Consider the following 72,089-nt stretch of genomic DNA (forward strand, 5'->3'; position numbering starts at 1 on the left):
AGAGTTATAAGGTCCTTGACCTGGGTCTTAACAAGGAAACCTCAGGAGACAAACACACCAGAAATCACGCAGGTGCCACCACTGTGGCCTCCATGTCCCTAGTAGGGCTCTTCCCGCTATAGAGTCAGATCCCCGGGTGCCTGGACTTACAGAAAACAGCACCCTGAGCACCTGGACACCCTCTGGACATGTTAGCCTCACTAGGACCCTAATCCACTCGTGAGCACTTGTATATACAGCTGTGAGCATGTGCCCTATGGAGAGGCGAAGCCTCACACCTTAGCAGAGCAGTAATGGGGGAGAGTGAGGGAGAGCACAGGACGGCAACACAACCACAGCCCTGGAAGGACAGAGACGAGGACACAGAGAACCAGGAAGAAATGGCGGAAAGAGGGGAGAGAGATGAGTTGACTGTGACATCGTCACAAAAGCGAGGGCTCCTCTTCCTCTTCTCTCCCTGATTCTCGCAGGTGGCATTTCCCCGTCTGCCCAGAAACTCACTCTCCACCAGACGCCTCCCTCCAGCTCGATGTCTCTCTCATCTGACCGGTCTCTCAAAGTTCGTTCTCTCTCCAGCTTCCTGGGAGAAGTCGGTGGCCAGTTTGAACCATCCTCAGTGAAACAGCCCCAGTTCCTCCACAGGGGCTCCACCTGCCCTGAGAAGCCAAGATTATCTCATGCGTTTCATACACTTTCACCCTTTTGAGATAAAATTTTCTTCCTTACCTGCAACACGATAGGACACAGATGGCTGGTAGAGAAGAGTGCAGTGGAAATGAGCAGCATCTCCACATTGATACTGATGCTGCGTGTGTGTCATCCGTCTATCCAATTAAATTATGGACAATATAGAATAAGCCTTAGGAGGTCACCGTCAGAAATGCTTACAGCCAGCCCTGAAAACTGTTTTTGACATTCGGCGTTGCCAATGAGTCCTTCTTCTTTCTGGCCCTCATCATCTCGACATGACCCCACCACACATACACAGGTCCACACGGCCAAGCTCCAGACGGGAGCAGGAGGCAGATGAGCCAAAGGATTCTGTAAGCAAAATACAACTCGCAAATCCTTTCACAGATAGTTACTGGCTGCATATGCGGTCACAGCTCAGGGCTTGGTGCCAGGGACAGGAAGGGGGAAAATGTGTCTGTCTGGTGAAAGAGCAGGCACATAAGACGTCACCCCTACAAAAGCACTTACAAAACACACAAACCAGGACTTTCTCAAAGGCGCCTGCAGCCACCAGCCCACGAGGACCTCATCTCCTCCCTCAAGGGTCTCTCAGGACAAAAGAAGAAGGATATGTAAACATCACTGCGCAGGAGTTCACAGGGGAGAAAACTTTTCTGACTTAAGCACTATCAGGTCTCTTACTTCTGCTTATTACTTAAAGGGTGTCAGATGTGGAAGTGATGATGCCCAAGACTCCTGCCTTATAAACACACGATTCAAATCTCTCTGATCTGACCTCTAGTTAAAATTCCTTAAGTCACAGTGACCTTCTTTCTGGGATGTCATATTGTACTTACTATTTTGGGGAGAGACAGAATTAGTGAGGGAGGGAGGGAGAGAGAAAGAGGGGAAGAGAGAGAGCTGGTGTTTTTAAAGCCCCCCCCCCCCGCCGGTATTTTATTCAAAATAAATTATTTTCAGTTCTAACTACCTAGTCCTACTCAATCTCTGCTCTCAGCTGGTTTAGGAGGAACTCTGAAATGTCTCTGACCCCCTCTGTCACCTCTACCCCCTGTGCGCCTGCCCCTCTCCCATCTCCCCCAACCCGACTCATGCCCTCTCTACCTCGGGGATCAGAGGGCACACATGCAACTAAATACAAATATGATAAACATCGCAACATGAGACCACCTCACATATGAAAGAATACTAAGTAAGTCCAGAATACAAACTGTTAGAGCAAAGTCAGAGATGACAAAGGGAGAGTGAGATACAGAGAAGATGGCAGGTCTCCACCCAGCGTCAGGAGTCACACAGAGGACATGGGGTGTGCAGGTCCGTGAGGTGTAGGGTTACCACGTAGATTTACCTGAAGGAAAACTGCTTGCTTAACTTACAGGGGCTGCTTTGCACATCTTTAGGTATCCAAGGCCACCAATATGGTACCCATATCAGGCAGCCCTTCATGCTCTGATGTTTTCTGGACCAAAATCTAACTCAGGTCCTGGCAAGGTGAAGATAGGAGATGAAATTCCCCAGGCCCCACTCCCCTGTGGATGGAAGGAAGGTCATAATGTTATCGCCATATATAGGCTTCATAGACCCATCCCATGCATAAGGCCACACCCCAGACCCATTGGGAGCTGTTCCCAAAGACTGACTCAAGCATCCCGTAAACACACTTACTGCTCCAGGCTTTTGTCTGTGCTGAGTCAGTCTCCTCCACATGGTCATCCTCTGGTTCCGCCTTCACCCGATCCTCTGCCACGCATGCCTGCTTCTCATCGACAGAAGCCCTGAGGGTGCCTCTGGAAGGGCAGAAGGGGGTCGTGTGTGTGTTCTTGCCACCACATCACATTATAAGGCCCAGGTTAGGGCTGGTGGAGGGTTGACGTATTACTCAGTTCACCTAACTTCCCATCTTCACGTGCGCCTTTCTCTGTAGACCCCGTTTGCGATAAAACTTTCTCTGGCGATGTCTGGAATTTTGAAAAGCTGTCTGGGGAGATCTTACTTAAAAATTTGCACGAGTGTTAAATGTTCTCATCACAAAAAGAAAGTAATAAGAAGAAATAATAGAGCAGGGGTAGAAAGCTTTTGGGGTGATGGATATGTTTACAGCATAGACTGTGGTGATGGTTTCTCCCAGCACATCGAGTTGTAGACATTAAATATGTACAGCCTTTTATACATCAATCATATCTCCATTAAGTGATTTTAAAAAATTATACCTCAAACATCTATGCAGAAACGGAACATGCAAAAAATGTCAGAATCTATCTACTAAAGCAGTTAGCACTTTTAAAAATACTGCATTTCTCAGTAAATTTGACAGTGACTAAAAAATATGGTTCTGATGCTGGGATTTTATTCCTGGAAATGTTTTTTCATCTTTTTTCCCAGCTTTATTGAAGTATAATTGACATATAAAACATGTATATATTTAAGGTTACAATGTGATGATTTGATAGATGTATACATCGTGAAACGATTACCATAATCAAGCTAATTAACACATCCATCTCCTCACACAGTCACCTTTTTTGGGGGAATGTGTGGTGTGTGCTGAGAATACTTAAGATCTGTTCTCAGCAAATTTTGAGTATACAATACAGTACTGTTAACTATAGTCAGCATGCTGTACGTTGATCTCCAGACCTTGTTCATCGTATAACGGGAAGTTTGTACCCTTTGACCAACATCTCCCTGTTTCCCCCACCCCCAGCCCCAGGCAACCACTATTCTCCTCTCTGGTTCTATGAGTTCCACTTTTTTAGATTTCACATCTAAGTGAGATCAGACAGTATTTGCCTTTCTGTTTCTGGGGTCTGGCTCATTTCACTTAGCATATGTTCTTTCTAAAGAAAGTCTTCTGGGAAAACACCATCCATCCTGTCACTGCCCCCATGCTGTGCAGTCCCTATTGATTTGGGGTGAAATGCTGCCTGTGTTCAAGCACTGCTGCACCACGTGCTGACCCACTTCCGCAGGTGGAAGAAACAGCTGCGTGAGGGTCTGACGACCTTTATTCTAAAACAGAGACACGTGTTCAGGATTGCACCCAATTTATTTTGAATATACTAATAAACAATCAGTTAATTGTTGAGTCCAGTTATTTAATGGTAAAAGTAACATGTCAAAAGGGAACATCTCCTGAAATATTAAGTAAAGAGTGAATTTATAATTCATCTTTGACAATATCACTTGAAGTGGCAATATATTTTATCCATTTGAAACATGGTCCAAGATAGTTTTTCTGCCAATATGGAAAGTTTTGAGACCAGTAGAAAAATCAAATCTCTTCTTCATGTTCAAATGGCTGATCAATAAGCACAGAGTTTCAGGTAAGCAAGATGAGTGAGTCCTAGAGCTATGCTGTGCCACACTGTATCTAGTCAACAAAAACGTATGGTACACTTAAAATTTGTTAAGGAAACCAGCCGAAAAGAGAATCCACCATCTGGGAGAAACTGTTTGCAAATCATACATCCAACAAGGGGTTAATTTCCAAAATATATAAAGAACTCACACAACTCAACAAAAAAAAACAATAAAAAAATGGGCAGAGAATATGAACAGACATTTTTCCAAAGAAGATATACAGATGACCAGCAAGATCATGAAAAGATGTTCAACATCACTAACCATTAGGGAAATGCAAATCGAAACTACAATGAGATATCACCTTACATCTATCAGAATGGCTATAATTACCAAGACAGAAAATAACAAATGTTGGAGAGGATGTGGAGAAAAGGGAACCCTCATACACTGCTGGTAGGAATGCAAACTGGTGCAGCCACGATGGAAAACAGTATGGAGATTTCTCAAAAATTTAAAAATAGAAATGCCGTATGACCCTGCCATCCCACTGCTGGGTATTTATCCAAAGAACATGAAATCAACAATTCAAAGAGACCTATGCACCCCTATGTTCATTGCAGCACTATTCACAATAGCCAAGATGGGGAAGCAACCCAAGTGTCACTGACCGATGAATGAATAAAGATGTGGTATATATATATGTATATACAATGGAATACTACTCAGCCATAAAAAAAGACAAAATCATGACATTTTCAACAACATGAATGGACCTGGAGGGTATTATTTTAATCGAAATAAACCAGACAGAGAAAGATAAACACTGTATGATTTCACTCACGTGGAAGATAAACAAACACATGGACAAAGAGATCAAATTAGCGGCTACCAGAGGGGAAGAGGGCGGAAAGGAGGGCAGAAGGAGTAAAGGGGCACATGTGTACAGTGACAGGTGAAAACTAGACCATTGGTGGTGAGCACAATGCAGATTATACAGAAACCGATATGTAATGATGTATACCTGAAATTATACAATGTTATAAACCAACATGACCTCAATAAAAGAATTAAATTTAAAAAATAATAATAAGAAGAATTTAAAAATGAAATTTTGACAGAAGTAGAGTTATTCAGAAGACTGCTGTTTTTTTCTTAATAACTTCTTAATTCTATTTATATTTTCCAATTGTAATAAAAATAATCTGATAGAAAAACATTCAAGAGGGTAAACCTCATATTAAGTGTTCTTAGCGCAATGATATGATATTTTTAAAAAGAATGGAACCTGTTTTACCATTCAGAATTCTTTTTAAGACCTTCAAAGGCTTGATTTTTGCCTGACTATGATCTCCATTGTTAAATTACATATTAAGGAGTGTACGCTTTCTCAGATAACTCAAATTTTGTAGTGCCAATTTCTGACCAACGCCTAGTTTAGTATTGATCTAAGTTAACTGAATGATGCTGCAAAATTCAGTGAAGGTGCCCAACACCAAGGTAACAAATGGAAAGAGCTCTTTCTTCTCCCTTTGAATGACTAGAAAGCCCTGCTAAAACAGTCAAATTGAAACTGCTCATTTCACATGTAGAATAACTCAAACTATTAGTCAAGTAAGTAGTTCAGTTTTATAAATAAGACACTGATGCTCAGAAGTCTGTGCCCCACCAGAAGTCACCCAACAGTAAAAACACAGAGGAAGGCTTCCCTGAGGATTTCTCATCTGGTGACTGTCCTTCTGTGTTGTCGAGGTTCTCCAGAGAAACAGAACCAATAGGATATACAGAGAGAGAAGACGATAAAGGAGGAGATTTTTCATAGGGATTGGCTCACACAATTATGGAGGCCAAGAAGTCCCACCATCTGCCATATGCAAGCTGGAGATCCAGGAAAGTCAGTGGTCTGCATCTGAAGGCCTGAGAATTGGGGGGGCCAATGATGCAAGGTCCTGTGTGGGTCTGAGACACCAAGGACTAGCAGCTTCACTATCCAAAGACGGGAGAGATGGATGTCCCAGCTTAAGCAGAGAGAGCGAATTCACCCTTCCTCTGTCTTTTTCTTCTTTTCGGGTTCTCAATGGATTGACTGATGCCACCTGCATTGGAGAGGGCATCTTCTTTACTCAGTCTACAGACTCAAATGCTAATCTCTTCTGGAGACACACTCACAGACACACTCAGAAATAATTATCAACTGGGCGTGTGAACATCCCTTAGCGCAGTCAAAGGGACACGTGAAATTAACCATCACATCATCAAAACATGTAAAGTCGCTGATTCAGGTAGCTTCTGCCAGGAGTGTCACACTACAGAGGGGAAGCAAGATTAAGAGGGAAAGAGTCCTCCCAGGGATGAGGTGCCACATTAGGGCAGCAGGTCAGGTAAGGTACAGCTCTGGGGCTCCTGATGGGGAGAAGAAAGGGGTTGCCAGAACTTACACCTCCTTGACTGTATCACCTTATACCATGGGATGAAAGAATATACAAAAAGCATGAAGGAGCTGTCAGAGACGCATTTGACTGTTCCATTGTTCCTTGCATCTGTAGCCAACAGTTTTAGACATGGAACAGCACTTTAAAACTGCCTGTGCCCTGTTCCTAGTTTGGAGAGGAGGGCAGTCTGTGGCTCCCCAGGCCTCACAGGCACTTCTAATGGTTGAGGCTGACTTGAACTCATCTTGGGCTCCAGACTCTTAACCACAACATCCCGAAGTTGCTTTACCCTCACGTGCCAGGCGCTTTACTGCCTGTTTTGCCTGTTACCACCAATATTTGTTATATTTAATTCCATGGCAAGGATTCAACTCAATCTCACTCAAAGACTGGTTTCAAGAGGGCCTAAGGGCAAGATTTCCAGTTGCAAATTATATGATCTAAAGATGTGATCTGGATTCTGGTTGCCTTAACTGCTTATCCATTTGTCACTCTTTGGGATGCGTTGATTATAAAATGCCCACAATCGTTTGTTGCCTCCCTATGTCCTTGTCCTTTGAAGTATGACTCAAAATTCTCCCATCAAGACGTACAGTCTATTTCCTTATCCCTTACATTTGAGCTGGGTTTGTGACGTAACAGCTAATCCAATGAGGCTGAAATGATGGCCAGCCATGTTGGCCCTTGACCTCAAGAAGCCTTGCATGTATCTGCTCTCTCTCAGAACCCTGCCCAGCAGCTAACGGACAAGCCAGACCTAGTCTGCTCGAGGGAGAAAGACCTAGTGGCACAGACACGACCCATCCCAAGTGAGGTCATGCTGGACCATCAACCGCAGCCAACCTGGAAGCTGACCGCAGACACTTGAGTGAGCCCTGCTGAGACGGAAAAGCTTCCCAGCGGAGTCTAGCCCAAAATTCTAACCCACAAAAATGTGAGTTCAACAAATGGTTGTGGTTTTAAGCCACTACATTTTGTATTGATTCTTATGCAAAGGGGTAACTGACACACGGTTCTTCCCAACGCGAACTCTATTAGTAGCCAGACCTCTGACTGCCATGCCCGGGTTACTACTCAATAATGCCTATGTGATCCTTTCTTTTCCCTCCCAACTTTGTTCCAATTCTTTCCTTTCCCCAGCCAAATTTATACCTTGTTCTGCCCTGATCTTTAGCACTCGTGGGAATTTTAAGATCCACCTGCTTTTCCAACTCCTATTCAGGTTTCCAAAATTCAGCCAGCTGACAGGAGACCTGCAGACAGAAATCTGAATGAAAAGTTGCAACTCAACTTTCAATGATGCAGCAGAGTTTCCCACAGTTCACACACCTCGGCTGAAGGGCCAATGGACAGGCACAGGTGAAGCATACTCAAAAGACAGAGGGGTGAGGGAGTAGGGATCATCCTAACAGTGGTCCTGAATAATCATCGCACGGCCAGCACACTTGTCTCTCTTAAACCTGGAACATCGGCGATAAAGGGGCAGAAGCCCCTGGAGAGGCAGAGCTATTGAAAGATTGTCCAGGAATAAACAAGCAAGACTTTAATTTTGAGGTTGTTGACATAGTTTCATTTCTGTTAAAGCAAAGTATTTCATTTTTCTTTTTCTTTTTTTGTCTTAAAAGCAGTAATTTTGCAGAACATATAAGCTACAAATTTGGTTCACAATGTATAAATTGGGCTTTATATAATTCCATTACGTTCCAGAACTTATGATTTCTTTCTCATTCAGAAATTTGTAGAGAGACTAAAGCATGGATGGAATGTATACAAGCTCCCAATTCTGATGGGACTTATGGACTTATATCAATATGATGTCAAACAAATAGCACATAGTAAATAGAAACAAGCTGCCTCGGAAACGTTGCTGAGGATACACCGAAGATGGAAATTGTCACCAGTCACTTATTTAACCCCATTGAATTGCAGATTGGCTTCTATTTGTATTTAATATTATATTTATGATATTCTATAAACTATATTTCCCTCTTTTGATGGGCCACGTGGTATTTCAGAGAAGTATCCTTAACATAGGATTTTGCTGCAAGTGGGCCAGCAGAGAAGATAGTCATGCCAGAGGTGTGCTAACAGTTAAAGTCAAGTTAGAAAGTCAAAAACTGGAGCATTGGTTTGAAGGCTCCAGCAGACTGTGGGGGTCTCCATGGATGGAAAATCAACCAAGGAAGAGGCTGCTGATTTTAAAAGACGAAAGACAAGGATCTACAGAACAAATGCGGGAGATGGAAGACAGATGCCTGCACTGGCTACATTAACTGCTTCACATTCTGACTTCTGCCACAATGTGAGTTTATTTCAAGGGGCCAGAGGGGGTTTGACAGCCACTAGCACATGTACAGCCTTCCCAATAAAGGAACTATCTTAGGCTTCGCCAAGCAAAAATTCCAAAATGACTTTATCTTATTAATTTCTGGAAAGAGGGGTTGATCTCAGGTACATCCCTCAAGCTTTTATCTCTACCTGTGGACCAGGATTGCAGCTCCTATTAGATTGCCAGGAAATAGCAGTTCTGATGTCACTTTGTCCTATCTGTCATGACCTAAGGGAAGACCTCAGAGGAATGGACAAAACTTGGAACTTGCATGCAAGACTGGATGAATTGGAGAAGAAGAAATTCTAATTCAATATTCTAAGAGTTGATGCTTTCTTTCTGTTCCTAGAGCTCCAGACCCCTCCAGTTCCGAGCAAGAAAGGAGGTACAGGGATGTCAGAAAGAAAGGTGGATTAATTCAATCCTGTGGCAAAGAGCTTCTACCAGCTGGTTGTCCTTTAATTTTGTATACGGTGTATTTACCACAGAGAATCTCTATATTGTTAGTCATACTCTTATCTTTTTTCAGTTTTTCAACTTCTGCTGTTGAACATAAAATGATTTTCAATATTTTTGTGTAGCAATTCCATATGGGATTCAAATACCTATGTCAACGGATTTATTTGAAGAGGTCAGAGTACTCTTGGGTTCTAGCTTTTTATATAAGATATACAAAATGTGCATTATGATATGTAAATTGTATACTGAGGAGGTTACTTCTGATGATCACTTAGATTCTTTCACCTCTAAAATTCTGTGATTTGGATATTGGAATTAAGGGGTGAAAGAATGGAATAAAAAGGAACAGGATAGAGCAAGCAGAGACATTCAAAATGTTTTCCATTATTTTTATACGGTATAGCAATTTATCTGCTGTCAGAGTAGATTTATTCAAAGAATTGTCTGAGTCTGTGCCATAAATTACCTTTTGGAGATATTTATACCCCCATCATAAATCTCTTAAAAACTACCTTAATTGACAGCTATTAAAGATACATTATTCATGGAAGTTGTCAGACCACAGAGAAATGTTTTATTTTACTAAATTATAGTTAAATTGACTTGACCAATTTTGATTTGCAGCTACTAAAAGCCAGGAAAATTACCATTCCATTAAATTTTAAGAGGCAAAGTAAAATTGCTTAATTTTAACAAACGAAATGTATTATAACCAACATCCTCACCATTAAAATTTGATATTTAAAAAGAAGGGAAGATACAATGGTTAACCCAATGTGTTTTGCAAATAGTGATTTTATAAGAACAAAAGAAGTACTTTTCCAAGTCATACGCAAATCCACTTCAATCTTTGCCCTGCCCATTGACTGAGAGGCTCATCTTTCACTTGGGGTCATAGAGAAGGAGCATCATCTCACCTTTTCATGTAACAGTACATTTGAGAGCAGCAACTTCATTAACTCTGAAGATTGGAAAGGAACCAGAAAACAAATCACCTTAGAATGTTCTGGAAGGATTACTTTTTTTTCCCCTGCAGTTCAGAGGAACATTTCATATACCTTCACTTGCCTACTCAGTTTGAATCCTCAACAAAATTAAGCTCTTGTAAACCTTATCGTTATTGCCATGAATACAAATGCTTCTTGATCACGAGTAAGATGCAATCCCTTCCTAAAGGAAAAAACATCCAAACAACTGAGAATCTTTCTGTAAGCCCTGCCTGGAGAAATAGTGATTTCACAAACTAAGATTTTGTTCTTCAATTTTGATTTATCACCACAAAATAACTTTTTCAGTTTTGATGATCCTGAAAATAAACACAGACGCGTATTACTTGTGTAACTCTTGGACTCTCAAAATAAATCTGAGGACCCATATGCTTGTCCATACCAAAATTTGAATATGAAGACCTATCTTTAATGTCAAAATTAGATCTTTCTAAATGGGAAAAAAAATGATGTGTTTTTTTTAAAAAAAAATGGGAACGAGTAACCTCTACCAGGAAATAGGAACTAATTAAATGTTACCTATTTCTTTACTTCTGTTTTTACCCGCACATCCTGTCTTCCCATCATGAAAAGAAGAACCTTTTTGTATTTCTCTGCTATGTCTCAATGCCCAAAATAATGGCCTCCATCTGTTTCTTTTCATCACAGGACCTTTCACCGTTCTAACTCATTTGTATAATGTGTGTCTTATCACATTTAAAAGCCCATCAGTGTCTGTAGCTCCCAGTAATCACTCACACTAGCTTCTTCCTCAACTGCTTCAAATCCCGGCTGTGTGAGAACATGGCAGAAAAGTCTTCAACATTCTCCCATTAAGAGTCACAGTCTATGCCAACCTCCCCAGCACAGCCCAAATCAGGGTGAGCTTATCATTGTGCCAATAGCCTGTGAAGGAAGCAACACTGGGTGACTCTGAGGCTAGGTCATTGTTGTGGGGTGAAATGTGTCCCCACAGAATCCATATGTTGAAGTCTCAACACCCCATTGCATCAGAACGTAACTATATTTGGATAGGTCTTTAAAGAGGTGATTAAGTTAAAGTGAGGCTGTTAGGGTGAAACTCTCCCATATGACTGATGTCCTTGTAAGAAGAGAAAGAGACACCAAGGATGCCTGCACAGTGATGATGAGTTGAAGTTTGGCCCCCTGCAAGCCAAGAAGAGAGGCCTCAGAGGAACTTAACCCTGCTGGCGCCTTGATCTTGAACTTCTAGCCTCCAGAACTGTGATAAAATAAATTTCTGTTGTTTGGGCTCCCTGGTCTGTGACATTTTGTTATGGCAGTCATAAAAGGTCATGCGGCTTTGGTCTTGATCTGCTGAAGCAGTCACTCTTGGAGGCAGAGGCTGTCATGTCAAAAGTCTGAGGACCCTGAAGTATGCGGTCAGGATGCTCAAGCTCCACAGAGGGGTCTCTGCTGGGTGACACTCAGGTTGACTTAGCTCAGCCTTTGTGCTTGACCTGCGAGGAAAGAAGCCCTAAATCCAGGAGCCTAACTGAATGGCTCAGTATCATCTGAGCGACAATGAGGCAATGAAGGAGGCCTTCGTCCCACCTCCACGTCCCATCTGACTTCAGTGCACACTCATGGATGCTGCTGGGATGGCCATCCCTTTCATCAGCAATGAGATATGGGCCTAAACTTTTCATGCACTATTTTCTGTGCATTCTAAGTCCAGTCTTCAAGATATTATTCAACTGAAAATTCTCTTTGCAGTGGTTTTGCAAAGCTCCAGACCAAATTGATTGCAATTACCTGAGGAGATTGGGAAGAGTATAGATTTTCAGATCCTCTATCAAAATCTGATTCATGGGTCTGGGGTGGAGCCATCCCCATAACTAGTTTAATACCACAAGCAATAATCACATATTTGTTAACTTTTGCCAATTCACAACCTCGTAAAAATACTAAAATTGATAGAGGTTTACATCACTTGATATTTCACATGGCTGCATATGGGAGAAACCCAAGTAAGGCAGCTTAACTGTTATGGAAAGGTTTATTTTTCTCATATATCCAAAAGTCTAGTGGGAGGGCATTAGGACAGCTGCAGCTGTCACATAATATAATTTTGCTCAGATTTCCTTTTTGTCCTGCGTGCACACCTTCTTTACCTCAATGATTTCATTCTCATGGTCCCAAGATGGCTGCTGCACTTCCAGGCATTATAGCTGTGTTCCAATCTGGAAAAAGAGATGGGACTAAGGACAAGGATGAGTACAACATCTACATTTGGTCCTTTTAAAAATGTCTCCCACAATACTCACTAGATGGTTTATATTTATATCTCATTGGTCAGAACTTTGTCAGATGGTTACCTCTTGATAAGAAATAAGGTAGGAAATATGGTGTTTTAACTGGGAACATTGTAAACTTGACAAATATTGAGTTTCCATAGTTTAGGTATAAAGGGAGAACGATTGTTGGGTGGGCAAATCATATTTCTTCCTAAAAGGGATGCAAGTTCTGAAAATGTGCAGAACTATATCTACATTAGACAGAAAAGTGTTTGCCTGCCCTGCAGTGAGAGCGACTGGTTAGTCATCTATGGCTTCAGGGAACCAAAAAAGATATGGTCTGGTCTGGATAGTACCTGGAGTTCTTTCCAAAATAAATAGAAAGGGTTTTCTTTGTAGTTATTACTTGTTTTTCACTAGTAAATATTCCTGAAGTGAGGCATCTGGAGGTAAAATTGTCCCATCATAAGAGCCAGGTTGGGGGGAAGTACATAGGTGAACAAGCACTTGCTCACAGGATGGAAGTGTATTGGTTAAAAAGCGGCTGTTCAGTGAGCATTCTACTGGCCACGGGACATAAAATCCTAGGAGAAGATTATGAAAAGCGAGCAGGATTCCATGGTGCAGAGGAATAAATAGACTTGATTATAAAAATTGTTACAAAAACTTTCCCATGCATCCTTAGCCATGTCGATAGTAATTGCATTCACACTGGGGTTAATGGGAACAGGGCTTTCTTGTAAAACTCCAGCGACAACTTGCATCTTCTGACTAATGGTTCTCCTGAAAAATAGGCTAACCTATTCTTGTAACTTTAACCTCACAGCACCTTTAAATAGCTCCATAATTATGTGTTGGTGTACTCTTCCATTTCTAGGATTCTTTTTAATCGTGGGTGTTAAAATGTAAGTTATAATCATAGTCACATTAACGGCCGCTTAGCGACTTCTCTGAGCAGGTTGTACAGGAGAGAAGACCTTTTTTCCTACTTGTGAACGTTTCAGGCAATCCTTTAACATATAAGAGGTTTGAAAAGTTAATTTGAAAGTCTTTCCTTACCTCCACAAAAACAAAAAAACATGTTAAACAATAAATGCGACTTCTCACTCTGCTTCTGAGGTAACATTTCTCATTTCTCAGAGGAACAAAGCAGATGGAGATACAGCAGTGGTGACAATCAAGAGGCAGCACAAGCAATGCATAAATCCAAAAAATAGGTTCAAACAGGGAAATAGACGAGACCATTTATTTACCTATTTTCCTTCCTTTTGGCAAAGCTAAATCAAAGATTAGAGCTGCTCATTTATTGCTGTTTGCATCCGACAGAAAAGTCTGGCCACACGAAGCTCTGTGATCAGTCCAGTCATGTGTTCTGTTTTGATTCTGAACAACAGACCTGAAGCTACCGCTGGGATCCTGTGGAAACCGGAAGAGAAACCCCATCTTAGACGGTGCTCCTCGGAAGATGCTGACCGTGTCTTAATGCTGATGACCTTGCAGCAGTTTTTCTCTGAGGCTAGCAGCAGCAGCAGGGCTTGGCGTGGCATGCCAGAGGACCAAGGAGGCTGGATCTGCTGCCAGCAGATTTAACCTGGGTCCTTTAAGAGACAGGAGCTGCTGTAGACTAACGGAGAGAGCCAGAGCGTGAAAGTGTGCACGGCTTGTCATAATTATAAATATAGTGCTTTATCGTTTACAAGGAAAAATACATCTGTAGCTACAAACTTTGCAAATATTTTACCCAAGCTGAGGCTTTTATTTTCGTTCTGCTTTTCTTTTGCTACAAAAGGTGTTAAGTGTGAGCACAGAACATGTATCACTTTGTGGTTTATAATTCTTCTCTTTTGTATCTACAGGGTTCCCTGGTGATCTCCTCTAAGATAATCTCAAAAGTACCACCTTCAAAGTTACGTCTGTAGCCCTGTCTGCCTACAATTTTCCAAACTTTCAAACTAACTTTTTCAGACTTCTTGTCCCTCATATTTTGACTCCAGAATACTATGGCCAACTGCCTAGCTGACATTTTGCTTGGATATCTGATAAGTATCTAAAAAAATTAGTGCAAGCTGATCTTTTCCCAAAAACCCCTGCTCTCCCATCGCTGACTCTCAACACAACACTCAAGAGAGAGAGTTCTGTAACTCAGTGGTGGCATTCTTTTCATTTTAAAAGAACCACAGCTATCCATAACAAAACTGCTTGGAAAAGTTAGAAATCCCACTTAAAATTAAAAAATATTAACATCTCGGGGTTATTTTTCTATTTATCTTGTAAATAATACCTATTTAAAATTCAAATGTTATGTTTTTCATTGGGTCTCACGTTTGATGGAACAAACACTCTCTAACATTCCCTGAGCCTCAGAGGACATTTGTTTAAAAGTCAGCAGCAGATTAGAGCAGCAAGAACTTTGAGCACTTCACAGAAAATGATATAGAAGTCAGAAATCAGACAGTTGTTCTCTGAAAATAGGGAGTTAACCACCTGGGTAAGTTCCCAAACTTTTCTAGTAAAAGCAAAAGCAATTCCCTGGATCACTCTTCTTAAAAATGAAAAGAGGAACCAGGCAGGGCTTTGTTCTAATTCCCAGACTTCTTCCACTTGGAACTCAGAAAATGCAGAGCAGACCTCATGTTTATGTTTCATTAGGAAGCTCTCCCTTTGTTAGCTCCCAAGTGCAAGTTTTAAAAACAGTCTTGAGATAGGAGAAATGTTGAAATTCTCTATTATACAATATTAGAGAAAAATGTCAATGGGTAAGATACTTTTCCTAATTGCATTCAAAGTGGGAGTGTAATGATTTATTCATTTTAAGAGAGTGTGGTTGTGATAGCATTTGATAAGGCTCAGCTAATTAGCTTCCTCAAAAAGGTCAAAATAGGAGTACCTTTATCACGTTTCTCTGACCTTGCAGAGATCCCAGGCTTTCCAACAGTCAAATTATAACCGCGGCAATTAAAACATGTAATTAAGTCATAATTCCTTTTTAGAGGCCAGAGCGCATGTTTACTCGCTCCACTTTGTTCGTGTGGTTTCCCTTTAAGCCAAAGTCAATTCAATGAAAAAATCACTTTGTTTGGGGAATTTATTTTCTCATAGAAAGAGGTATTATCATAAAAATTGTGAAGGTGACATTACTGTTGATTTAATTTCTGAGCAGTCAACTGCTAGTCTATATACTTCAACTGAATTAAAATATTCGAGGATATACCGACGTGACCCAAAACGTATCTGACAACTTTGCATACACGTTTTGAGCATCTGCTTGACATCCTCAGCTGTGAACTTGCCGGTGTGTTGAGTCTGTTATTACTGTGAATGATAGGAGGGTGTGCTTGTTGAGATTGCTTTCTTTGATTCTTAGTTTAGGTATGACTAACATGATTCAAGTTCACAAAGCTTGAGTGTAAAGCTTGATAAATTTTTACACGTGTTTTTTCCTCTGGAACCACTACCAAGATCAAGATAAAGAATATTTCCACCACCCCCAAAAGACTCCCTTTTGTCCAATACCAGTAGATACTTGTCTGCGTTAAAGGTAACCACTCTTCTCGTCTCCATCGCCACACGCTATTTTTGTCAGTTTTTGAATTCTAAGAAATGGAATCAAACAGCACCTATGTGTTTGCGCTGGGCCTCTGTTGCTCACCTTAATGCTTTTGAGACCCATCCATGTTGTTGGGTGGAGCAGTAGCTGCCTTCTTTTCCTCACAGCGTAGTATTTCATTGTAAGAACATCCCCAAATTAATTTGTCCATTCTCTAGTTGGTGGGCATTTGGATTTCTTCTAGCTTTGTGCCAATGTGAACAAAGCTATTACAGCCATCAAGTTGTGTGTCTTTGGGTGACTATAGACACCCATCTCTGTTAAGTATTGGTAGAGCAGTGGAGAGGTTGTGTGTTAGGGTGTTGACAAGGTTAGTTTTAGTAGATGCTGCCAGCTTTTCGAAGGTGTGACTCAATTATGTGCCTTCACTTACAACACATGGGAGTTCCAGTTAAAGATGGTTCCTGCTGCTAAATATGGAAAGTAGAGCGGTGTTAGAAAATATTGAAACAGCCAGATATTTTAAGTGACACAAACTGAAAAATTGATAATTGGACTACATTAAAATTAACAATTTCTGCTTATCAGAAAATAATCAGAAAAGAGAATGAAAAAAAAAGCCAGAATGCGGAAGAGTCTAGCAATCTACCCAACAAATGACTTGTATCCTGAATATATGAATAATCCCTATAAATTGATAAAAAATGGATAAAAGACCTGATTAAAAATGGGCATAAGACATACAAGCACTTCCCAGAAGATGCTTTCCAAACAGCTAATAGGACGCCAGGGTTCTCAAAGCTATCAGTCTTGAGATAAATGCAAATTAAAATGCAAAAATGTATCCCCACCAGAATGACAAAACTTACACAGCTGACAATTTCCTGGGTTAACTTTTTACTTTTTTCCCTTTCATTAGGATAGATTTAAATATGTTCATCCACAATTAACTTTATCCCTTTTGACCCATAATATTCTTTAGTTAGAGAGCGGAGTGTAGAAATGCTACGATTTGTGCTCCTGGTGTAACTAGCCCATGTAGGAACTGGCTCTGTGGGATATGCACAGTCGAAGGACTACTGAACACTTTGGATCTGTCAATAACTGGATAATAGAAACCAACAAACCCCAAGACTCCACTGAGCAATGCACATTCAAAGGAGATGGGGTAGCAAGTTCGGACATCTATGCATTTGCCAACACTGTGATTGTCAAAGAAAGAAAGCGACGTTTACAAACTGCAAAACCTATAAATATCATGTAATCAAAATGCTTATCTGAGGGACTGGCCCAGTGGCCCAGCAGTTAACTTTGCACATCCCGCTTCGGTGGCTCCAGGTTTGCCAGTTCAGATCCCAGGTATGGAGCTATGCACGCTCATCAAGCCATGCTGTGGCAGGTGTCCCACATATAGAGTAGAGGAAGATGGGTATGAATGTTAGCTCAGGGCCAGTCTTCCTCAGCAAAAAGAGGAGGATTGGTAGCAAATGTTGGCTCAGGGCTAATCTTCCTCAAAAAAGAAAAAAATGCACATATAGACATAAAAAGAAAAAATTCTTATCTGATACTTTAAACCCTTTAAACCATTTTACTACAATCCAACCCAGTGCTAACTTAGCCTCTGCTGGAACGCATCCTGTGCAGGAGATGCTGCCTCTGAGCCTGTGTTTCTTCTTTGGCCAGCTCAGGCTTTTCCAAAGTGTTTCTAAGAAAAAAATATGCTTCCCAATAACTTCTACCAGTTGATCTATATTTCACTTACTAGGACACACAAATCAATCACGTCTGTCTTTGAGACGATATTTACTATCTTTGGGAAAATAGTTATCAAGTGCTAATTGGTCTATCCATATTTTAAAATTTAATTTAACAGTCATTTACTGTCCCACAGGAAGATAGAGTCACCTTAAGAATGTTACTATTTTGAACACAATATAAAATGCACGAGGTCCAATTCTCCTCCACAATTCTAGGAAGGCGCTAGAATTTTTCTCACAGGTGTGCGATCCTTATCTATGGCTGGGATTCCCCCTGTTGAAAGGTTGGCCCCAGCACGATTGCCCTGAGTGGCAGAAGAAGCCATAAGGCAGAGGTGACTCAGAGCACTCTGATCACTCGCAAACACAGAGCAACAAGAATGGGAGCATGTCTTTCCAGGCGTCTCCACACAGTGCTGGCACTTCCTGCCAAGGAGCGATTTCTAGGCAGTGGGATTTCATGTAAGCTTCAGGAGGAGTCCTACTCAAGCAGGTTGGAAGTACTCCAGCAGAACTCACCTGATGATGTTAGCAGAGCTGAACTCTGAACGAAGTAAAGAAGGACCCAGAATGGTGGGAATGAGTCTGAGCAGATGCAAGCCCAGGCGAGCTTTGTCTAGAAGAGAGAGGAGCCAGGAATAACACATTTTGGATTCACAATTTCCCCGCTGTCTGACTCCAGTGTTGATTACACACTCCTTACTGCTGGGAGGAACAGGGTGGTGCGTTTGCATTCTCAGCCAAACCACGATTCTGTAGCTGCAGAGGGATTTGCAGACAGTGATCCATTCCTACCTGACTGTCATGGTTGCCACAAAGGATGACTCCGTCACCTGGCTCTGTCCTTGAAGATGACCCTGTTCATGATGCTGGCCTTGCTACATGTCTGGCAGCAAAGACCAATGCATGTCCAGCGTCTCCATTCTGGACTGGCAGCATTAATGGAGAGACTGCCCATGGGTCGATGGCAATAGCAGTTGCATAGGAGCCTGCTGTTGTCTCTGGCCCTGGAACATTATCTCTGAAGCTAACAAGGCAGCTGGCTTGAGAAGACTAGGCCCGTCTCTTAGCAAGCTGGCCTACCTTCTGCTACTCACCTGCATGCCACAGCTCCTTACCACATCCAAGACTGCATTGGTGGATATTCTCAAAATGCATCCTAGTGAGAAGTTTTTCAGCAAGAGTTTCAATCTTTGCCTTCTCCCACATTTGGTCAAAATTCTCCCCATTTCAGCTTTAGTCACACAGCAATAACCTGCAAGGAAGACTGTCATTCAGCTGTGGCGGAGAAGATCCTCAGTGGATCAGCGTCAACACAAACCATGCCCTGAATCTATCCCCGTATTTATTACTGTGATCCTGTCTTGGCCTTCAGTACCAAAAATGGACTGTTGTCTCATAAAGCCAGATTTCAAAAGAGATATGTATTGTTTACAGGAATTTTAAAACTCATATCTATCAGATTTTGGTCACTTCAATCTAACATTATTTATTGTATTAAATTGGTTCAGATTAATCTGTCTAACTTCCCGTCCTGTGAGATGTGAGATGGTCCCTCTCTCTTTCTTTACATGACCTTAGGTCCAAGATGGAGTTAGTCATACTCCTCCATTAATGGGGCAATGGCACATTACCAAACCCATCGCTCTGGTTAAGACCCTCTAATGTGCACTGACTTACCCGCCCCCCAAGGCTGTATTACTGATCCCAAATATTTTCTGCCCTGCCTGAAGGGTGATGCCACTTCACTCACTTGAGATCACGGAATTGGACATGGTACATGCATGGACATCACACCTGTGTGGAGCCAGCAGGCAACAAACCATCATATTTCTTCCTCAAAGCACCAGATAAAGGCTGCTCTGCCAGCTGGTCTTTGAAGAGCAGATGACCTGGAGTGAAGCCACGGCTGACCCATAATGGAAATGCAACGTGAGTGAGAAAAAGCTGCGAATCATTGAGATTTTGAATCTGTTTGCATTGCAGAATGAACTTGCCCACCGTAAACCAAAGGTCCCATTTCCCAGTCACATTAACCCGCCCCCACCTTCATCACAATGTGTTTATTTTAGGGGCTGTTGATGCTCTTTGTAAGAGATATTGGAAAATGTATAATAGATTGTCTGCAAATCTTCTGAATTATATAAGTACTATTGTTACATATCACATTGCTTACTTTATTTTCCCTCAGCCCTGAGTTCTGCTCTTATTGCTATGCACACATACAGTCCATCTCCTCTAACAGTTGCTTAGAATTCCATGGTACAGATCTGCCACATTTTAGCAATCTGCTCTCTAGTGATAGAGGCATCCCTTACCCCTGATTCCCCATCACAACAAATAATGCTGTAATCAACACCCATACATGTGCTTTCTTATGGACCCGGGTGAGAATGCAGAAGAAATATTGGACAAATTCCAACACCAATCATGATTAAAAGCAAGTTAGGAATAGAGGAAAAATACTTCAGCTTGTTAAAGAGTATCTATAAAATAATTTATTAAAAAAAAAACTATAGCTGACATCACGCTTAAGAGTGAGAGACTGAATATTTCATCCCTAATATTGGGAACAAGGCAAGGATGTCTGCTCTCATCATTCATATTCAATGTAGTACTAGAAGTCCCAGTCATTGAAATAAGGCAAGAAAAGGAAATAAAATATCCATAGATTGAAAAGGATTGCATAAAGCTGTCTCTATTTGTAGATGACATGATTGTCATAGAAAATTCTAGGGAATCTAAAAAAAGAAAGAATAAGAACTAATAAGTGAGTTGAGCAAGGTTGCAGAATACAAGATGAACACAGAAAAGAAAATTGCATCTTTATATGTTAACAATAAATATGTGGAAACCAAAATTAGAAACACAATATCATTTATAATCACTCCAAAGTAAATAAATTTATAGGTAAAAACTTGCCAAACATGCAGAATATCTGTAAGGTGAAAATTAAAAATGCTGATGAAAAAATCAAAGAGGGCCAAAATAAATGGTGAGAATCAACAGATTAAGATGACAGTTCTCCTCAGTTGATCTATAGGTTAACCAACTTCCTGTCAAAATCCCAAAAAGGTTTTCTTATCGACATAGATAAGCTTAATCTAAACTTTATATTATAAACGTATTACACCATTATAAACTTATATCATATTAAAACTTATTATAAAGTTTTCTAGATAGAGTTTGCATAGAAAATCATAGACAGTCTTAACCTTGACAAAGAAGAACAAGGTAAGAGGAATTGCCCTAACTGCTAGGCTTACTATGTTGCCACAGTACAGGTAAGGGTGCTGGGCAGGGATAGATGCACAGAGCAACAGAGCAGAGTGGGGAACACAGAAACAGACCCACACAGATGTGCTCAACTTCTCTTTGACAAAGATGCCAAAGCAGCTCAATAGAATTTAATTCAATGGAAGGATAGATTTTTTCAATAAATGATGCTGGAGCAATTGGACATACTTAAGCAAAAAATGAACCTCAACCTAAATCTCACATCCCATTCAAAATTAATTCACAATGGATCACAGATTTAAGTATGAGATTGAAAATATAAAACTTTTGGGGAAAAAATAGGAGAAACTCTTCAGCAGCTAAGGAAAGACAAAGATCTTACACCTGAAACCAAAAGCAAAATCCATAATGGAAAAATTAATCACTTGGACTCCATCAAAATTAAAAATTGTCTTACAAAAGACCTTGGGAAAGGAAAGATATGACCAGCTACAGACTAGGAGAGAATATCCACCCATGACATATCGCACAAAGGACAAGAATACAGATGGCAAACGAGCTCATGGAAGGACGGTCCACATAAATCTCACACGGATTTAATTCTCTCCATTCTTCGGTAGTTCTCATCAAGGGGCTTCTTGTGAATACATTTTCAATATGTGTCCTTATGCAGTAAAATTTCTGAGGCTTTGTAGGTCCAAAAATACTTATTGCATTGTCACACTTCCAAAACCATTTGTTGGATAAAACTTGAACTGCAAGTTGTTTTTCTTAACACTCAGAAATATTCTCTAATGACCTCTTCCACCCAATGTTGCTGTTAAGAACAGTCCTCCATCCGATTATTGTTTCTCTATGTCTGCCCACCCCTGTTTTCAGGAAGCCTCACTCAGCAGGGCTTCTGTGCTGCCCGACGTCAACCCCAGGGCAGAGACGCCTGACCAGCTCCGGGGCCACCGCTTCCTTCCAGAAAGGAGCTGACGGTGGCTGTCTGAAAGCAGCTCAGAAGAGGGGAAGAGCGGCAGGTGCACAAGAGTTCCTCCAAACCCTCCCTCATCTCAACCGCTGCACAATGGGCTCCAGCACACCCGAGGTTTCTCACGTTCATTTTTTGTTAACTTCTCGGCTTCTTCATGCTTTCCTTCCTCGTTTATTATTACTTTCAATCTGACTTTGAGGAGGAAAAAGCCAGCACCTGGAGCTAGATTGCCATTTTTTTCAGGATCCAGTAGCCCCTGATTTTCTTTATTTTGTGTTAAAATATTACACATGGAGAGAGGGGATTTTGGTTCCGTGTAGCTGAGAGCAACGTTCGCATTTCATAGACACAGTCTGAAGGACATTAAAGTTGTGGATTTTTTTTTCAGAGCTATTATCAATCTGGGCAGCTCTTTTGATTAAAAAGTGATCAGTAACCTTTTATAAGCTTTCTGCTGCATTTGCCTCGAGAGTATGTTGATAAGAATGTAGAAGATACAGAATTAACATTTCTGGATTATTTGTTTCCTACATCTCTGGGATAAGGCAGCTTTAGCACTTAAAGTAATATGTTTTATTTATGCTAATGAATCTGATAATTTTTCTGAAAATAAAACTGTATGTGTATAATAAACTCCACCTTTACTTTTAAATTCCCATCAGTGTGATTGGCAGAAGGAAATGTATTTCTTCCCAGTGAATATTCACGTGTACAAAACATGTGGTCGATGAAAATTAAGCCAATTATTTTATATGTGTTAATGGCCAAAGGTGACACAATCTAATGACATATACAGAATCCACCCAAAATTGTGGAAATTTTAGATATTTCTCAAAATTACAGAAATCAGTAAATACTGTAACCACAAGTGTCATTTTGAATTTGAAGCCTTCAAGTGATAGTAACCATGTTGTAGAAATCAATCCAGAATATTGACCAGGCTTTTTTTTTCTTTTAGTTTGGGGTTTTTTTTCCTTTGGGATGGCTGAATGGGGTCGAGAGTTGGTCTCTTGGACCAGGTGGAGCTTGTCACTGTCTGGGAAGCCCACCTGCTGTTCTGGGCTCGGCCTCCACACAGCCTGGGATGTCGGGCAAATGGATGGACATTTCCCTGGTCCGCCTTCCTCACTTTTAAGTGGAAACGTGTGCTCCTTCTCCCAGCCTGACGCTGCAGGGACGAACAGCAGTTTCGAAACCATACAACACTTGGTGTTGCTGCAGGTGGCATCCTACACTTGCTTGGGTTGACTTGCCTTCTTGTCAAGAAACATTGTGAAGTCAGAGCCCACATGGAAGACCTGCTCCAGTCGTCATTCAATATATTCAAATATACTGTTTGAGTACGTCAAGAAAAATATTTCTTAAACAGATTGTGTTAAGCCAACAAGATATCAAATATCCAAATCTTTTTTTTGTAGAGAAATTCATCAGTTTCATCCAACATTTCACAATGATTTGGCTTAGATATCATCAAAAAATCAGTTTCATTTTAATTAAAGAGATAATGCCAGCTTTCAAGTAAGATGCATTCTTAATGAGCAAACTAATTTAAAAATTCACTCTGTTCAGGGGTTTATTTTCCTAGATAAAAGGTAATTACAAGGTCCTTTTGTACCTCTCTCTCAGAGACTGCTTTTTTTTTTTAATTTACAATTTATTTCCCATATAATTTAATACTAAACATTGCTTTAGCTGGCAGGAATATTTAAAATAAAATTTTATTGATTATCTTGCTTCTCTGGTAAGACAGGCCTTAATTCAGTTCCAGAAAAACAAGAGAAAAAAATTCCCCATCTTGAAATTGCTCTGCTTATTTTCATTTTTGGCCTTCATATGCGGCCCGGACAAAGTCTCCTGCTTCCCAAAGGCATGGTGCAGACCTATGTGGTAGCCAACACTCAGCACAAGTGGATTGATTTGAGTTTCTATTGTCTGTTCCCAGCTGTCAAGTGTCAAAGCCACCGTCACAATGTGGAGAACATAAAAACACGCCAGAGTCTCTTTCCCCTGAGGGTGTCAGAGCAGCAAGTGCCAGCTGCTCCAGGAATAAACAGGGGAGACTCGCTCCAGCCAAAGCAATCTCAGACGTCTCTGTTTGCAGGTGGAAACTGAGCCGGGCTTGGGGGCATGGGCCAACCTAGGAAGGCCCGAGAGCTCAGACAGGACTCCAGGGATGTTGTGGGCAGTCCGCAAGGTTGAGCAGGCATGAGTGTGTATCAGCAGGAGGCTGCAACGGTGGAGAGAGGGCTCGAAGGAGAAACAATGCGCAGCCTTGGTGCAAACTGACTCACCCAGTGAGTGTGATCACAGGACATTTAGAAGACTCTCACCACAGTCTGCACAGCCAGCAGGGCAGAAACGACCAGCCCTGGGACCTCTGATGGGGCCAAGGGCAGAGCTGGTCTCTCTCTAAGGCCGCCCTTCAGAGTGACCCCAGGCCCAGAGGGTCAGCTGTCTAATTCTTACCTTGCTCATGTACTAATAGAGATCACTTTGTAAGAAGGCCACTGGGGCTCATTAGAGTGGGATATCAAAAAGAATTTCTAAGAGGAGGCTTTGCTAAAAGCCTTGAATTCCAGACAGTGGAGGACTGAGGAGGGGCAGTCTGCAGTCTGCCTGAGTTCAGTTCCTAAGCTGGTAAACGGAGAAGTAAAAATGAGGAGTAGGGAGGCTGGCCCCGTGGCCCAATGGTTAAGTTTGGGCACTCCACTTTGGTGGCCCAGGGTTTCTCTGGTTCAGATCATGGGTGCCAACATAGCACGGCTCGTCAGGCCATGCTGGGGCAGCATCCCACATGACATAACCAGAAGGACCTACAACTAGAATATACAACTGTGTAGTGGGGGGCTTTGGGGAGAGAAAGAAGAAAAGCAAACAAAAACATTGGCAGCAGATGTTAGCTCCGGTGCCAATCTTTAAAAAAATTAAAAAGAGGAGTAGAATTTGCTTATAAAATACACACACATATATATAGTATATACATTATATATAATTACATATTATGCTAGAGTGTGGTATTATACACATAAAACTTAGCATTGTCTTTCTACAGATGAAAAGCTTGAAAAAAAGAAATTTCACATATTAAACGATAAAAAATCCTTCAATATCAAACCAGTCCATATTTTTCATTATCTTAATACACCCTAGAGTGATTTGGAAATTTGCACCCCTCCCCCCACACACAATAAAAAGCAAGCTGTTTTGCATTCTTGAATAAAGATTTTGCTGATTTCAGTTGGAGTGGCCATGAGAATGGATATAAATATTTTCCTTTACTTATTTAACAAATCAGTTGTTCCAACAATATTTATTAATTAAGCCGCATCAGTGATAGTCTGTATGGTCACTGTGGGAGAAACAAACAGAAATCATAATTTATGCCCTTCAGATGGATTGTCAGAGGAATGCAAATCCTTCAGCAAAAGGACTGAGCCCTGGAGAGACGGGCTAGGAGTTTTAATCAGCTGATAGGAGCAGTAAAAATCATCACCAGTTTGCAAACTTTCTTCCCCACTTCACTCCCAATTTATTCATTATCAGCTCTGCTCCATTTCCCCTTCCAACCCCTCATCTGGGCCCCCACGTCCCTGTCCCATATCTCACTCCAACCCTCAGAGTAGGAAACGGTCAGTCTGGGAGCTGGGGATGTCAAGATGGAGCCCCAAAAGCAACCAGAAGTGGGTCACGGCAACGTGAAAGGTGAGCCCAAGCCACATCCATGTCAGGGCTGATCAGGAAACACTGGAATCTGCTGAATCTGAAGGGTGAGTGTAGAGCCTGGAACAGTGACAGATGCAATGTGATGGATGTCAGCTGAACCTACTGTGGCCATCATTTCACAGTGCATGTAAAGCAGACCACCACGTTGTATGTCTTCAACCGTGATGGATGTCCACTATTTCTCAATACAACTGGGAAAAAAAAGCCAGAAACAAGAAGAAAACAGAGATGCCCTGGAGAGAGCACCAGCAGGAAGCCAGGAGATAATTGTAGCGAACCTGCCTGGAGTGGCCACAGCTTTTCAAGAACTGATTTTTAATTGGCCACCGGTCACATGCTAAATGAGTTGGGTCAGATATAGTTTAAAGTCAAAGGCTGAAGCAAAAATTATAGACTTTACCATTGCTAAAAAAAGAAGAGAAAGAAAGATAAAAGCAGAAAAAAGAAGGGAGGGAGGAGAGAAGGAAATTTTAATGTTGATCATAAGAGAAACTGATTGAGAAATTCATTTCTCTCTTTCAAATTTTATTATTGACCCTTACTTATTGATGTGGACCAAAGATGTCTACTGTAATTTCAATCATTTCCAAGCGACCATGAATTTATGCATTAGGACACTGGATTTTACATTTGTCACTGAATATTTTTGAGACAACAATTTGTATTTTGTTTACTGCCTTTCTTCTCTGATTTAATCAGGACATCTTAGTTCTTTGCCTTCAAGATTTCTGCAGTGTTTCTGGAGATTCTCTCCCTCTAGTGTAAAAACCTAACCTAACCTCATCATTCCAGTTCTGTTTTTGAGGGCAGAGTCTTTGTGGGCAGCCGGAGGAAGGAGGAAAGGCCGTGTCACCTCCCAGGGGACGTGTGGCCTACCACTGGGAAAAGCAGACCCTGGGCTGACTCCTGCACAGACCTCAGCAGAACCAGGCAGGACGTCAGTCTAAGGGCAGAGGGACTCCCTGCTCTCTGCCTGTTTCTTGCTCTGCGGCTTTGTCAGACTCTCAGACAGAGCATGCAGGAGTCCGTCATCAGTGAGGTGAAGGCTCAGAACTGGATTTAAGACAAAAATCATGCAATGCGGTATTTCTTGCACCCTTGAATTTGTAGACTAGAATCGCATCTCCCTACGTATTTTCAATAATGCATTCAGTGTTTGTCCAGATACTGATAACCTAAAAATTTTAATCCACAAATTCTCTCTTTCCTCATCAAATATAAATAATCCAGTATCAGTCTATGACTTTTCACATGAAACTGTATAAAGTGACCATGACACTAGGATGTGATTGAAAGCGGCAGAAAGAAAATAGCCCAAGTTAAAGAGGTCTAATGTCAGTCAGAACGAGCTCTCTGACATTAACTGTGCCTGAGGACAGAATAGTAAACAAACAAAAACTACACAGTATTTGATGATATTTTGCTAGTGACTTATTCCAGGCTTCACAGCTTAGTCTTCCCCATCTCTGCCTTCATTCAACAGCCTTGCCTTATTTGGCTACAAAGAGAGTAGAGAGTGGATAGAGACAGGTCGATATAAATAGATAGGTGATAGATACTTAATAGATAGACAATAGATGATAAGATAAATGATAGATAGTACAGATAGATTATAGATAGATACACAGATAGATAGAAAGACAGAGAGAGAGACATAGAAACATAAATCCTGTAATAGCCCAACAGATCGTTGAGATCAGGGATAATGTCATATTTATCTTTGTGTCCCCAACACCATGCACAATGCCTAACACACAGCAACTACTTAGTATTTCTTGAGTAGATGCAAAACCATGTAATCTTGCAGTCTTGAAAAAGTCATTTAGTCTTTCATCATCCAAATTTCCTTAGCTGTCTAATGAGGCTTTTAAATTTTCTGATCTCTCTGCTTTCTAAGACCCTTTTTATGTCTGAAACAAATTAGGATACTATAAATTGTTCTATATCAGCCTTTTTGAAGTATCTCCCATGTCAGCAATACCCCTTCTCTGCCCTCACCCAGCCGAGCAGAGATGCTCCCGTAGCCACTTTGTGTAAAGTACCTTAAGTGATCAGAACAGGGTAGTCCTCTTGACCAAGCTGGGCCACTCGGAATCCATCTGCTGCAAACCTGGAATTGAGAGGAAGAGAGACTGAGAGACAGAGAGAAGCAAGAGGCAGGCTCCTTCTTTCATCACCTGCAACGGTGGAAGTTTAACAGAAGCTTGCGGGCTGGGAGGTCTCTCGCTCGCCCACCAACAAATGCCAGAATGGAGAAGACATGCAAAGAGGATAAAGGAGAAGGTGTGAAGAGAGCCCTGGATGCCTCCAACGCTTTTTCTTCTCCACTAGCAGGAGTTTACGGAAGCCCAAAGGCATTCTCAACTTCTCTTGATTAAAAAGCTCATTCAGGTTCGGGCACTTCCAAACAAAAATGTCCAAAACTGCTGTCAATCAAAGTTATACTAGAGCAATTTATTGTCAGCACTTATTAAACCAACTTATGAGATAAGAAAGAGATATTAGATTGTGATAGAGGTAATTACATACAGTGAGTAGAATTTCCACATATTTTCAATTTAAGTCTTCGAAAGTTATTTGCAGCTCACCATAGCAATAGAATCTTTGCCGCCAGCACCTGTGTGTGCCCTCTGCTGCCTTTGCCTATTCACATAAGACAATGTGATGAATTGTGCCTCCCAGGACCATCCATTTCAGTTACCAGACACCAAAGTACTGCTAATGAAAGTCACTAAATGCATTCAGGTGCTCTTTGGCATCCATAAATAGAAGAGGATCCAAAAAAATCACAAGAAAGATAATGCCATCCAGGATAATGCAACAGAGACCTTGTTCTCTATATCACTGTGCTGGTAACATTATGGGTACGCAGGACAAGGACCTATAGCTTATGAGAAGGTAAAGATTAGATGTAAAATAAAACACATCTGGAAAAGGTAAGTAAGTATTCTTTTTCTGCATCGTACCAATGACCTACTTGCTGACAAGCTCCCCAAAGCAGGATCCTCTAATCCCAAATGAGGCACCCTATCGATTCAGCCTAAGATTTCCCCAGGATTCATTCAATAAACCTAAAGGTGTTCAGAAGACATTGTTATGCTCTTCTGCTAAACAACATATTTCCCTGTTCTTCTATCAGACGAGACGCAGGGCACAAAGAGATGATCATCAGAATATGAAAAAGCATCCCCATTTCTGTATAAAACCCTTAGTGGGTAACATCTTAAAATTAGCATGCTGGAGCTAGGGAAGATGACTACTAAAGGGCGTCACTTTCATGGCATAGCTGAAATTAGATGAAATTTGCTACACTGACTTCAGTAGATTTTCCTATTTCCTTTACTTGTGTCCATTACAGAAAATAACTGCCATCAGGTGCATCAGTATTGAAATGGAGTGTCCAAAGTAGACGTGACTGCCTCACTCACTAATTTATTTGTCAGTCAAGGATTACTCGTTCACCTCCAACTCTGTAACAGGCCCCACGAGAGGAAATAGTGATACAGTGGTGGGCAACAGCTGATGATCCATGTCTTCATGGGGCTTATTGACTGGTAAAGGAAGCAAGTATTGTTCAAATCTCCATAAATACAAAGACAATAAGATCTCTAAAACAAGGAATGGTTATAGAAGAGCATATTTAAAATCTATCAGCACTTTAGTGAAGGAGTAGCTGGAAAGTCCTCTGGAAGGAAATTATGCTTGAGTAGATCTATCAGTTATGCACAGAAATCAGCTGATTGGAAAGGGTCGGGTGGAAAAGAGCACTTTGGATAGAGATAACCATACATGCAAAGGCCCTGGGGCAGGAGACGGTGGTAGGTGGCCATTGGTTTAAGCAGAATTTTTTGATGATACTCAAAGGAAGGAGACCTGACAGCTTGGAGACCTTGTGAGAAAAGATTAGAAGTGGTACAACGGATGCCCTCTGGATTAAAATATAAAGAGCGTGGGGAATATTTTGTAAAGTGTAAAGCTTCATAGAAATGCTAAATCCTTCAAAACAATATCCTCGTTATGAATCCCAAGTCTCAAGACCTGACTCCCTACCCGCCTTGTCGACGCTGCCAGCTCTTCTGTTTGCAGTACTGCAATGGCCTCCTGGCCAGTTGCTCTGCGTTGACTTTGGCCTAATCCCTCACTCAAGGTATTCTCCCCACAGCAGCCAGAGTGATGGCTTTCAAAGGTAAGACTTACCACATCACTCCTCCGCTCAAAACCCTTCAAACATACCCCATCATCTTCAGATTTACAAAGAATGAACCAATTTTTAACCTGGCCTGCAAAGCCCAAGTGCAGTGCCATCCAGCAGAGACAGAATGGGAACCACCCGTGTCGGTTAAATTATCTAGTAGGCGCATGAGAAAAGTAAACAGAAACAGGGGAAAATAATTTTAATCATATATTTTATGTAAGCCAATATGTCCAGAAGATAATCATTTCATTGTGTATTCAATCTAAAAATATTAATGAGGTATTTTGCATTATATTTTGTACTGAATCTTTTAATTCCAGTGTGCAGTTTACACCTGCATGAAAAAAATAAAGAGCATCATCCTCAGCACTGCAGGGAAATTGTGTTTTAATTATGCAGCAGCAATGTGGAGGGAAGTCCCGGGGTCATATATGGAGAAAAAAATGCTCCAGCAGAGCCAGCGTTCTGTACAACTAGGATGCTCAAGAGGCATGTGCCGGCTTTTACTACTTAAAGTACGACTTTCTTTGATTAACTATCTCTTTGAATTATGGAGGTAAAAAAAAGAACAAAAAATGCTTAATTGTGTGTGAGAGAACATGTGTATGACTCTCATCAAATGTAAAAATATTGAAATGAAATAAAAAACAGAAATCATTACTTTTGAAAAAGGTTAGTCTACTTAAAGGGGCAACTTTAAATTGAAAAAGATGGAAAGGAAGGGGAGAGACACAAAAAACTTCAACTTTTAAATATGAGGCAAAGATAGAAAAAGATAGAGAGATATAGACAATGGATGGATAGATATATCTAGATCTAGCTAGATATTTAGATATAGTTGGCTCTAGATAGATCTAAATCTAGATAGATATCTAGGTCTAGATAGGTTTAGACATAGGTAGATATTTAGATGATGGATATATAGACGATAGATATATAGATGATAGATAGATGATAGAGATGGGTAATAATGATGATGGTGATGATAGATGATGATACATAAATAGATAATAGATATAGATAGATGATAGATGGTAGATAGATGATAGGTAGAGGAGGATGATGATAGTTGATAGATATAGATAGATAGATAGATGATATAGTAGATAGATGATAAATAGATAGGTGATAGAGTTAGAGATAGATACCAATATCACCAAACCCCCATAAAATGTCATCAAACAAATGCTTCTGCTCTGCATGTGGAATGAGAATCTGCCTCTGGAAAGTGGAGAAAAGGGCAGGTGAAGTATCCTCAGCCACAGCGCTCCCACAGGCTCAAACTCAGGTGAGGCTACTGCAGTTGTATGAGGAGCACGCTTACGGAGCAGAACTCAAAAAGAGCCACAGACAGTCTTGCACTGTGCCTTTAGACTGTGTCCCTCACAGGTGGCAGTGACTGGAAGCCCATCTCCTCTCCCTGAAGCCTCAGAACAATTACCATGGAACTGACATGCATTTCCCTTGTAACCGATCCCTGAGTTCTACAGTAAAAAAAGGGATGAAATTGTCAGATGCCTGCAGCTCTATGTGGGATTGTCACGGATGGGCCTGACAGACAGGCAGCCAGACAGGAATATGTTCTATTGACAAACAAAGTACTAGAGTGTTGTTGAAATTGGAGGTATCATTTTCCAAAAACATTAGCAACATGTGCTAAGGTTCTCAATGAAATAATGAGTAGTCTTTTCTCAAATTACATGATAGTTTTATTGTAAGTTAAAACCACGGGAAAATTATTTATCTTGGATAAAAGAAACATGGAGCTAAGTTCTGGGTTTAGGTGGTTGTAAGAAGGCTTCTCCTTGACAGAGGGTCTCAGAGTTTGGGGACATGAGCCCAAATTTTGATGTACTGGACTCTCCTTCACAATGCAGGTTGTCCAGCGTCCCAGCTTATTTCACCCTCCAATAGGGTAAAGAATAGAACTCTGCCTGTAAATTTCCAAAATGCCCCATAAAGGGCAGCAGAGATTCCATTAAGAACCACTAATTGAGGTAAAATAGTTTATTCCTTTAAATCGGTGTGCCTGTGTGTGTGTGTGTGTGCAGGTGCACAGGCAAGACCCCTCATCAGGTTCAACAGTGTGGGGCACGATCTCTCACGCTCGTGTTCCCTGCCCCTCCTGGGACACCTAACAGAAAGCCAGTTCCTTCCTTATTCCTAGTACAACTCAGTCTATTTTTGATGCTTTTCAAGCCATAGACATTCTAAGAAGTCAGTCCTGGCTCTTTTGGCCCAAAACCTCCTCCTCTCTCCTCTGCACCCTGAGGGAGTCTATACTTCACATCTACTGTCTAATCTTCAACATGTATGTCTTTTTTTTTCAATCGTGTTAGTCATGGCTCTGCAAGTAAATTGTTAGCTTCTTGAGGACAAGGACTGATTTTTTTCTGTCATCCACAAAGTCCTTAAGGGTGATGACATGAAACAAGCTTCCAAGATTGTCATCACTGAATGCTTTTCTCATGCACAGCTCTCTCAGATCCCACGTCATGTTGGTTGTCATCTGACAGAACACTGCCTCGTCAATGTCCATGTCCAGTGGATTGGAAAAGAGGAAATAAATGGCATCAACTGAGAGGGATGAAAGTCATAGAAACCCTCTTTAATTTTCGATCAACAATAACGTAGCTCAGAAGCGGCAACAGATTCAAGAAGCAATTACATTTGAATGCTTCAGGATGATTCATGGGCTTCATTAAAGGCTGATCAGAATTCATTAAGAACTTACGTAAATTGTCTTCATCCCTTACATCTGGATTATTTACACATACAAACTCATATTTATGGAAGAAAGTAGAAGCACCTTATCACATTTTCAAACTATAATCAAAATAACTGCTTGGAAGCCTGCTGATATGAAAATTAACTTTATTTCCAAGTTAACTTAGGAAATCCGTCACTTGTTTTCCATTTACTCATTACATTTTTATCAGAAATTTATTATGTTATTGTTTGGTTGTCAAAGGATGGAAGTTTTACTCACTGAAGGTGATTGTCATAGATTAACTGCTTGTGGCCCCTTGACACTCGTATGTTAAATTCCGACCCCCGAGATGACAGAACTGGGAGGAGGGCCCTTGGGAGGTGATCTGGTCATGAGGGTGGAGCCCCCATGATGGGGTTAGAGACCCCAGAGAGCTTCCTTGCACCTTCCACCACATGAGGACACAGGGAGAAGTCGGCTGTCCATGAACCAGGACAAGGGCCTCACCAGCCATTGATCTCAGACTTCCAGCCTCCAGAACTCTGAGAAATAAATGTCAGTTCTTTGTGAACCACCCAGTCAATAGTATTGCGTTATGGCAGCCGGAACAGGCTAAGACGGTGGTCAATTATCATAGTTGTTTCATTTTGTAAAAAAATAAATTTGACATTTGAATGAAAGGACAGTCATGTCCGGCACATAATAATGCAAGAGGCTCCCAGCTCCTCAAGAAGTCACCCTTTCTTTCTCATTGAACAAATTGTTGTTCAATAAGTGTAAAATTACTGCTACACAAGATGAAGAAGTTCTAGGGATCTGCCGTGCCACGTGGCACCTGTAGTTAACAATGGGGTGTGTGCGCTTAAAGCCTTGCTAAGAGGGCAGATCTCAAGAAAAGTCCCCACACACCAAACCAGGGGGCACAAGAAGTCTCTGGGAGGTGATGGATATGTCTGTTCCCTTGATTGTGGTGATGGTATCACAGGTGTACACGCGTGTCCAAACTCATCAAAATGAATACATCAGCTATGTGCTGTTTTGTATATTGATACATATCAATAAAGCTGAGAGAAAAAAGAAAAAAACTCAAATGAAACCCACAATTGGATCTCTTCTTCCTACTGTTGTTTTAAAATTATAGATCTTTTTTCATTTTGAAATTAACACACAAAAAACCCTTAATTTAAATGACACATACATTATGCGCTATATTTCTATACTTTTTGCAAATTTTAAGCCTGTCACTCATGCACACAAACACGTGCACAGAGCTCTCTTCATGATGGAGAAAGCATTCACCCACAAAATCAGTTAATTATTAGATTTATAAAATTTGTTTTTCCTCCAGAAACCAATTAATGTCCTTGTGTTAATGGGAAATCACATTAACGCAAGCTTAATTTCTGCACATTTCCAACAGTCCCACCGTGTCTACTGAATGCAGCACTAAAAAGTTCTGGAGCAAAAAGCAAATGGAGTCGAGACTGCTCTCACTCTGGGGTTTTGCATAAATGGGTTTTTGAAAGTTCCTGAGCTACACGAAATGTTTGCAATTCTAAACTTCCTACCCAAACTCGTCTTCTATTTAAGGCAGCCGAGTGTGCCAGCATCGGATGCAAGGACCTAAAGACTGAAGAAATTTAACGCTAGTTTGAAGCAGAGAAGAAGAAAGCATAGAGTTAGATTCTGAAAAACATAAACATAAAAGGGAAAGAAAGTGAGATAAGGAGAAAAAAGGAATCCAAAAGATAATATATAAATTGCATGTGTGTTTGTGTGTGTGCGTGTGTGTGTATACAAAACGACAAAAGTAAGGTTTGTGTTTTCCCATTAGTACATCTGGACGCACCTCCATATAATTTCAATCTCTACTGAAAAGTAAAACAAAATGTGAGACAATGCATAATACAGCAAGAAATTAGAATTCCATTTGCTTTTTACAAAGTAAGGAGAATTTATTTTTCCTCTCGGAGGCTAAGACATGCTAGCACAGAAGACAAGGGACAGCCAGCCCAGTCCTGCGGGGCTGGATCGCCAACACTGGACATTCAGATGAAGATTCAATGTCCCTGAAATAATTGGATGATTCAAGCTTCATAGTAAAATCAGGCTTTGATAGATAAAATTAATTTCCTTTTCATTTTAATGGACCTTATGCAATTACTAGGGTTCAGGCATGTGAGGATAAAAAACCAATAGCGTTTCAAAATGCACGTGGGCTTTCTGTTTACAGAATGGAAGCGGCAAAGGGTTGACCCCACCACATGAAGCCATATTTGAATTTTTCTGGACAATTCTGTGGCCTGGCTCTGTTGTTAGTTACTAGTTTCATTTTAAACAGAAAGATAATTTTATGAGGGTATATTGACATGTAGAATAGGGCTTTTTCTGTCAAGTGGGAAAGAAAGGAAACAGAAGCCAACCGTGGTCTCAGATTCTATTTCCAAAAAGAGGCATGTGGCGTTGATGACAGTTGACGATGGTTCTGTAAGAGCTTGAAGCTAGCCCCATTCAAGATCTACAGAATCAGAAACCTGGGAGTGAGGCCCCATATTTGGGATAGGACAACCCTCCAGGTGATTCTACCATACTCTGAAACCGGAGAACCACTGCTCTAAGAACACGACCTCAGCATCAACACACTCCAAACACCTGCGCTGGTTCTCAGGGCATCTCGTGGCACCTTCCTTCCCTCTCCCAGGTGACCTGCATCACTCAGGTAGGTTTGCCGAGAAGGGCTTTGCCAAGAAGAGAGCCCATCTACCTGGCTCCAGCAGAGGCTGAGCCTACAGTCCTGCCTACAGAAGATGCAGTTAACACAAGACGGCAGTAGCTGCTGCCGGTTGTCGAGCTTGCTGTGTGGGCCCTGGTGCCGTGAATAATCACGCTATGAGACCCTCAGAGTCTGTCCTCGCACAGAAGTGAGGATGATCGTGCATCCCTACCGGAAGAGCAGATTTATGCATGCTCTTGATGCTGACTTCAAATACACAGGGAACGCAAAATTCTATATATATGCTAATGGTTTCAAGTGTGATCCTCTTTAGCCATCAATATTTATTGAACAAATTGGCCGTGTCTTACAAAGATGATTTCTAATTCATACACTAGCATATGCATACTTTTAGATTTTAACAATGGAATGTATGACTGGTATATCACACTTCTAAATATACATCAACAGCCAAAAGCTACGTCCCGGTTTCGTGACAAGGACTTCACAAGTTTTCCGAGAATCATTCAGCCGCTGGACCACTGCCAGGAGGAAGTGAGACAACACAGGATGGATGGAGATGGAGATGCTTTTGCTCAAAGGATTTCAGCTCAGCTTGTCTGGGGTGTAATATTCCACAAAAGTTCTGACTACAATCCTGCTGACCTTTCTAAGGATTTGCGAAAGAAATGGCCAAATGCTGTATAAAGCAGATCCCTCAAAAACTCTTCTTCTTCTCAACAGATGAGCTATTTTTACTCTTCCTTATAAATCTTCCATTTTGAGGAAAAACATCCTTCATCATTTCAATGCATATCTTTTATAATTCTCCAAGAAAACTTAGAGGGATTATGTTGCATATATATTATTCCATGGAACCCCACTTTATCACTTTGTGGATAAAGAGTCCACCGACTGGACGTTCAAACAGAGGTTATCGTCAATAATAAGGGCTATTGCATTGCAGGAAATAAAAAAGAGTGCCCACCAGCCGGCGGCCAGGGGCCCCACTCAGGTCCCTTCGCACAGCAGCAGAATCGCTCACCTTTCTTCACACCTGAGCTTACTCAAGCCTCTCCCTTAGAGCTGCCTTGTTGTCCAGGGGGCAGGCAGGGCTCCAGGACACATAGTCAGGGAGAAGGAGACATCAGCGAGGGGAGGAGAGTGGACTCGCTGTCACAGTTTGGCCACAGGAAAGGGTGCGAAGGGCATAAGGAGAAAGCAGCCATGGATTTGGCCAGTCTTGTGTCAGGGACATACAAAGGCATCATTTTTACAAGGAAATAAAGCACAAAGGTTCCCTTGGTTAGCTGAAATGCTAACTTTTAGAACGTGGGGCATGAAGTTCCCCTGACAGGAGGGAGGCTGATGAACTCAATGCTTCTTATCTAGCTGGAGTTCCCAAAATGTCTTCTGAGGGACTACGGAAGTACTAAAGGAAAACTGTAAAAATCTTTTCAAGATCAAAATAGTGTAGGATCCCAGGGCCCACCCGGTGGCATAGCAGTTGGGTTCACACGCTCCACTTCAGTGGCCCGAGGTTCGCAGGTTCAGATCCCGGATGTGGACCAACGCACTAGTCATCAAGCCATGCTGTGGTAGGCATCCCACATATAAAGTAGAGGAAGATGGGCACGGATGTCGGCTCAGGGCCAATCTTCCTCAGCAAAAGGAGGAGGATTGGCAGTGGATGTTAGCTCAGGGGTAATCGTCAAAAAACAAAGAAAAATACTGTAGGATCCTATTAGCAAAGTTAGACAATTTTTTTTTGTTTTTGTTATAGGACAATTTAAAATCTGCAATATACTCACGTACGCTATGAACTTCCAAAAAGGGACACAACCTTCTCTCTGCTTTCCAAAGTAGTTTTACCGCCAAAACCCAATTTTCACAAACCTTTCTGTGGAAGTGGTTTCTAAATGAACACATGCAATATTAATCCTGAACACTTTTAGGTGCTGTCAGTGCTTTGTGCTCTGTATTTTCCTTTGTTTCGTTTAATTCTCACAACCATTGTCTAGACTCCTGTTTTCTCCGTGTTGCAGGTGGTAAACTGAGGCTTAGGTAGGAGAAGTACTTCGCCTGAGACCACAGGACTGGCAACAGCAGAGTCATCTCCCCATCAGGTCCCCTGACCTCCTTCTGGACAACGGCCCTGTGCACCTGCATGTGCTCGCACACCAGGAGGCAGGGGGATGTGCACCAGCCCCAACGCCCACCGAAACCCACTGCTTGGGAGGAGGAGCCCGGCCAGCGCACACGGAACACGCCTCAGGACTGAACTGAAAGGAAGTCTATTTTCAGATTAGAAATGAAGCTCGTGGCAAAAAGGATTTTATGTCATGGTCTATCTTTGTCCTTCGAGACAAGAGTTAAGTAAAAAATATAGAATACCCTCCAGACTGAGACAGTGCGGACTAGAAGACTCTACCCAGTGTTGATGGGGTTTTACCAGCAATACAAGGGGATGTCTGGGTCCAGCTGAGAGGCACAGCCCGTCTTTGTAGCAAGTGCGTCTGTCGCGAGTGTCTAGTCTCTGGTTTGCCAGGTGTGAAGTGAGACTGCATCCACGAATCCTTTTGTCGTCTTCAAATTACGCGGAGTTGGGAACTCATTTCTATGTGACCAGATAGAGACAGATGGCCATGGGAGCCCACAGCAGGAGAAATAGTCTTTTCCTTACAATAACAGCTCTCTCCTCCAGCGCCAGCTCTGTTTCAGGTGTTTGGTGAGTTTATCTCATTTAACCTATAGACAGCGCTTCGAGGTAAGGCATTTGGGGACAAGGTGACTGAGGATCCTGGAATCTCAGTCCCACAGCTCCACAGTGGGGGAGGTGTGCAGACCCGGGGCACACCGGAGCCTCTGCACCATTCGGCCCTGCAGCAGAGCACCCACGACCGGCCAAGGCAGCCGCCCCTCTCCTGGTGCTTCCCTCTGGCCCCTCTGCCTTTGCTCCCTCACCCTCCGTCCCTCCTGCCTCTTCATCCTGCTCCACATACCTCTTCCTGTGTCTCCATCAGGCCTTTGTGCTGACTTCTGACGACCCTCCTCCCACCTTCCTGCAGCTCATCAGATACGACCATCAGGAGAGGTGGCCTCCGTGAGGATGTCATCATCGTCTTTCACAGGAACCACAGGATATGGTGGGAAGAGATTGAGAACAACCACACTGACAAACTCACTTCTGCGAACTGCCAATGGGATGTCCTTTATAATACGGCTCATGAATAATCTGATGCTATTCTAAGCTTTCACAGTACGTCCCATCCATATGCACTGTTCAAACTCACTGGAACGTTTGCTTGTATATCCTTTGAACCAGAAACTCAGTCTTATAGTCTGGAACATAAAAAGATAAGAAGACACTTCTGGCTTCTGATGTGGCATGTGAGGACCTTAGAAGTCAGCGCTCCATTCCAACAGCAAGTGGAAAGCTGGAGAAACGAAAACCAACACCTCTCCTTGTGTGTCCTTGATTGTGTCTCCCCTGGTTTGTTTGAGTTCTCTGGAGGCTTCTTAAACAAGGTCTGAGATGTGCATTTCCTTCTGTTCCATTCCCTCTTATCATCCAGGAGCCCTAAGGAGGTGGCGGTGAGGCATGTGAGGGGAGAGGCAGGCTTGGTCCCACGAGGAGTTCATAGTCAGCCCGTGCTCCCCAACTGTGAACGTCACGTGTGCTCTCCGTTCCTCATGCGAAGGTGGGGCAGAAATGCTAGTGGGTCCATCACACGCATTCTGCTGATGTCCACATATGTACAAGGAGGGTGAGTGTTTGAGACTGAAGCTTGGAAGGAATATTGAAGCTTCCCTGTGCGTGTGCACGTTTCTATTCACTCTATGTCTCACAGAATTCACAAAATGTAAATGGAGGGTGAAAGATTTAAATTCTGCTTATGAAGAAATTCTTCATTTGGAGATCAGACTTTGCATTTTCTCACCAACTCCTTAGACATATATCACACTCGCACTGGGGAAAAAATTTCCTTTTTCTCTGAAAAGAGTCAAGACTTCTGTTTTTGGTAATTCAGCAAGCTTGATCCTGGACCATCCCTCCTGATGCAATCTGGAAGATTTGAAGCTTAGGGCGAATGTGTATCTCTCACTGTTGTATACCCTAGCTGTGCTGAGGCATTACTTTCCTTTACTGTGTAACTCTCTTTTTGCTCCCCCATAACATCTCTTTCTGGTCTCCCCATCAACCTGCACCTATTATTGACATTGATTGGTAGGTTGGTAGAAATCCTTCAACCGATCAGATCCTTGTTGATGGTAGCCTTGAGGATATCTTAAAGTACCATAAAGTTTGAAAAATGTATAAAATAATCTCTTGGAGTTGAAGACAGTCACTGCCAGGGGGAAAATCCAGCAAGTTGGAATCCTCATAAATAGGTTGACATATTTCATGCAGTGAAATGCTTCAATAATTCAATCGTTGAGTATAACCCTCTAATTAAACTATCTACTGTATTTAGCTAGATACATTATATCATGACACATGTTAGGTTATATTCAGAACTATGAACATTATAGTTTAAATGTAATTTAAAGGGATTGTGATGGAAAATTGTGACTACCTGCATTTTTTCACCCCAAGAGCTACTTTCATTTGTAATCTCCACAATGACTAAGCTTTCTTTGATGGGGAAACTTGTACTAAGGACACATTTAGCTATTTCACAATCTAAAATCTACTCTTGGAAAAGCCACCTTACACCACTGCTATAGTGATCAGAACCACAGTGGAGCCCTCACTTCCATAGTCGTTCCACTGACCAGCCAACACGTGGGAGTCAGTGGCGAGAACACTAGTGCGCTCTGCTCCTGGAATTGTAAGAGCCAGAGGAAAACATATATTTCATGTCAAGATTTGCTTTGCCAGGATCCATGGAGATGCCACAGAGAGGCCACCTGACTTTGGTCAGGTACCTTCCAGGGTCCAGTGTGTGCTGTGGCCTTATCTCTACCGAAACAGAGATGTATGGAGGAAGCCTTGAGACAACATCTTAGCAGGCTTGACTCTGACTCTGACCCATGATGTCCAGCAACACTGAATAGTAAAGACTCCACAAGCACTGCCTGCTGGCTGGTTTCCTCCAAGCATCCACGTCCGGGCTGGTAAGCAGGATGGGTATCACTCTTTTTTTTTGAAATTCATAGGATTACCAGTGTCCAGACTGATGTCCACTCATTTATTCATCTCTAGGCTCTACTCAAAAACGAAAAACACCTCCCATGCCATATGCCCCTTGATCCAGGTCTCAGTTCTCTGGGTCAACAGTTTCACATTTAAACATTGTATTTCTGTTTGTCTGTGAATTCCTGTAGCAACTAGCACTGTTCTTCCTCCCAGGTTTCCCCTGTCCACTCACTCCATCTCGTGGGCTGGGCGGCAGCCTCCCTCCGGCTGTAGTTTGTTCCCCTGCTGTCCGGCTGCTCATTCTCCAGGATCTTCAGGAGAGCACCTTCTCAAGGACACATCTTACCGTGAGATATTCCCTTCATCTCACCTCGTCCCTGTCATTTCATCTCACCTGTTCCCACCTCATGTACAGGTGAATGACAGAGAACAAAACTCAAGATCTCATGTTTAGAAATGATTCAAAGCTTTAGAAAATAGGCCATGAGATCACTTTAAAAAGTTACACGTTTGGTAGGTCAAAGGGCACAATCTTTCAGTTATGAGGTGAATAAGTTCTGGGATCTAACGTACAGCATGGTGACGATAGTTAACAAGACTGGATTGCATACTTGAAATCTGCAAGGGGAGTAGATCTTAAGTGTTCTCACTATCACAGAAAGGTAATATGGGAGGTGATGGGTGTGCTAATAGCTTGACTGTGGTGAGCATCTCACAATGTGTACATTCATCAAATCTTCGTGTTGTACACGTTAAATATACAATTCTTATATGCTAATTATATCTCTGTAAAGTTGGGGGAAAGTTACAAACAAACAAATTATGATATATGATTGAGAAAAATTTTTACTGATTTCAAGGTTAACTGCAACAAGGAGAAAAAAAGAAATTCTGTCATGATAAACCGTTCAACATTAACTTCTTAAATCATCATCAGTTTGGGACATATTTTTCTTAACTTTCTTTATCACATGCCTAAGAATTACAAATTTGGATAGCATACTCAACTCAATGATTGAAAGGGATGTTAGGAACTATCTTTAGAGAGTCAAGCTCCCTAGGAAAATCATAGCTGAGAATATCTGATACTTGGAAATTTATTTAATGGTGCTATCCAAATACTTTTAATGCAAATATGAGTTAATATTTCTTTCACAAAATCATGCTTATTTTACATTTTAAAAAGGAATGTGCTCTATTGAAGCCTCATACCAACATGGCAATGGCAAGAACAGATGCCATGGATGCTGTATGCTAGAGACAAGCAGTGAGCAGTAATGCTGAGCTACGAAGGGAGTCAGACAAGGACTTTGACACAAGGTGCACATGGAGAGCACCTTGTGCTATTGATGGTTAAGTCCCATGTGCTATTGATGTTTAAGGCCCTCAAATTGACATGTTGAAGCCTTAACCCTCAATGGTATGGTATGGTATTTGGAGGTGGGGCCTTTGGGAATTGATTAGGGTTAGATGAGACCATGAGGGTGAGTGCCCAAGATGGGATTAGTTTTCTTATAAGAAAAGGAAGAGACAAATTCCTCTCTCTCTCTCTGTTTCTCTCTCTGTCATATGAGGACACAGCAAGAAGATTGCCATCTGCAGACTAGGAAGGGAGCTCCCACCAGACATTGACTTTGCTGGCAGCTGTATCTTCTAAACACGCAGAATGCAGAGAGGAAGTAATGATACTATGTTGCTGGCTGGAGGCAAGAAGGATCGCCCCTTGACTAGAATATACCAGATCTCGAGTCTAAGGTTTCTTTCAGATACAGATGAATGAGATGAATGAGATCCCACCTTCACATGAGTGGCATGCTGTGGGAGAGTGGTATTGGCAAGTTGTGTGTTTTCTAATATTTCCACTCACCTTGTTTGAGTTCCTGCTCATCCTAGGTATCTTTTCCTAAACTAGATGCCTGAACGGATTTCCATAGTAGCCTTGGTGGTGTAATCATCTGTCTTTGTTCTATTTATTGCTCAACGAAAGTTGTTTCCCATCAAAAAACATTTTCTCTCAAGTGAGAAAAGTGCAATAATTAGATGTTAAATGAGGCCTTTTAAATATTTGCAGCTTTGGAGAAGCTGCTGATAATATGATAGGATTTTAGAAAACTAGATTCTCATTTTTCCTTCTAAAAATAGCACTGAGTGTTTATAAGTAATTTGGAAGCATATCTGATTTTCATATATGATACATGGAAGAAACTTTTTAAGGAAATCTAATTGTGCTATCCTAACATATCCATTCTAAGGCTTTATGCCATTGGACACTGGTAGCCAGTAAGTTGAGGGATATTCCTGAGATAGAAATTAGACATATATATCAGGAGTATAGTTTTTGTCACTCCAACCAGAAAAACATTTGAAACTAAATCAGGCATTAAGTGATTTATTTAGCAGGACCTGTCATGTTACTGTCAAAATTAAACACTAGATCATGCAGGAGCAATGCGCGAGCAGCAATGTAGCCAGAGGCTGAGCAGCAACATCTATGGTGTCAAAGTGAGTTATTTGAGAATGGAAGTCATGGTATGCAATGTCATTTTGAAAGATCTAATAATAAAGTAAGGGCTTATAAAAAAAGAAAAAAACACTAACTGAAGGGGAAAAAGAGAGAGACATATTTGACTTTTGAGAAACCAAATGTTTAACAGAGGTGTTGAGCACTAAGACTAATATGCAAATATTGAGGACCATCTGATTTAGCAGTTTGCTAGAAGCTGGGTAAACAGAACTGTGAGACCCAATGGCTGTGTTTAAGGGATGGAGTTTCAGAACCCGTAGGCAGTCACATGTGCCCCAGCCAATCACATCCCCTAAAGACTTCCTTTCACAGTTCGTTCCCAACACAGTTTGCTTTAAAAATCATTTTTGAATGTAGTTTCCCAAAGAAACATTTGATATAATGCTTCATAAGATTACATTTCAAGATCTTGCTCTAAGTCAGTCACCATGAATTATTGCCAAATCCTCCCTCAAAATTATTTGTTGCATCAGTTTGTTGGGAAATAATGTCCATCTGTTCAGCGCTGGTATTGTAAAGAGTGAGCCATCTTGTGTGTCCCAACCCTCTCTGACATGACCTTCCGTGACAGGGTCACACAGAGGATCAGGCGATGTCAGTGCGAGACAAGGAAGTGAGATTGATGGTGTCTTGTTCAAGATGTGCTTGGCCAGTGTCACTAACATTTCGGGTGTGCCCGGGAAACCAGGCACCGGCTGATCTCTCAAGCTGTAAACAGGAAATTAATAATATCTCTGACTTAAAGAGCCCACAAGCAACGTCTCTATCTTAGGTTTCTTTCCTAACATCTTTATTGTTATTTATTAAGTGTCAGAGCCAGAGCTAAGCTTGACAAGAAATGAAGTATAGAGAACCAGGTCACGGCCCTAACACCCAACAAAATCCAGTGCTCATAGTAAAAGGCGAGCGATGGTTGATTCAAATAGAAGCTGCTCTTGAAATAAATGAGCTTTCCTTAAAAAAATTGAATAAGTTCTTTGGCAAATGTTGACTTAGAAAATGCAGTACTACAAAAATCACTTGGATTGGATTTTTCTACTTTATATGGAAATTTGCATTCCTTTATATGAATATTTCAGTGCAGCCTTCTTAAAATATTAAATTTTACTTCACAAAATAAGAAGAAAATAGAAAAGGACCACAAAGTCATTTAGTTTAATCCTCTACTCTAGTTTAGAAATGATTTACATAAAACACTACTTTTAGAAAAAAATAAACCTAATTCATTCTGATCAACCTGCAAGCAGGCTAGATCAGGCAGCTCCTGAAGCATCATTTTTGAAGAAGCACTTTTACCCTCGGTGGTCAGAGGTGGGTCAGCAGTAACTGAGTGAGCAAAGCATCCTTGGGAAGGAGGACGTGAAGAGAGGCCCAAGGAACACAGCTTCCCCGCCCGCATCCCCATTTGTGGTGGCAGCTACAGCAGACAGCAGATGAAGAGGGAAGCCTCGGGTCCACCCACCCAGCCAGCAGGAGGGATAAGCAAAGGGCAAGATTATAAACCTGGCCCTTCAGATCAAGTCCACTTTAGCGAATGAGATGAAAAGGTGTTAACAGCACCGTCAAGTCCATCAATTAGCCAGTTGAATATGTGCCGAGGGAAGATAACAAAGTTGTCGGAATAACCGGGAACCAACTGAGATTAGTAAAGAAAAGATGTTGGAAACATGAAAATTTAGGATTTAAATCAACAAGTAGGACACATTCCTGTGTCAACAAAGACTTCTAAGTTCACTGCGACTTCTCAGCCCTTTTATTTTTAATGTTTATAGCAACCCAAATCTTGTCCATTCACAGTCTTCTAAAAGACCTTATGCCATCCTCTAAACCAACTCTGTACTGAAATGTGAAGCATTTGACATTCTTACTATTTCACATAGTTGTGTAAGATGTGGGTCAAATCATCAATTCTATTTGGAAAGGAATTACATTCTATCACTTTACCAGGCACTCAGGGGCTGCTGTCTAGAGGATCGCACGGAAGAAACACAGAGAAACCTACTTAGAATATGATATGAGGAGGCATGTGGGAAGGAGCAGGTAAGCTGGTCAGATGGTGAGCCAGGAAGTCTTAAAGAACAGTTGGGTTTTTTCCAGCTTTACTGAGTATAATTGACAAATAAAAACTGCATATATTTAAGGTGTACAACTTGATGTTTTGATATTCATACATTATAAAATAATCACCATAAACAATATGAGATGATCAAACTCATAGAAGCAGAGACGGGAATGGTGGTTGCTGGGGGTGGGGGATGGGGGGGATGGGGTGACATTGGTCAAAGGTACAAAGTTCCAGTTATGAGGTGATAGTCCTGGGGATCTGATGTACAGTATGGTGACTATAGCTGACAATATTGGGTTGCATACTGGAAATTTTCTGAGAGGGTAGATTTTTAAGAGATTTTACCACAAAAAAAAAAAACAAAAACAGCTTGTATCAAGGGCAGATCCTTGAGGGATGGGTGAGGCTAGAGTGGTGTGTGGTTTCACCAGCAGCTGGCATCACTCATGCAATATCATGGATGTTTGAGACTGAAATCATAGCTGAAGCCAAGCCCTTTGCTGCCTCTGGAAGGACACAGACTCATAGAGTCGGCTGGGACCACATTTTGTACATAGGTCTTTGTAAGCATTTTAAAGAAGTGTGGACTCCATTTTCATTTTGGTTTCCATTGGTTTCCCTTCGGTTTTTATTTAAACATGCAATGATGTCATCAGTCCTGTGCTGGAGAAAGATGGTTCTAAAAGAGGTCTAAGATGACAGGGGGGAGACGCTCCAGGTGGTCAACCAGATAAGAGGTCCCCAGAACAGTCCAAGTGGAAGACGATCGCAGCAACGACGAGAGAAATCATGGTGCAGAGGAAAAGCAGGGGAGATATATCAGCTCAGAATAAATTATCAAGCTTTTAATTCTAGCAAGAGCTAATAATTATTTCACGGGCAACAATTCTCTGCTAAAGGCTTTATCTCCATATCTTAATTTCTCCTCCTAAGTAACTTCTGGTTACTAGACCCATTTCACACCTGAGGAAACTAAGAACTCAAGTATCTTCACTAAGTTCATATAGCTAGAAAATTCTGAGCCAGGACTGCACTCAGTTCTGTCCAATTGCAAAGCCACTGCTTGTAAACCTTGTGGTGCATTCTCTGATGTATGTGACTTCCTGGTGGTCAAACAAACATTGCAGATGGGGAGAGAGGATGCTGGGAGAGAGAGTGTGTTGTTGAGAATGGCTTCTAAGTAGCTATGTCCTGACAAGATAAGGAATCATCAGGACCAGAATCAGTTATGCAGGTAAATAAGGTAAGTTTAGGGAGTGTTAAACTTGAGAAATGGAGACATCCCCAGTGTGGTTAGAAAGAACTGAATGGGCTGCAGTAAGATGTTTAGAAATCACTAGAGCATACAAGTTGTGCCATCTGGTAACATTTTGGGGAGGAAAAGTATGGTGTACAACTAAACGAGCAATGAGATACCATTGCACGTATATTACAAAAACACTGACAATGCTCAATGCTGGTGGAGTTGTGGAGCAACAGGAATGCTCATCCACTGCTGGGTGGAAATGCAAAATGGTGCAGCCAATATGGGAAGCAGTTTGATGGTATCTTATAAAACTAAACATCCCCTTACCATACATTCCAGCAATCATGCTCCTTGGTATTTACCCAAGTGAGTTGAAAACTTACGTCCACACAAAAATCTGCACATGAACGTTTATAGCAGCTTTATTCATAATTGCCAAAACTTGGAAGCAACCAAGATGTCTATCAGTCTGTGAGTGGGTAAATAAACTGGAACATCCAGACAATAGGGTATTATTCAGCACTAAAATTAAAGTAGCCCTCAAGCCATGAAAAAATCTGGAGGAAGCAGGGCATATTGTTAAGTGAAAGAAGCCACTCTAAAAAGACTACATACTGTGTGATTCCAATTATATGACCTTATGGAGAAATAAAAACTGTAGAGACAGTAAAGAGCTCAGTTGATGCCAGGGGTTCAGGGAGAGGGAAGGAGAGATGAACAGGTGGAGCACAGGGAGTTTTTAGGTCAGTAAAATGATTCTGTTGTTGCCATGATGGCAAATGCACATTATTTTACATTTGTCAAAACCCACAGAATGTACAACACAGAGTGAACCCAATGTAAGCTATGGAATGTAGTTAATAATAATGTATCAGTATTGACTCATTAATTGAAACAAATGTACAGAGTAACGCAACATGTTAATAGTAGGGGAAACTGAGGAGAGAGAGGGAGTATACGAGAGCTGTCTATAATAATATTGAATATTACTCCACTCGATATTTTCGTAAACCTAAAACTACTCTAAAATTTAAAGTCTATTTTTTAAAAAAAAATACATGTGAAGAGAGCCACTGATGATATTTGGAAAACTTCAACAATTAATGGCAGGATGGAGGGAGAGGGGGTAATTTTTTAAAAAGAAAAAATAAACACTAACCTACAGAGCTGACCATCAGACCCAATTGTGAACTGTTACATAAACAATTTTATGGATGGTGATTCCTGCAATCTTAAATCCTATAACACGAGGGTCCAAGGGAAAATTAAGTATAAATATTTCTAATATATGTGAACGTATTTAACTGAAACCTGTGAAACTGTCACTTTCCAGGTCAAAATGCACATCATTAATTTTGTGTCTTTCAACCCAATACACACACACACATGTGCGGGGCACGCAGGGCACCTTCCTGCTCATGGATCTCCTCTTCAGTGAATGTGTCCTTCATCACAGTTGAATGAGGAGGAAGAGGAACACACAGTCACGCTTGCTGGTCTCCCTTCAAATCTGTGATCATTTGCTTCAAGTGACTCTTGCATCCACCTCATTTCTCTGTTCCATCTACTCTCCCGGTCTCCCGCATGACTATTGTGTACCTGCTTTTAGCTTCTTGACTTCCAGATCCCATTTCAACATCCCTAAACTCAGTGGAAAATTGTGCTTGCTTGGTTTTCCCATTGGGGGAAATAGATAAAACATTCACACCCTGTAAATACCTCACTTCCCAACTCACCAGCGTCCCTAACAGGATTTTCTGCTCCTCTCTTGTTGCTGTAGAAGACCTGCCCACTTTCCAAGAGAAGGCAAGCCCTCCCCTTGTGCTGGACTCCATCCTTTCTCTGGTATTTGTCCCAATTTCTCAACATCATTTGTCCATTTCCAGATCATTTACATATGCATAAAATATATTAATATTTTCTGTCAAGAAAAGGAAACCTCCATGATCTCCTGTCCCGCTCTAGCTGTAGCTCAGTTTCCTTGGTCCCTTCATAAGAAAAACACTTCCAAAGATGTAAGTTCTTCGTCTCCCACTTTTGTCCTTCTGTTCTCTGTGGAATCACCTCTAATCAGGCCTTTGTCCTTGGAAACATCCCTTTAAGATGCCACAATTGCCTCCACGTTGTTAAATCAAATGAAGCCATCAGTTTTAATCCTGCTTACTCTATGGTCAGCATTTGGAAGAACTGACAGCCCTTTCCTGAAACACGTTTTTCATTTGACTTCCATAGCTTCACCCCACTGTGGATTCCCCTGACCAGGGCCACGCCTGACTGTCCCGCAAAACCCACAGTCTTTCAAATCTCCCTTAATGTCACCCTCCTTCAAGTTGCTCAAACCAAAACCACAAGTAGTTTTTGAATCTTGTCTTTCTCTCAAATTCTCCTTTCAATTACCCAGCAAATCCCTTTGTCTCCATCTGTAAGATGTAGCCAGCACCTGACCATTCTTCATACCCTCACTCTGGCCACCATGAATTTTCAATTGGCTTCTTGTGATTCTCTCCTAACTGATCTCCGGATCCTTCTCTACCATCTATCCTCAGTGTAATCGCCAAGGGATCCTTTCAGACTGTAAGTACCATCATGTCCTCTCTGCTCAGAGTCTTCCAGTGCCTTCCTATCCATCCAAACAAAATCCCTCAAATGGTCCGGAGGGTGACATGCTTGGTCATCCCAGGCCATCTCTGTGACCACATCTACTTCCACTCACCATCCTGCCCACACACTCCACCCTTCTCCTGGGCCTGGAACAGGCAAGCTCACTCCTGCCTCAGAACCTTAAAGTTGTGTTAACTCCACCTCCTAAACTCTGTCCTCAAACACCTGTGAGCCAGTATATACACTACATGGACCTCTCCATGCCCTCCAGCTCAGCCTGACCCCTCCATTCTCCCTTCTCTCCTTTTGCCACTTTATTTTTTCTCCATAATAATCACCACCCTCTGAAAGACTATATTTTAGTTTGCTTGTTTGTTTATTAGCTTTTCTTATTGCTATGCCTGGTAAAATGTAAGTTCTCATTATTTTGCTGTTGAAAGAATAAATGACAAATATTGTGTATAGCAGAAGATTCTATAGTCCCACATTAGTGTTTTCATTATTTTTCGGTTTTAGAAGAATAGAGCTTTGGAGCTAGACAGAATTACAGTGATTGTTAAGTTGATATATGCGAAAATGGAGGCCCATAGATTTACCTTTTTGAAGATCAGAGAACAGATGTGTGACTGGTACCCAAAACTCTAAATCTGCAGCCAAACACGTTATCTACCGATCCCCCTAATTTTTATAGCTATCTGCCACAACCCTTTAAGGTGGCATTGTATCATGGTAATGTTAACCTCATTTTTGACCTAATTGATAAGTTCTTGTAGAAGATGGCCCAATGATCACTTGCCAAAATGTAAATATTCATTTCAGTTCTTATGATCTGAGCCCCAACATCTGCACTAAATTCCATGAGTTTTCTAAAATGTTATTTTAGAGGATTTCTATGTCATTTTCAAAATATCAGTAATGACACGGAAGACCGTGTGTGCACCTGTGTGTGTGCATTTATAAAATTTCCCCCATTTACAGTGTAATCCCTTGGGTGTGTTAGAGCAGATGCCTGGCATATAAAAAGAGCTAAGTAGATGTTTATGGAGTGAAAATGTAAATCAGTGAATGAATGAACCCTTGACAATAGAACTTTTGATGTATGAGTCTCCTTTCAACACGAGGAGCAGCCTCAGAGTGGGAAATGCATGATTTCTTTCGCTTGATTTAGAATGATGGCTAGACGGCCTTGGGCAAGTAAATGAACCCCTTTGAACTTCAGAGCCCTTATTTGTAAAATGGGGCAAAACTATACACCTGTTTTACACATTTGAAATTAAATTAGTGATAATATGAAAGGGATTTGGCTACATATGCTGTCAATAAATGGTGTGCTTTGTGGCTGTTGTTGTTTATAAATTTCTAACATACCTTGAGTTTTATTTAAACTACTTTTATTTTAAATTTATTGTTATCACAGGAAGTAATGCAAAGTATTAAAAATCCTAATCATTAAAGCAAAAGTTTGAGAAGCAAAGATAAAAATGAAAGCAACACACACACGGCAGGTTGAGAGTTGGGCGGACGGTGCTGATGGCAATGAGAGCTAAAATGTGGAGACACACGGTGGTCCTCCAGGACCGAGATCTGGTCCATGATGAGGCCCCACAAAACAACCATGAGAAAGAAAATAGTTATTGTTCCCCATACATAAAGAGTAACTCAAAATAACTCTAAAAATTAAAAAATATATATTGGAGAGTGTTATGGGCTGAATTGTGTCCCCACAAAGTTCATATGTTGAAATCCTAACCCTCAGGATCTCAGAATGGGACTGTCTTTGGAGATGGGGCCTTTAAAGAGGTGACTAAGTGAAAACGAGTCTGTTAGAGTGGACCCTCACGTAAACTGAGTGGTGTCTTCAAAAGAAGGGAAAATCTGGGCACAGAAATGGACACACGTGGAGGGACAACTTATGAGGACACGGGGAGAAGACAGCTGTCTACATGCCAAGGAGAGAGGCCTCAGGAGAAACCAACCCTGCTGACACCTCAGTCTCTGAATTCCAGCCTCTAGAACCATGAGAAATAAATCTCTGCTTTTTAAGCCGCCAGTCTGCAGTAGGCTGTTATGGCAGCCGGAGGAGACCAAGACAGAGGGTCTAAGAACTCCTTATATTCCCCATCTCTGAATGTGCCTTTCCTGGACTAGACCTTAGCTGGCCATTTTAGAGTCTTCTCCTTCCAGCATTCATATATATTAGCAAAGTCTGCTTTCAATATTTCACTTGAACCTTGCTTAAGTCCAAAAAATATGTAGTCTCCGATCTTCCCAATTCCTTTCTCCTACTTTCATAATACGTTTGCTTATGACTAACTCACAGGAGGTCAACAGAACATCCATCAGTACGCCCTCCCCTGATGCTATCAAGTAAGATCACAATAGAGATTTCTGTCACAGATATTACATCTATACTAAGTTTATGAAAATTCATCCATCACTAAGTCTCTCGGTACTCATGCTCCATAAAATGCACAGCAAGACAAAACTTACCAAGATAATGATAATTGTGCTATTTTATATTTTGCAGAGAGATTCCTTTGAAACAGAAAGCTAAACCCCAAGACAGAAGGCAGTCATACATTCACTGCAGAAAGTTTTATTTGGCGCTTTCCTGTGGGCCAGAAAACAGTGAATGGAGAAATAAGAGGGTGTTTCAATGGAGCCAGACTCTGCATCATCACAGGCAGAGGACACAGAGGGAAAGAGGAGAAATAACCCCAGCATCCTGTCTGCACTAGGTGATGTGTTACGTCCCAAGATGTGTTTCCTTTCCAGTTATTAAGATTGTCTCTTATCCTTCACCTCAGGAGGGTCGTAAACCATTATCTCTGATGTTGTTGGATTTATCGGAAGAGGAAACAGCGAGAGTTTAAACTGACCTTCCATCGTGCACTTGGCCTGTTGAAATAGTCATATGAAACTCTCGATTTCCCCTGCTCTTCACGTCCTTTTAGATCCTCTTACATTCTTCCATCGTTTTCCTTAGCCTTCGTTACCACCCCTGCTGTCGGACATCCCTCTCAATCTGCTTCATCCTTCCACCCTTCCTCCTCTGTTGTTTTCTGTTTTCATACTTATTGTTCATTTTTCTAACCGAGAATTTTCAGAGCAGCTGCCTTCAGGACACATCTGGTTCATGGGGATATTTCATTTTATCTACCAATTGTTTATAAAACAATTTCAGTTGGCAATCAATATTTAAAAATTAGATGATATCACATGAAAATCTGTCATCACAGTTTCTCTTGAAAAGTCACAGATCTGGCAAGACTAGATGGGCATCCAGACACAAAGACCAGCCACTCGGCATCGATGGGGATGTGTTTTGGAGTTGCACAGTGCCCTTGGGCTGCTTCACCTGTGGACTTTATCAGCCTCTGCAGGTAACGGGATTTATGACTCTCTGTGTAAATTTGCTGATTGTGTATGTTTTTATTATTGTATTCATTATCCGTTTAGTTCATGACCATCCAAACTGTGTGCTGCATACAAATATTCTTTGTATACAGCTATTTGCTCTACAAACAAAGTAAGATATGGTTCTTCCCTTTTGGAAGCCCGTCTGATAGCTAGAGAGAGAAACCTACAGCCAAGTATATGGAGCAGGGTATCACCTGAGTGTTACATTCTTTCTTTTCCTCTTTCATCAAGAAAGAATGAGGCATTGAGCATGGCTCTCCCTAGAGAGTCCTTGTCCCCTGAAGCAATTAGGATGCCTTTGTTTATGAAAACCTAACCTGAAAGAGGCAAGGATCTCACTTACTCTAAAGAGGGGAGAAACCAGAGATTTAATGAAAGAAAGAGCTCAACCACGGAGACTAAAGTGCTCCCTGAGATTGCAGCTAAGCAGAGAGTGTCTGAGAGCCAGGCCACACATGGCCCCAGCTCCTGTGCGGCACTGGGCAGGTGGCTGCGAGGAACTTCAGGGGACTCACATGGCTGCCTGGAGATGTGGGAAGAGAGCCATGATGTGGGAATGTTCCGGGAGGCTCTCTATTACTAGTGATCACAGAATGAAACTGAGGGGTTTCCTCTTAGAAACCTCAGCACTGCAGAGAAGGAAAAGAGTTCTTGAAATACTGAATATTCAGCAACATGGAGGGAGGGAGACCTAACCTGATTTGCTTAAGAAAATTAAAGGAATATATTTCACAGCCCTTGCACTTCAATTGCTTGAAACAAGATCATACTCAACTCATTAGATTGAAAAAATGTCACAAATGCTATTATAAACATTGTTGCAAATGTTCTGGATGCTCAAAGGAAAAAGATCTTCAGAGGAGGTGATTACCAAGAGAAGGGCTCAATCTATGCACTGCGGGACGATGCCAATTAGTCAAGATGCAAGATGGTGGTAGAGAGAAGGCTTTACTAAATGATGAGCTAGCTGATTGGAAGACGGCGGACTAGCATCCAAAAAAACCATCTTAAGAGGATACAGAATCTTGAAGCAGTTATATGGGGCCTTTGGGCCATAGAAGAGGGGGGTCAGGGATGTTGACCATCTGGCATTGCAGACTGGGAAGCATCACACCAGGCCTTTCAGCTGTCATTGATGATGGATAATTGCCACACCAGTATAGAATTTCTGTCCATAGATCATCACAGTCCTGAGGAATTCAAAAGAACAAAGTTATCTCCTTTTTGCAACTGGGAGGTATACATGTAAGCAGGGGTCAGAAAACCTACAGGGCATGCGTATATCCCGGAGGACGGTTATCAGTTCATCTAGGCCATGTGCAGGCTCAAGCATTCCCTATCGGGGAAGACAAGAAGTGGATATAGAGAGTTATAAGGTGGCTTCCCTTAGGCCAAGTCTGGTTTGGCCTATAACAAGGTGACATGTCAATTGTATCTTCAAAAATAATTACAAGTTCTAGAAGGGAAAGTAAGTTGATAGAAAAGCTATTTCAGTTAAAGTTATTGGCAGAAGCTACGATTCATAAGTGTGAAAATGAATGAAAAATGAACTGGAGACCAGGGCATCTAACAGGGAGGCATGGGAAATGAGTCAGAAAAGAGAACGTGGGAACAGAGTATGAACAGTTGAGGCCCTAAAGATAATGACCATGAGTTTTATTCACTTAGCCAATGGCAAACTATCATTTTCTGAAGATACACAACTAACTGAGTGACTGAGCCCTTCTCCATTCTGTGGTCTTCTCAATTATCCGCCATGTTGGTTATATTTAATCCTTCATCAACACAGTTTACTATACGTTAATGAAAACTCATGGCGTAGCCCTGAACAAAGTCAGAGGTGATCCCAGGGTTCATATGACGCCAGATCCTCTGATAGAATACAGCCTCCTGGTCCTGCTCAAACAGCGTCTCCCTTGTGGAAGCAAGGTTACCACAGCAACTCTAGGCATTTGCTGATGCCACCAAGTGCAGCAACAGGACACAGATTCTTACTGGGGGCCTAAGTTGTATGGCCATGCCTGAACCAGTTAGAAATGTTCAGAATGAAATGTACTCATTGTCTTTAGATGCCAGTAACCCATCAACCCATCTAAACCACAGTGACCCAGAGTCCTTTGATGAAGCAAGAGGAATAGGAGCTAGGAAAGAAAACACACACACACACACATTTCCATGGAAGAGGTACTTATCACTATGAGAATGGATTCCGTATCTCAGAAAAACAAAATAAAAAAAGCTAAGAACCATGACTCAGAGAATGGGTATAGACAGAGGGCAAAGAGAGAGAGTTTAAATGAGGCCGAGAAATTGGGTCCAAGTTAAGGGAGTGTCTTGGCCTTCAGCATAACATTGAGTCAATTCTCCAGCGATGCCATCAGTTTATGGAATTAGAAAGCAGAATAGCTATCAAGTGCTTGGATGGCATGCCGTGGGAGACTGTAATCATGGTCTTCTGTGTCTGCATTCATATGTAGAGCCATCTGAGATCACTGGATGTGTTCCTAATAATGTTCAGGACATGGAGACTCTTTATCCCTTTAAGTCCCTTTAGTCTATTAATTCCTACAGATGCTAATAGGTAAGGATAGAATATGGAGTTCTTAAGGATATATTTCTTATTAAATGTAACACTTAATTGGGATTAGCAATTAGGGATTGAGACTTTAAACTTAAGATCTGAGAAAATGGACAAAAATTGCTCACACTTTTATAGAACGTTAAATATTCCAGGCATTCATGCAAACTTCTATTGTAGAGCCCACGACATCACACTATCGTACTAATTTCAGGGGTCAATGTCTGGGCTGGAATTAAAACTCCTTGGGGCCAGGAGAGAACTGTGTTCATCTTTGTATCCCTGGCAAAGAGCAGAATGTCTGAGACAAGGCTGTTGTTGAATGACTGAGTGAATGAGCGCACATAGGAAGGGCACAGTACGTCAAACGAAGGAAACTGAATTAACTTGAAAAATATCTGTGTCCACTGAAGGATTTTTCATTAAGAAGTAGTATGATCATATTTGCAAGAAACGTAGGAAGTTCTCCACAAATCTTGTAGACTTTAAATGTTTTAGAATGATGACTGTAGCAGACAAGCCAGAGAGAGAGCCGGGTCCTGAGGCTCTGCGCTAATTCAGCAGGAGATGAGGACTGCCCGAGGGCGGACAGCAGCTCAGAGATTCAGACACTCTTGGTGACTGAATAATGCTCAAGATGAAGGAGAAGGAAGGGCTGCAATGACTTCCAGGACTTCCGCTTCAGGGACGGAGCGGAGAAGCGGTCTGCTTCAGAAATAATTCTTGACTCTACGAGACAAAACTGTACGCTCTTCCTTCTCTTTTAAGAAACTGGTTGGGTCTAACTAGCCATTCTAAGAGGGAAGCTTATAAACGAGAGAAATCCAAGGTCAACCCATGCCCTTGACCACGTTGAAGCCTCAGGAACTTTATGTGGAACTACATTTATTTCCACTCATTTGTCCATCCATCAGAGTTTACACTTAAGAAAGGACATAGGATAATGATAACAATTACAGGTAATGTTAATTATACCATGCACAGTATGTGGTACAGAGTACCCTCTGCACAGTACCTAGTGCACAGTCCGCAGTCAACAGTCCAGAGTGCACAGTCCATTGTACACAGCACAAAGTCCACAGTCCACAAGACGTGACCCATAGTGCACAGTACTCAGTATACTGTAAACAGTGCAGAGTAGACAGAACGCAATACACAGTGCTTAGTACACAGTACATAGTCACAGTCCACGTTGCACAGTACATGTACAGAGTCACAGTACAGAGTACACAGTATAGAGTATGGTGTCCACAGCCCACATGCACACTACACAACACAGAGCTCACAGTACACAGTGCACAGTATACAGCACACACACAGACTGCACCATGCACAGTGCACAGGGCACACTGCAGAGTACTTTGTACATAGTGCACAGTCCACAGTACCCATTGCACAGTCCTCCATATGCAGGGCACTCTGCACAGTGCTGACCACTGAGAGCAGAACAGTTTTAGAGCCAAATAGACCAATTCCTTCCCCATTTTCATTCTTGTAATCATTTTTAAGGCTTATATGTGATCTTTGTAGGTCAATAGTTTTCTCTAGTAATAAAGTTGCCTAACAACATATTAATGCCAAACTTGAATATAATTTTACTTTGACTCTTTAATATAGGAATAACTTTAAATACTATATCATAGACTTTTAAATTAAAAAATCAAACATTTGCGATACCCCATTTGGGGAAACAAGTCGTATTCACCGTAGAGGTCCTCAAGTGAAGAGAGTCCTTCCCTGCTTCCTCCAGCCCTTGCCCACCGTCAGTTAGAACACCTGGAGGGATTCACAGTCTTGAAGGCACGTCAGCCAGAACTCAGATATGACTCAGCTGGCTGCTATTGTCCAGGACGCTGAAGATCTCCATGTTGCTAAGTCCAGCCACCAGTCTTAGTCCTCCTCCCCCTCCTCCTGGATCTCTTGGGGCGTTTGGCTCAGCTGCTCATCCCTCCTGCTGGCAACGCTCTTCCTCGTTCTGACCAGAAGCTCTCCTGGATTGCCTCCTGTATCCCTGCTGCTCCTCCTCAGTCTCCTTTGCTGTCCCGTCTCTCTGCCTGTACGCGGGCTCTGTATTTATACTGGTCTCCATCTCCACCTCTCCCTGTGCAACGTGGACTGTGACTATGTACTGTGTACTAAGCACTGTGTATTGTGTTCTGTCTACTCTGCACTGTTTACAGTATACTGGGTACTGTGCACTATGAGCCACGTCTTGTGGACTGTGGACTTTGTACTGTGTACAATGGACTGTGCACTCTGGACTGTTGACGGTGGACTGTGCACTAGGTACTGTGCAGAGGGTACTCTGTACCACGTACTGTGCATGGTATAATTAACATTACCTGTAATTGCTATCATTATCCTATGTCCTTTCTTAACTGTAAACTCTGATAAAATTTTTTAGTTCACTTTTTCCACTTTTTTTGGAGAACTATAAGAGTAGAATGTTAGTACAAAGATTTCTATGTACTTATTTTTCCATAAATTCTTCCAAGTAAATACTTTGTAATTGTGCCTCTATCAAGGTAATCCTCTTTAAAAGATTTAAATTTTAAGTGTAAAATACATCGTATACCAAGAATCCATTAGTCAAAATATTCTAATTGCAGGTATAATTTAAGAAAACAGAATATATATTTTGAAGTTCATCCTTCCATGAAATAGTTCAAAAATATTCATAGAGTATTTTATTTAAATAGGCTGGCTTTTCTTAAGCAGGAATTTTCTAACTTTTTTCATTTATCTTTCCTCATCTACAACCATGCTAATCATCTCTAATTTTAAAAACATAGATTTAATAAAGCAAACTCACATTCTAGTAAAACATCTTTCACAGGCAAATAATCATTGCAGAAAAAATCTTTTTTTAAAAAAAGCTTTAATAAATATAACAAAAAGACAAAATAGAAAATTCTAAATCCCCGCTGGAGAACCCTGAGCCAGTGTGCACAGAACGAGTTTGAAAAATCCTTCTCTAGAGGATTTCAGAACTTTTTGATAGGTGATTACTTTCTTGATAAACAGACGAAGCACTGAAAAATACACAGCTGACATATTCAACCCCCAGGCACAGGGAAATAACAAATCTCTAGGATAAAAAACGTAAATGTGTGAGGAAATGAATTTGTCTCACAACAACCTTCTCAGGAACATGTTGACTGAGTCCAGGCAGGTAAGGCTCCCAGGTAAACTCCAGATGTGAAGGCAGCTTTACTGGAGTCATCACAGGAGACGACACCCAGATGAGTCCACCCACAGCCCTTCAGTGAGGGGAATTCTGCGGGCTCAAGGGACGTGCCCAGATAACAGCTCAAGTCCCTCCTCCTGGTCCTTCAGGGAAGAACTTCTGCTGTTTATTAGGGTCAACGTGGACTAGGAAAGGACAGGACTCTGTGTTCTGGGCTTTATTGGCACTGACGCTGCCTATTGTAGCCCACAGCAACGTGGACCCCCCAGGAGGCCCACTGGTCAGAGTGGGGCCTTCCCTATGCAGAGGCTCTCAAAGGGGTTTGGGCCTGAGTCCATCTTGCTGGGAACTCAGCACATGGGCTCATCTTGCAGTATCTTCCAGGTCCTCAGTGTATGGATGGACCAGATACTCCCGGCAAGGGGCAGGAGGCCACATCAGCTTGTGACACGTGGCTGTTAAGTTAGGGAGACCCATGTGGAAGCCCCTGAAGCCCCCTCTCCCTATGAAGCTCATGAACCAAAAGCAGTATGGTAGGTCTGGGGGACCCCAGAGATCAATGCCACCATCAAAGATTTTCTGGATGCAGGGACTGCTTATTGAATTACAACACACTTGACCCAATGCGACTGATGGATCTGTGATGATCAACAAATCTGTGAAGCACTCAGTGTGTTATATAATTATTTATTCAGTTGTATTCAACAGCTCAGTTGCTGCTGCATTTCCAGGTATTTCCCTCTTTACCAAAGCAATTCAACACATCATGTGGCACACTTTACAAAGTTACTGATTTCGCAAGTGCATTTCTCCACCCCAACAAGCAAAAAGAGAAAGAATTTAAACACACAAACACACAGAGTTTCTTTTATTTAGCCAGGATAGCAGTGGCTAGCCATTACATCTGGGGCATAGGTCATTTTTCAATATGAATTTTAGGGTCTTAAAATCTGAGCTACTATGATTCTAGATTGAAGATAACCTAATTATATCAGGGTCTCTAAATGCTTGTCGTAATACATCACATTATTTCATCGCTGTTGACAGCCACTTTTCAACTAAAGGTCAACGCTTACAAAAGTGCCTAGGATTTATAGCAATGCATGCAATGTGAAGTGTTTTTATAAGGCTGGTAGCCTGAGTACCTTTAAATTTCTGCTCTCATAGATACAAATACTGACTTTTTCGCTAGTTTCTATCTAGTATATAAATTTTGTGAGGGGTGTTTTCCATTACTTTCAAAAATGAGGAAAAATTCATTTGATTTTCAGGGTTAAGTTTCTAATTATGTTTTGTCAATAACTTCATCACATCTGAGATGGAAATATTACATCCACACTCTGTATAACTTACCTCATGGTCCTAAAAATGCTACATTGATAACGTTTTTGGAGCCAGATATGTAGAATTATTTTTTTCTCTATAAAACAAAACACTATTGTCAAGGACTTAGTATTTTTTTCTCAAACTAATCACTTGTTGACCTTAAACACCTTGGCGCCATTAGAGTCCCAATTACCAATAATGCAGAAATTGAAAACAAAGAAACAAAATACCTACAAACACCAGGTTCCATACTGAAAAATCTAAGCATCATTTTGTTCCACTAAACATGGAAAATAGATCATTTGGGCTACAGGAATGATGAATTCTCATTGGAGTAACTATCTCAGCAGGTTTCAGTCATTTTTTACTGAATATCGATTTCTCAAAGGAAAAGGAAATAGGTTATTTTGGATATAAGATTTGTCTTCTAAGAGAGGTGCAATTTAACCAAGCAAAGCCACAAGTGCTGTAAGGGCAATCAATGAAAGCTCTCTAAAAACTGGAGACTCAGGGATTAGATTTGTCCAATATTTGTTACGTTGAATGGACTCTCCATTCATGATCAATAATCAATAGTAAACTGTATTACTTATTTGTAAGCTCACAGTGTGAGATTTCACCCTTCCTGTATGTTGTGTGGAAGCCCTTTAGAAGTGACCTGTTTGTTTGTAGATTATGAAAAGATTATTTTAATGTCTACACTTAAGTGCGAATATGGAATATTTGTCTACTAAATTAAAGATTTTTTAAAATCCTAAATAACAATAATATCCTAACATAGCTAAATCTGCTTTGAGGATGATACTGTTGATTCATTCAGCTAATAGTTACTGAACGCTGATGACTCACCAGGTGCTACATATCGGGTATCCAAAAAATTAATAAGCCCTGGTTCCTTAATTGTAGACTCATTAGGGAAGGAAAAAGTAGATGATGACAAATGTATTACATAAAAGGTTTTGGAGAAAGAGGGTTGCCAGCCCCAAGCATCAGAATGATGGAGGAAGACCCCGGGCAGGTGGGGAATAGCCCGTATTGCACGTGTCTATGATTTAAAGCACAAGAGCAAAGATCTGTGAACCCACCAATCGATTTAGGAACTAGAGGGTACCTAGAATACAATCAGTCCTACCTCTGTCCCTATCTCGTCTCCTACACACCTCCCACTGAAAACCATTAGCCTCCACTTTTTGTAAGTTTTATTTTTCTGTAATTAGCAGTAAGCTCCTTGAGCTAAGTTCCATGGCTTATTAATCTTTGAGTCCTCAGTGATTTAACAGCATATTTTTTCTACTGTTTTCCCTGTTTCTAGGAGCTCTGCAAACAATGATTCAGGGACCCAGGATTCATCCATCACGTGGCTTTATCATTTTTGACATGTGGTTTTTGACATCATCATAATGGGGTTTGCCTGTATTCTGGCCAATCAAAAGGAAAAGGGCATGCATGGCTAAATAGGGAGTTTTTGATAAGCCAGGCTTGAAATTGGTGTAAGTCCCTTACACTCACTTCCCATGGGCCAATTCCATCTATGAAATCACCTGGATGACGGGGACGAGCAACCGTCTCCTGATAGAGCTCCATGTTCAGAAAGTGGAGCGAGAACCTTTGTGAACGATTAACCTTCTCTCCCCAAATCTTGATCTCTTTCCATGTGTTTCCATTTGTTTGTTAATATTTTCTTCCAGATTTTTTTAAGGTTGGTAGACTAGCCAGGAATTTTGCTTAGATTTCCCAATAATGTATACGGAAAGACAAAGGACCTACAGTAGCTGCAACAACTTTGAAAAAGAAGAATAAATGGGAGAGGAATCCAGCTTTCCAGATTCAAGTCTTATTATGGAGTTCCAGTGATCAAAACCATAGTATTAGCAAGGGAATAACCACAGAGGCCAATGGGACAGAGTAGAGAACTCAGGAAGACATTCACACAAATGTGCCAGACTGGCTTTCCTTTAGAATGCAAGAGCAGTTTAGTGGAGGGAAGACAGCATTTCAATAAATGATGCTGGAACAATTGGATATCTATAAACTAGATATGTATATATTGACCTAAGGCTCACAGCTTAAACAAAAATTAACTCAAAATGGATCACAGATTTAAATGTAAGATGACATACTATAAAACTTTTAGAGGAAAAACAATCCTCCAGGAACTAGGATTAGGCAAAAACAGTTCTTAGACTTGACACCAAAGCCCCATCCATAAAAGGAAAAAGAGACAAACCGATCTTCATCAAAATTGAAGACATTTTTCTCTGTGAAAGACCCTGTTTTGAGGATGAGAAGAACAGTTGCAGAGCGGGAGGAAGTGTTTGTAAACCACACCCCTGACAAAGGACTAGTGGACAGAATACGGAAGGAACTCTCAATTCAACAGTAGGGGAAGAACCAGTGCTGATCCATAGACGGTCTAGGATACAGGCATTGATTTCACAGCACACTTGCAAAAATAAGCATCTTCATCAGGAAAAAAAAAAGCCGTGGCACTTAGGGATACCAGTGATGAACCTGACAATAAGACTACATTTTAAAAACTCTCCTTCCGATTTTTGCTTTTTACTTCATCTACATTACGCCTTGGTAAAATAATAAACAAAAATCTACTTCATCGTTTTTACTCTGGAAAATCTCTGAAAATGGGCTCCCCTGCCCGTGCACGTACCGTTATGGAAATCAACCGTTCACGTGGGTTACCCGAGAGAGGGTCTGCCCGTATGGGGGTGAATTCCCAGGATGGTGGCAGCTCAGTGAGAAAAGCCGATTCAATGCACAGAAAAGAAAGTCTTCCTGTTAGATGGAAGATTCAATTCATTTTGTGGAAGGCGCATGAGATGGCATGTCTTCGAAACACATAGCACGCTTGCACAAGATTGTAGCCTGAGGGACATATGAAAATAAATTTCTTGAGGGGCACATTTAATTCAGAGGATAACACTCCAATTCTATCACATTTCATGCTAAAGTGGGGAGAGTGAACAAAGGAATGCTTTACCCTTCCTAAGGAGAAATGGATGTCTGTGCAGTGTAAGACAGGGATGGTTGGCCCAGCCTCCTGTTCAGACTTCTGCTCCAATACAGATGGAAACGGGGAGCCTAACAGCCACCAAGGTGTGAAGCCTGTTCCCACTAAGTTTTAAAGCCCACCTTCATCGCTCTGAGAAGAAAATAGCACTGTGTTACTATTTGCCTAGAAGATATGACTTGTCTACAGTCAACAGGGTTGCAATCTCGTGATTTCTGGTCTTCATTTACTTTCAGAAAATGCGTTAGTTCTAGTGACAGCTCAGGCTTGAGAATATTGTCACATTTGTAACTAGAGGAAAAAAGTCATGCCGGTCCCCCACCCCCATTCTTGTCCAATACAGTACTTCCACCCCACCAGCACAGTGGCCCACAGCCAGCTCATTCAATCCATCCATGTCATGCACATTCCAGCCCCACTGAATCCAAGGGCGGCAACCCAATGTCCTCCTCCTTGAATCAAAGCATTTTGAGGATGGATAATGCTGTCAAATTCATTAAACAAAAGACAAATACTGAAGCATGCAATTACGATACAGTATGGTAAGAGCTTTCTTAGCAGAAACTGCAGCAGCATTAGATATACTCAGTAAATTAATGTTGAAATAATTGCATCAAAGATAACACTCAATTTCCAGCCACACAAATTCATAGAAAGGTAATAAGGAATAGCATATGTAAATGAAGAATTATGTTCCCTTCCAGAGTTTGCTCATAATCCTGAGTCGGGTTTTTTCATACATAACTGCCTTCAACCTTCATTTTCTTGTCAAATCAATATTGATATATTTAATTTCGAATTTAAAATTAATTGAAATACAGGTGTGTTGAGTACTATTAATAATATAACTCCCCAAAAGAAAATATCGTGTATTTCCTATGCACACACACACACACACAACCATAAAATATTTCTAATAAACATGTGTGAATATCCACGTAATGTGTGCATATGTGAGCACAATGTGTCCAGGTATCTCGCAGGCTCGCGTAGAGAGACCACAGAATATAACAGCAGGCAAACTCATCCTGGAGGCATGAGGTCTGGAGTCGAATCACAGTTTCATTATTTGCTAGTGATTTCACCTTTCTGAGCATGATTTACCAGCTGGGAAAAGTGGGCACAATCTTTACTGCCTATCTTACGATGCTGTGAAAATTTTTTAAAGATGACATATGTAAATATCTTTTGCGAATTATTCCACTAGTATCATATCATATTGTCACTGCATTTATTGGTAAATGAAGCTTCTTTTCAAACCTTGTCCATTTACTCTCTCATTTAAATTTAATTCTAACTTATTTTAGTCATTTTACGCTATAATCACATAAATGATTAAACCTTTCTTTGACTTTGAATAATAAGACTCATTCATAGAAACATTTACAGGATTGATCACTGAGATAGACCATAAACAATTTTTGGCTTACACCCCGTTTGTCTAGTCACTATTTATAGACAATTTAAAACATTACAGGCCAATATAGCACTTATTAAATGACCCAATGCCTCATCATTAACCCTGATTGAGTGAGAATAGTGTAACCTTTTCTACAGAAATGTTAGGAATATCTAGACCCATTGTTCTTATTTTGTTAGCTCATTAATAAAGCTTGGGGAAACAGTTGGCTTGAAGCATCTTATCATTGTATCGGATTTTACAACAGCATTAAGAGGTCTTTGCAGGTTTATCGAAAAGATGACACGATGAAGAAAGAGAAAAAATACATTTGAGAACTTTTAACATTTAAGATCGGATGTCAGAAAAAGTAGCATGCAAAATCATCTTTTAAACTTTTCTTTTCAAAAGTGCCCTTGCCCATGTGACCTCATAATTGCCTATTTCAACCAAATGGCTATGCTGCTTAGGGCTGCAGAGCAAAGATGCTTTGGAAAGGCCCACATCAATCATTCACAGAATTGTCAACAAAATCCAGAATGCAGAATCAGTATCATTAGTTTTGAAATCCGAGAGATGAACACAACTTGAGTCTTAGGGGAAAAAATCCTTTACTCTGCAAGCTGAATCTTTGAAATCAAATTCAAGTTCATTGAATGAATATATTTGCACGTGAGTCCACTCAGTATGTTAGTTGTTTTCCTGATCTTCCACCTGCAAGCTAAAGAAGACCTCTATTTTACATGGCAGATATCTGCTGTCACAGAAAACCAGCCTCTCTGAACTGCACAAATGACGTCTCGAGCAGCGGATAACCAGCAGCCTAAAACGTTGTGGGGAAAAAGAAACCAGGATTTTGCTATGTAGAGGAAGATTTCCCTCTTTTTGTGCATCCAACAAACTCTTGCACCTCATAAGCTCCAAACGATTACTCATACGAATACTCTTAAGCGAAAAATACACATTTTATATAAAATGACATTTTTCCTTATTGCTCAAAAAGTATTTGTTCATCGTAACACTAAAATCTAAAGTAAGCGCCAAAAATGGAAAGAAAGCATTCCCACTATCTTCTTGCTGTGTTGGTACCTTGGTGTATCCTTTATTTTTTTAGAGGCAGACACACAGTTTTCTATCTACCTGCTCTATTAATTAACATTATCATGAACCAAAAAAATACGTTCTTAGTGATTATTTTGGGGAAGCTCTGGAACAGGTTTTTTCAGTTGTTTACATGGGGCTAACAGGTCCTCCTGGTTCACATTTCTTCAGTCCTATTCACTGCCCTGTCCTTGAATTCCCTTGTGATTCTCAGCTGGTGTCTTGTCCTCAGAGAAAACCATGAAACAGGGGCATGGCCCTCTTTTCACACCATCCGTCTTCTCTGAAGCGCTCCCTTTTTTAACTCCAACTTATTCTTCACGCCCCAGCTGCCCCTTGTCTCCCTACGTCTTGTCACTCTGAAGTAGCTCATTGTCTTCCTTCATTTCCTCATGAGTTTTGCTCCTGGTCTTGCAATGTCCATCTCCTACATTGCCTCTGTCCACAAGCCGACCACTCTCCTCCTGCCTCACTTCCCGCTGAGGGCGTTCCTCACTCCTCACGGGGAAATAGCTATTTCCATGGGAAGTTCTCCCCTCTCCCATCACAGGCATAGACACGCACATGGCGAAGGCCCCCTTCCCATCGCTGGCCACCGTGCCCTGCATCCCACTTCTCTCACATCCGCGGGGACTTCCCTTCCTCAGATCCTCCTCCTCTTCATCATCAAGCTCTCATCCACTAAATTGTCCTACTTAGCCCACAGAAGGTCTGACTCTCTCCCATCTTCAAATAACAGTCCTCCCCTCATGTCACATCTCTCCATCTCAATTGATTCCAAACGTCACGCCTATCAGAACTACCCAGAGGCTTTTTGCCTTTTCATGAAGACTCCTGGGACCCAGACATTCCGAGTGAGGGATGGTCAGGATGCAGGCCGACGTCAGCCCTACGTCCTCAGCCATTTCTCCTCTCCTTCTTGCCCAGACACCTCCATGGAGCCAAGTCAAATGAGCCTCTTCCATGGTTGGCCTTTTCAGATTTTCCGCAACATCTGTCACGGCCTCTTCACACATCAGCACATGACCCAGTCTCCATTGTTGCTCTACAAGACGCCACAGTCTCCTGGCTTCATGACACATCTCTGCTCACCCAACCCCTTCCCCAGGCCTAGTTCTAACACTAACCCAGTAACTAACTTCCACCCTAAACCTGACACTGGCCCAGGCCTCAGTTAGAGGCTCCTGCTGCCCGTCTCTCTAGAAAGTTCCTAGTGTTACTTCAGCCCACCTGTTCTTTGATCACTCCTGACATGACTCGTATCGATTTCTTGCTCATGTTTTCCTCTCCAGTATAAGCACATGTTTTAAAAAATCCTATTTTACATTTACCCTATTTTGTTCCCAATTCCAATATGACTTCAAAAATACCACATGTCTCGCTTTTTCTTTATCCTTTTGCTCAACTTAACGTGGATGTCCTCAACGTGATCTTTCAGGGCCTCTCATGAATTTTTCATCACAGCTGTCGTGTTGTTCACTCCCAGTGGATCTTCTGTATTCTCTAACTGTCCCTGTTGATACCGTTGTTCTTTTGTCCCTGAGGCAGCACTTTCTCATTTCTCTGAGGATATTAATTATTAATTATAGTTCTGCATTGTTTGTGTTTCCTCAGAGCTCCTGCTTTTGTGTGTTTGTTTTGTTTTTCTATTACTTAGTCTCTCTCTTCTGTGTCGCAAATGTCTGGTTACCCTTAGTGCTTAGTTTATATTTAAGAATGAGATGCTCACAGTGTCATGAAAAGCTTTGTGGGCCTGGGTAAATCTTTTTGGCCCGTGGACCTCACATTTCAGGTAAACTGAGTTCTTGTTAGGGAATTTCTATGTCAATGCTGTAGGGTTTTTTCTCTATCTCCATCCGCTTTCTCCACAGAAGAATCTTTCACTATCTTTCCCGGGTGTATACATCTCCCTATAGGTATTCTGGTAGAAAGGTTGGAAAGGGTGATTCCTATTGTGTGTTGACAGATATTCAACCAATCCTCTTGTTATCAGCTTCATGACTCACTCCTGCCTCCACTGGGCCTGGCCTCGAGAGCCTGTCTGTTCTAACGTCTTCAGAAGACAAAGCTCCATCTCTTGCGCATGCTGAGGGTGAAGTGAACATTGGGAAAAGAGCCACCTAGCAGTGAGAAATGGGAGAGTGGCTGGGTTCTCACTTCTCTTTCAGACACTTTCAACCAATTCTGCAGGGATGGACGACCCCTGGGTCCCCCCTCTGATGGCAGGATGAGGAGTCTGGGCTCAGCTAGATCAGCTAACAATCCTCCATCCATTTTTAATCTTTTGGAAACATACTTATTTCTTTTGTCTGATTTATGTTTTTTCCCATTCAGGTAAGATCTGACATTGCAGTCTTGAGTCTGAAATCTTCAGGACAGCAGACTGGAAAGTCAGGCAAGTGTTCTATTTGGTGTTCTGGAGGCAGAATCCCTTCTTGAGGAAACCTCAGGCTTTACTCTTAAGGCCTTCAATGGATTGGACGAGGCCCACCCATATTATGGAGAGCAAACTGCTTCACTCAAAGTCGGCTGATTTAAGTGTTAATTGGCTTCAAAAAAAATATTTTCACAGAAACATCTAGACCAGTGTTTGAACAAACCACTGGGCACTGTAACCTAGCCAAACTGACATGTAAAACTAGGCATTACATTTCCAAAAAGAGTTAGTTTTCTGTCTGCTCCCATGTGAGGCATTTCTTCCTGGGTTGTCCCTTCTTCTGAAGATGTAGAATTTTAGTTGCAATGGCCACATGGACCCTCAAGTCAAACAAATTCTGCAATGTCTTCAAAACTCACACTTGTTAAGTGAAACATGCTCCCCAAATCATTTTGTAGCAAGGTAGGATTCTTATTTTAATTTGATTCATGTGTCTACCTAAGAATGGGTAAACTTTTTATTAAATTATCATTTTCCAGGGCTGGCCGAGTGCCATAGTGATTAAGTTCATGTGTTCTGCTTCGGCGGCCCAGAGTTCGCCAGTTTGGACCCCAGGTGCAGACCTATGCACCACTCATCAAGCCATGCTGTGGCAGGTGTCCCACCTATAAAGTAGAGGAAGATGGGCACAGATGTGAGCTCAGGGCCAGTCTTCCTCAGCAAAATGGGGATGATTGGCAGTGGATGTTAGCTCAGGGCTAATCGTCCTCAAAAAAAAAGAATTATCATTTCCCTAGGAGACAGAAAGAAAGGAAAATAACAGGGTAAAGCACCTACTTAAATAACAAAAGAACGGGATAGGACCTGGTTTCCAGGGAACATTTCTGACTTTAAGTCCCTGCAGATAACCCAGCTTTGAGCAGAGGTTCTGGAGCTCACTTTCTCCATGGGCAATCACATAGTTTGTTCATATCTCTGATCCCTTAGCATAGAAAATGGCTTGCTTTATTTTCTTACCAAACTCCCAAGAATATGTAGAGAAATCCTCTAACAACTTCAAAGATCCTGGAGCAAGATGGAAAGGATGAACCATGAGATGGTAAGCCCATTTGGAAATTCACATCCAAAATGGTGATTGACATCATGTGCATAGAGGAAAGAATTATGTCCTTATTACGAAGCAGCTTATTTTATGGTTCCTTGTCCAGTGTAAAGGAATTAGATTCTGACTTGGCTTTATATTACCTATCAGGGAAATACATAAAAAAACTCCTCACTTTAACCATGTTTAGGAACTAATAGGATTTACTTCCTTTGAAATTATATATTTGATCTTTTTAAATTTATGTATCTTCATCTGCACATTTCAACAGATTGCTTTTTCAGTTATATTTTATAGGTTTGTTGTTTCATGGTGGGAAAAGGATTTTCTGTCAGCCCAGAAAAGAAAAGTGTCTATTTGCATTAATTTTGGAGGGAAGGCTATAGAGTTGATATTTCTAGTTCATGCTATTAAAATAAATGGGTATTTATCAACAGATTTAAAACCTGCATTAACAGTTCATATGATTTATGACATTTTGAGAAATCTGTCTGGAACATGATTCAGCACCATATAAAGGCATATTTTTCACTAATTTCCTGATAATTGCTTCTCCCTCAAAAACATATTTTTAAAAATTGATGTTGAATTTTTCGTCTAGAGAATAAGTAAAGACTTCAAAAAGAAATATAAAAATAGCAGAAGAATATTTGTAGTTGTAAATGTTTTTGCCTTCAATTTATCTCAACGATATTCTTTTCCGAAAAGATTAATAAATCGTTTTACCAAAGGCATTGAAAATACCTCAAACGTGGTACTTAAATAAAAAGATAGCCATTTCATAACATTTATTTATATAATGTTACAATAAAAATTTGCTTTTTTAAAAAATTTCATAAACATAAAATTTCACACTGAACATTTAAATATGAAAAACAAGAGTTATTACAAGCAGATGATTTTTAATGGCAAACACTGCCTATATTTTTCTCGTATGTAAAAGACCAAAAAATGTTCACAAGTCACATAAGACTATGTGATGTAGCCTTCTATTATTTAAAGTCAAAGTTACTTAGGGCTCTGCTGTTAGCATATTGTAAACAGGCTTCTTATAATTTGGTTCAAAGTCGTGTTGTTAAGATCTTTTGAGCAACGCCACACCCCCTCCACCCACTGTCATTCACTAAGAGAAAATCCACGCTTTCATGACACCAACATGGCTCCACACTCTTCCACTCCCGGGATAACGAAGAGAGGGACAAAGAGACAGGAAAGACCTGTCAAACACTTTAGCCGAGAGTGACTTGCATTGTTCCCATTCACCTTCCATTACCAGGAGTTGTAAGGACAGGATTGATTGCAGAAATACATGGGGAACTTTCCGAGGTGACAGAAATATTCTGTATCTTGGTTGAGGTGGTGGTAACCCAATGGTATGCATGTGTCAAAACTGCACCCTTTAAAAAGTGAATTTTCATGGATGAAAATTATGCTTACTAAAAAGCACTAGTGTGCACTGATAAGCATTTGAAACGTGGTTTTGGTAGCACTTAATAGTGAGTAAAGAGTAGAAAAGATGGAGGACCCAGCACAAGAAATTAAATACAAAATAAAGACAGTGAACTCAGTCTAAATATATCGGTAGTCATAATAGAGAAAACGGAACAAACATTAGAGTGGATGAAAAGTGCGGTACAGATGTGTTCAGAGAGAACACCCTACAAAATGACAACTCAGATACGTAGTATAAAAAGTGAAGGAGCAGCTCCCTAAGTTTTGGAGAGCATGACAATGAATAAGAGTAAATTTGGCCCGCGATGGAGATGGGGTGGCCCAGTGGTTCCTAGATGATGGCAGCAATGACCATGAGTAGGTGGTGCAACAGGGTGACAGGAGATTGTAGTCATGAGAATTTAGGGAGCTGGGTGACACTAAGAGGGTTAAAGGGTTAAGAACAAGCCAGTCACAACCAGAGAGGGTTTCAGGGAAAGCAGCACCCTCTTGAGAGAGCCAGGTTTCTGTTAAAGCGGGTGCATGAAGGGAAATTCCAGGGAGGCAGGCGAGGATGTCACGAAATTCATGGATGAAGGTTCAAACGGCAGGACTTAAGGAGATGTGGCAGTGTGGGGGATGGAAGCAAAACAGAATTGATAAAAAGACTACAAAGTTTCCTGAGCATAAGAACAATATACAAAAGTCAGCAGCATTTCCAAACGCTCAGCCCATGGATACTGCTTACTTTGTAGCAAGCCCTTTACGTTTTCACATTTTGTCCTCCAACAACCCTCTGAGTTGGGAGGTACTACGTTACTCACCACTTAGCGGATGATGTGGACAAAGCACAGAACAGCAAGTACAAATGGAAAGCAGGTGAGTGGCACTTAAACTCAGGCCGCCTGGCTCCAGAATCCGTGACCTGGACCTCTAAAGGGAGCTTTTTGTACCAGGCAGGATTCTGGGTGTAGGAGACCGAGTATCAGTCAAGAAAAAACTTCAGCTCTAAAGCAGTGTACCTTTTACTCAGGGGCGCACATCATATGTGAGAAACACAGTGAAGGTGAGGTGAGGCCGTGGAAGAGATCGCTGGAGCGTTTCAAACACTGACGAGAGGTGGACCAACAGCCCTGCTCGTGGAATGGGGACACACTCTTATCCCGGCCCGGGCCTGGGGCAGATGTTGCTCCAATGCTAAGAGGAAGGTTACACGGAATATTTTTTGGATAACGAGCCTCCTTGGGTATTTGGCTTACCTTGGTACTCACTAGTAACAGCAACAACTTGATTCAATTATTGTTTAAGAATTTTTTTCTCATTTGCTCTCCAAAGACAAGAATATATTTCAAAAAAAGTTCTCTGTGTGATAATTGTATGTGTCAAATCGACCAGGGTAGAGGATGCCCAGAGAAGAGAGGAAACGTTATTTCTGGGTGTGTCTGTGAAGGTGTCTCGGGAAGAGATCAGCGTTTGAACCTGTAGACTGAGTAACGATCGTGCTCACCAGTGCTGGTGGGCATCCTCCAATCCCCTGACGGCCTGAATACAACCAAAAATGGGAAGAACAGCAAACTGGCCCCTCTACTTGAGCTGAGACATCTGTCTTCTCCTGCCGTAAAGCATCACTACACTCTGGTTCTCAGCCTCCAGACTTGGACCAGGACTTCCATCAATCCACTTCCCTGGTTCTCAGACCTGGTCACTTGGACTGATTCACGCCAACAGCTTTCCTGGGTCACCAGCTTGCAGATGGCAGATGGTGAGACTTCTGGCCTCCATGATCATATAAGCCAACTCCTATAATAAATCTCCTCTTTATCTACCTATCTCTCTCTCTCTCTCTCTCTATCCTTCTATCTATCTGTGTTCTACTGGTTCTGTTTCTCTGGAGAACTCTGACTAATATAAAACATGTCATACAAGAAGATTGTCCCGTATTGTTACAGCTCTTTTAAATAGCACTACAACTATATTTCTACACTGTGAGTTAATGAGAATTTAGGGTTTGTTGTACAAAAATTTGTTTTTCAGATATTTATGCTTAAAAGTTGGTTTATACCATTTAGTGAGATACAAGGCATGCTTATTTTCAAGTTGTCATAACATATCCAGTAAAGCAGAAGGTTTATGGAAAGCACGGTCATCATACACATAACGCCAGAATATGGCATATCCTGTTATATTCTATTGTCATTACGATAAGAAGATGACAATACAAGGAATTTTTATCAATAGAAACTTTGATT

At 41.3% G+C, this 72,089-nt stretch overlaps 2 long non-coding RNA genes across 3 annotated transcripts; both read right to left on the minus strand.

The window, feature by feature from the left end:
• Window positions 1-726: 726 nt before the first annotated feature.
• Window positions 727-13,849, minus strand: LOC111770891 (uncharacterized). Its single transcript, XR_011433426.1, has 6 exons — window positions 13,711-13,849; window positions 12,335-12,403; window positions 7,578-7,678; window positions 2,359-2,480; window positions 1,201-2,222; window positions 727-1,041 (listed from the first exon to the last, which is right to left on the minus strand). It is a non-coding gene; the product is annotated as an uncharacterized lncRNA (long non-coding RNA).
• Window positions 13,850-16,336: 2,487 nt separating this feature from the next.
• LOC138921132 (uncharacterized) lies at window positions 16,337-39,106 on the minus strand. 2 transcript variants are annotated; one of them, XR_011433425.1, is made up of 5 exons: window positions 38,321-38,463; window positions 37,771-37,935; window positions 27,743-27,810; window positions 18,281-18,377; window positions 16,337-16,474 (listed from the first exon to the last, which is right to left on the minus strand). It is a non-coding gene; the product is annotated as an uncharacterized lncRNA (long non-coding RNA). The 2 variants fall into 2 exon arrangements; XR_011433424.1 differs by lacking the exon at window positions 37,771-37,935 and having other exon boundaries at window positions 38,321-39,106.
• Between the last annotated feature and the right edge of the window lie 32,983 nt (window positions 39,107-72,089).

Source organism: Equus caballus, chromosome 27, assembly GCF_041296265.1.
Source record: "Equus caballus isolate H_3958 breed thoroughbred chromosome 27, TB-T2T, whole genome shotgun sequence".
Lineage (NCBI taxonomy): Eukaryota > Metazoa > Chordata > Mammalia > Perissodactyla > Equidae > Equus > Equus caballus.